This window comes from Euleptes europaea, chromosome 9 (genome assembly GCF_029931775.1).
Source record: "Euleptes europaea isolate rEulEur1 chromosome 9, rEulEur1.hap1, whole genome shotgun sequence".
NCBI classification, from domain to species: Eukaryota; Metazoa; Chordata; class Lepidosauria; order Squamata; family Sphaerodactylidae; genus Euleptes; species Euleptes europaea.
In genome coordinates this window covers 46,587,222-46,659,310 of record NC_079320.1, presented here as the reverse complement: position 1 = coordinate 46,659,310, position 72,089 = coordinate 46,587,222, and the positions used below count along the sequence as shown (strand labels likewise).

Below are 72,089 nucleotides of genomic sequence, written 5' to 3'. Positions count from 1 at the left end.
CAGTAAAAATAACAAGCAACCAATGCCCAAGTGCCCTCTCTTTTCATATTTTATGTCACCTCTTCCTGGTCTGAGCTGGTCTTCCCTTGGCAAAAGAGTTTGACAGTGGCATTTGGGCTGCCAGCCAAAGGATTCACAGATAGCTGGGGAAGGTTTCACACAAACTCTGCAAGCCTGAAGGCGTCCCTGTGGGTACATCCTGAGCACAGCGGTTTCTTTGATGTCATCTCAAAGTTCCATTATTGGTGCCTTCCATGCCTAAGTAATGTGGAGACAGTGAAAGGACTGTCAGTGTGATTGGTGAGTGATGATTAAGTTGCTAGGGGGTGCTGTGGGAATTTATAACATTGTTATATTGCTCCCTCACACAGAGACTAGTCACGACGGGTAGCCATGTTAGTCTGTCATAGCAGCAGAAATGAGCAAGGCCATTTTTGCATGATAATTAGCAGAGCGTTCCAGGCTGAATTGCCCCACATATTTGTTTTGAATTTTTCATGCTGAACCGTCATTCTGGAAGTGACTGCGAAGCCGGGGCATACCTGCTTCACATTACAAAAGAGCCCATTTAACACGACCTTTGGAGTTTGCCGTGAAGGATCCCTCTCAAGGAACAATGCAAAACAACAGAGGCGTATTGGCTATGCATATGCTAATGGCTATGCAAACAGGAACAAAGGAGGAGGGGAATGGGGGGGGAGTAGAACTTCTCCTTTTGCGTTGGGACCGTGAAAAGGCATTTTTAAAGTCGCATTTTAAAAAAGATCTTTGAGCAAGCATCAAAATTGCCCATGAAAAAATAGCCCAATAATCCCGTAGCACCTTAAAGGCTAACAAAATTTCTGGCAGGGGATGAGCTTTCATGAGTCACAGCTCTGAAGAAGTGAGTTGTGACTCACGAAAGCTCATACCCTGCCAGAAATTTTGTTAGTATTTAAGGCGCTACTGGACTCTTCCTCTTTTCTTCTGACACAGACTGGTATTACTGTACTTCTGATGTTGCTGCTGGGGAAACACAGGATCCCATCCAAGAGCTCATTCCTGAGCTTTGCGGTGGTGGGGACGGAGTAGACGAGGTGCCACCGCGCAGCCTCCAAAGTGGTTTCTCGGCCACCGAAAGGCTAAAAAAGCATTTTAAAGTATTTTGGGGGTGGGAAATCTGGCATTTCCCCCCATTGAAAACAGCAAAGCTATGCTCAGAAAAACCTGGAGCAGCAACACTGTTGGGAGGGCGGGCGGGGGGCGTTCCCAGGCTGGAGGGGCTTAGAAAGCTAACGTCAGCTCTGCCCCTGGGAACACACACCAACACCCACGCCGGCACCACATTTCTCTTCCGGAATTTAGGTTGGTGGGGGAGCAGCATGCAGCTCTGCTGCGCCCAAGCGGCAAAGGAACTGCCCCTGCCGCCAGTGTAAGTGCCTCTTATCCCGGAATAAGACAGCACTTACGCTGGCGGCGGGGTCATGCTGCCTCCAAAGAACTTTCAGCCCATTTCTCAGGAATGGGCTGTAATTATGTCAGCATTAGGTCCTGTACAGCAACAGCCTTTTTAACCCAACCTTAAAATGGCCCTGCTTATCTTCTGTATCCAATACAGCAGAGAAGCAACGTCTATAATAAAATTGCTAGAATACTCAGTTTCTAGCATCTAAGAAAAGAAACTGAACAACAAAAGGACAGTTTTGTTCTCAAGGGGGTCAAAATGGTTTGAATACTCAGTCCCCAAACTGTTTTGCTGGCCAGATAGATGAAAGATAGGGGCTGATCTGTCAATATTTAATTAAAAAGCTGACACGTTTGTTTTGTCCTCGGCACAGTGTGCGTTTCTTGAAAGGGCATTTCAGGGGAAAACAAAGGTCGCTGGTACATTTCATAGTGAAAAGAAAAAGAGACAAGTGGGAATGAGAAAGGAAGTAATGAATGACAGCACAGACTGTTGCTGCCTTTCATTTTTGGCCAGCAAGCAGAATCTCAGTAAAAAAAAAAAAAAATGTCAATGTTTTAAGTACTTGCTTTCATCTCATTTATGGTCAAAAGGGACATTTATGGGTATGTTCTAAAATAAATAAATGTTCTTAAGTATTTTTGGTATGCATTAACTTATGCTCTATTTTTAAAGTGGAGAGGCAATTCATAAACACTGTCAACAAAGAAACAAATATACAAGCACATGTAAAAGGCATATCTACCCTACCAATCCAGAGAGACCGAAATGCAGAAAATATAACCTTAAGCTAAATGAGGAAAAGTATCTGACACATTTGTGGAAACAAGTGACCTCCCTGACTCTTCTGTGAAGTCTACATCCCAGTAGATGCATCCCAGAATAATAATAATTATTTTTTTAAAAATAGTCCAGAAACAAGTCTTCAAAACATAAGTCCTGGGAAGAACATGGTTGGGAAATATCCTTGCATGAAAGAAAAGTGAAAATGTATCCCAGTCCATGTAAATGAAAGTGGTGTGTTACAGAATCTGAGGCAAATTATCCAAGGTTTGAAAACTGGTGTTAGTTCAGATGAATGGCTGTAGTTTATCCGTATGCCTAGCAAATTCGAGTCAGAGAGCCAGTGTGGTGTAGTGGTGAAGTGTGGTGGTTTGGAGTGGTAGAGTCTGAGCTGGAGAACCGGGTTTGATTCCCCACTCCTCCACATGAGCAATGGAGGCTAATCTGGTGAACTGGATTTGTTTCCCCACTCCTACACACAAAGCCAGCTGGGTGACCTTGGGCTAGTCACACACTCTCAGTCCCACCTACCACAGGTTGTCTGTTGTGGGGAGGGGAAGGGAAAGTGATTGTAAGCCGGTTTGATTCTTCCTCAAGTAGTAGAGAAGTCGGCATATAAAAACCAACTCTTCTTCCTCTTCTTTTATATAATGCTAAAACATTCCTTGTCTTGTTTTGTCTTTCATCTCAAATGCATGGTTCTGGGAATACTTTGCCCCTTAGCTATGTATTTCAGGTACAGACCCAAACCACTGGCTTTGCCACTTCCTTTCTAGAACCCCGAAATTCAACCTGAGACAGATTTATTCTCTTTACTCATGTATAGCCCACCTTTTCCACTGAGGCTCTATTGCAACCCCAAAGAAATAAAGAGTTATTTCAACAAAAAAGATTTGGAATACATTCTGTTTCACATCACAATACTAAAGTCTTATGTAACTTTAGCGGCAGGAGCTAATATGGGGTGTAGGCAGATACTAGGCAGCATCAGCCAGTGAGAGCCTGTGGACCCTCTGGGAGGGAGGAGGAGGGTTAAATGGAGGGAATTGTTTGTCCTTGCCTCAGATTGGGCTTGGGGGAAGCAACAGAGAAATAGAGAAAAACTACCAGGAAATTAGTTACCGGTAGGTAGTTAGGCTTCGCCTGGTGAAAGAAAAGAACTAAGACATCTATAGTAAAGGTACATACGGCTCAGGGGCCAATGAAGAGGCAGGAATAGAGCAGGTAGCTTGTGTTACCTTTGGGAAATAGTGTGCTAGGGCCGATTGAGGGAAATATCCCAAGAGAGAAGCTAACCCTATTTTAATATGCTGAGATTCTTGGGTTTAAGGAAAATTCCAAGTGAAATCATTCTCTCTCTCTCTCTCTCAGAAACAGTTCAATAAAACTGTGGGTGTGTGAAATTTTAACTGTTTTAAAGCAGAGTTCTGCTATCCCTTGCTGTAAATAATCAATAACTTGTTACCTTCCTTGCCTTATCTGCTGCTGAGCACTGAACCCTTCTAAAGAAGAGACAATAGACTTCTTCTTTTGTGTGTTTTTAAAAGAAGGTGTTGGTGTGAATTGTTCCAGGAGAGGAGGAGGAAAGTAGTAGAATAACCTCAGAGTCCTATTATACTTTCCCAGGCTTCCTCTGTAACAGCAGCACATAACCCAGTACAGTTCCATATGAACACTGCATTACTGACCACTCACAACCCACGCCATAACTAAAATCAACTCAGTCACTGCTACTAGAAGGTGTGACAGAGTGGGTGGGGAGCTGAGAAAGCACCTGGCTATCACAAGGCAGCACACACATTTTCTAAAGAATGTATATGTATATAACTTCTTGTCACACTTATGAAGTACATCAGACTTATGAAGTAGCGGAGGTTGAAAAACAGTGGCCTACCCACGATTGCTGTTCTGCATGGGGAAGCAAACGGGGGTTTCCCACATTCAAAGCCATCAGTCAATCTAGCCAATGCCTGCCTCCTTTAGCACATTCTAGGAATGTTTACTGCTGTGGTGCTGGTTCATATCCTTCCCCCTTTTCTAATGCTTGCTGCTGCTCACTGCTATAGCTGAGTGGAAAGGTCCATTTGCAGGACTGTTGGGGTGAGCAGTCTCACCACGATGCAGACACCAGTACGGTAAATTAGGGGGGAAATCCTGTCTTCAAAAAGAGGCCTTCTTACAGATGTTATCAGTACTCACATATTTCTTTCTAAGAAATTGCTCTAAAATAAGGCATAATTAAACGATTTGGTTGAAAAGTAACCTCGAGATACAGCCACTTTTGCTGTTGGAAAAATATTGGCACAACAATTGTGTATTCAATAAACTTTCCACGACAGCCCATATATATGCTTGCTATAATAACATTCAAGTATATTAGCCACAGAACTATCTTTAGCGCACCATGAAATCTTTTAACACCCCATTAAAGGGGAGGGGGAGATAGAATTCTGGCACTTTAACATCCGTGCTTTGAAGCTCAGCTCTGTGACCTTCAGAAATATACACTGTCATTGCTAATCTTTTTTATATATGTCGTATTTATAAAGTAATAAAAATAAAAGCACTGGAAAATGTAACTGGAAAGGGTTTAAGTACTACTTTTAAATTGGACACACTTGAACAACTCTCAATAGACCACGCTTTTTTTGGGGGGGGGGGTGATCAAAGCTAAATATAACATGCATTTTAGTGCCAATAATAACTTGGATTTTTTAAAGTGCTATGCATTTTTTTTCTGCTTCACAAATAAATGAATGTGAGGCTGTTATTGCAGAATATCTCTAAATATCTGTTCCTCTCTTCTGGCAAGCTAAGATTAATAGCAGCAGCAAAGTCAAACTGAGTGTCAAAGGGGTTGTGACAAGCACATAGCAATGAAGCACTAGAAAACACTTGAGGGTTGTTTGGTATCTGTTCAGATGTGCTCAAAGCTTTTAGACTGGCAATAATGTGGACTGGCTGTACTGTCCAGCAACATCAACGGTCCCCAAACTATGGCACAGAATTCTTTAGGGCCTTAGAAAACACTGTAAGAAAATCTTGTAATGCTAGCTGCCCTTACCACTGTACTTTCTGCAGCAGACACTCATTGGTGCTTTCAAGGGGTTGCTTGGGGTTTATTTTAAATGTTTATTAGCCACCTTTCTCTCTTGTGGAATTCAAGGCAGCTTACAATATAATAAAACATTGCAAAACACAATAAAACAACTGTTATAAAGGCCATAAAAGTCACAAAGGGTTGACACTCCTCTGTTGTCTCCACCATACTGGACAGGAAGGGGAGAAGAAGATAAATTGACCAAAATGTAAAAATCAGAGATTGCGGCAGGAATTAAGATGGCCAAAATCATTTGTGATTGGATTTGTGGAACGGGGATAAGAATAGGACAGAATGGGTACATGGCTCGATGCCAGGTGTCTGATCTTATCTCTAAAGACCTACATGGTCCATCCATGGCATACCTAATCCCACTCCTTGTCAAACACCCATCTGCTGGGGCAAGGGGAAGACTAATAACAGTCTCCCAACATCTTCACACTCTGTTATAAGCCTCTGGAATGTTAAGAAGTTACACATGAAGGGAATTCCAAGTATTCCTCCAAAACTCATGAAGAGGATGTAATGCTTCTCAGCAAACTACAGCTCTACCTAATATAATAAGATTTTTCTGCATTTGCTGAAATCCCAGACATAAAGTGGCCTGGGATTGGTTAATAGAATGAGCCTCAGTGGTTTAATGCAATGGCTCTCAACCTTTCTTATTTTACTTCCCACCAATTACTCTATCCAAGAACCTGGGTCACACCACAATAGAAACAGAAAGCCCACTGTTCCCAACAAGGACAGTTTTATGTTTGCAGGCCTTGTGTTATTATTACTAGCATGCCAAAAGGTCACAGATAGATTGAAGCAGGAGACAGCACAACACGCTTGGGGGCAGACACAGGGATTGAGGGAGAGTGAATTCTTAGTAAATTTTAGGAAAACCCTACATCCCACCAGTGGTATCCAGTGGCAGACCTACATTTTTGAGACCCTGAAGCTTGAACTGGTATGGGGGGCCCTTCATAACCAGCAACAATAGGGCAACATCCAACAAGGTCCAAAGGGCCTTGCTGCCCTTGCAAGGACCTTGAGGCCCAAATGGCGAACAGGGTGGTGGAGTCCTTGAAAATGGGCCATACAGAGAGCCCCATCCCACCAGCAACAAGGTCTGGGTAGTCAAAAAGGGCAAGAGTCCAGTAGCACCTTAGAGACTAACAAAAATATTTTCTGGTAGGGTATGAGCTTTCGTGAGCCACAGCTGTGGCTCACAAAAGCTCATACCCTACCAGAAAATATTTTTGTTAGTCTCTAAGGTGCTACTGGACTCTTGCCCTTTTTGACTACTGCAAACAGACTAACACGGCTACCCACTGTGAAAGGTCTGGGTAAACACTCTTATCTTCTTCAATGGGGTTGTTTTATGGCAGATGTATTGGTTCATTCTCTAATAGGGGGTAGAAAGTAATCAGAGAGGGCTCGTTAGGATAAAGAGGTGAAAATCTGATTTTTGTTGTTAAAATGCACAAGCGAGACAAGTGCAGTCTGAATTGAGAATTCAGATGTGTTTTTATGGTTCCAATTGGCTGTATAGAACTATTAAGCCATGCACTGTCAAAGGATTGGAGGATCCAGCTGCCAAAATGTAGGCTATGAATAGATTCTGGCGAGCTCAGTGAGCCCATACCACTGAGGGTTCGGCACTGCAAGCCCCCAAGAAAATTTCAAAATTTGACCAATTACAGGGATACTTTGAGGTCATGTGAAAAGGGTATTAGAGCATATTCTAAGGTCAATATTAAGTATTTCAACCTACTGACTTATGATTCTATCACTAAAATAGCCTTATTTTAATAACAAACACTTTAAAAACTCCACTGATTTTGTTGAAAAATTTACTCATTAAAAAAAAAGTTGCTTCAGGGCCCCTTTGGGATTAGGGGCCCTGAAGTTTAAGCTTCATTAGTCTCATAGTAGATCTGCCACTGCATGTACCACAAATTGAGAACCACTGGTTTAACACATACAGAACAGTAACTAAGGTCATCCCACTTCTGCCATAGAGGTGACATCACAACAAGCGCCACTGAAAACCAGTTAACCTCTAGCTGGGTGCAAACTCTGCCAGTCCCTGTGTTTGCATGCATCCTTCATTCTGTCCTTGTGTGCAGAGAATTTCCTGGCTTGATCAAATTCCAGTTCACTGTGTTGTCCAAATGCAGCCATACCTGTAAATGGGAGTTCATAAAAACTGGCATTCTAAACCTTGCTTTAATTTTAGTGTAGAATCCTGGTTTAATCCTACTTCAGAATCCTGGCTTGTGTGGTGAAGTTCACCAAGGTTCTGGTACTGAAACATCATGTTGAATTGAACCTCAATAAAGCTAGGAAGCTCTCTGTACATAAAAGAAAAAGATAGGGAGAAGGGAGGGGCAGGCATGAGCACCATGGCAAACTGAGCTTGCAATTAATCCGAGTTTAACTGGGGTTGGCATGGAGCTTGTCATGCTGTCTGACCTCAGCCATAGATTCACTGGGTGGCTTTAGGACATTCACTAATTTTTAGCCTCACTTCCATGTCTTTAAAATGGGAAAAGGCAAAGAAGTCAGCGTGGATCTTCTGCTCCAGATTATCTGCCACCTAGAAGCTTTAAGCATGTCTCAAATCCAAAAACCACAGATGAGATTCCAAACAGCAATGAATCAAAATCATTAAGATCTCTCTACCATGGTTTCTGAAGGTGTTGTAGTACTTTACTGCCTCCTACTAGCAATACCTGATGTGCTCTGTTTGGTCCAAAATTATTCACATGCAGTCTTAAAAATGCTTAAGTCAACAAGAAACAGAGATTATGAGAAAAGGGGAGATCTTAATTAAATCAAAGCTAAGTGTCTAATCAGTTTAGCAGTCTTAATGAAACATGCAAATTAGTCCCTCAACTAATTCGCCACAAGACTTTTTAGGAAACATTTAACTCTGAAGCATTGCGTGACAAGATTAGTGTGCTTTTATGACCTCATCTTGATCTGCTTTCCACTCACTTACTTTCACCAAGGAAAGAATGTTTCAAAGCAGGGCAAAATGAATTTCCCAGCTGTGTTTTGTCATGAAATGATTTTGAGAGCACATTTGCTCTCCTATCAGAAATAGAATCTCAGTGGCTGGATAAATAGGTTGTGCTTTGCTTTTGCTGTGCGGTAAATTTAGCATTTAAACCCTGATAACTTTATGGAAGCAGAAAGCATCAGCAAATATTAGCTGTACTCAAAACAGCTGCCACACAATGGAGGGTCCAAAAGCAAAGGAAGTGAAGTAATATAAGAAGCCAAAAATAGTTCTTTGATTTGAAATATCCAGAGGTAGGGCCAGGCTTACCATTTGGCAAGGGTAGGCAACCCCCTGTTGTGCACTGGCCAGGGCAGGGCCTTAGTGGCCACGTTTGTTGTTTTGGCATGCAAGCATGCATTAAAAAATTGTCATGTACCCAAGCAACCATGGGAACATCTATGAGCAGCACTACCATCGCTGTAACAGCATCCAGCATCTAACATGGTGCAACAGTACATAAAACCATCACATTCACAAGAGAAGCAAATTAATGAATGATGAGATGGCAGAGTAAAGGCAGGACAAGAACAAGACTTGAAAATGCTCAACATGCCATTTGCAGACCTGTGTTTATTTATTCAAAGCATGCACAGGCTACCTTTTCTGGTTTTTCAGTGTGTTTTACACAAATCCATCACAATGATGGTCATCCAGCAAACTGGAATGAAAATAAATAGTTAATAACAATAAAAGGTCAACCCTCAAAACAAGGATCATTACAGATAAAATATTTATGGACAATATATATCTGAGGCTGCTGAATGAGATTGTCTAGAGTTTTGGTGTTGGGTGTCATCACTATGCAGATGACACCCAGCTCTATGGCTCTTTATCCAAGCCTTCAAATGTGTCCATTCTGGCTCTGAACAGGTGCTTGAAGACTGTGGTCAGGTGGCTAAAGCAGGACAAGAGGAAGCTGAATCTTGACAGAGGTAATGCTGGTTAGGTAAGGTTATTAATGACCTGGGTTATTACTGACCCATGGGATGATCACATCACAACATTTACTAGGCAGACTTTATTTATGAGGTGGTTTGCCATTGTCTTCCCCAGTCATCTGCACTTTACCCCCAGCAAGCTGGGTACTCATTTTACCAACCTTGGAAGGATGGAAGGCTGAGTCAACTTTGAGCCGGCTACCTGAAACCGACTTCCATTGGGATCAAACTCAGGTCACGTGCAGAGCTTTGACTGCAATACTGCAGTTTACGTATCTGCACCACGGGACTTGGGAAGGCTGATATTCTTGAAGGATTGAATCCACTTGTCCTAGATGGAGTTGGCTTTTTCAGAGCAGGTTAAAGAGCTTGGGAGTGCTCATGGACCCTGCCTTACTGCTTGAAAAGTAGGGTGGGCATGGTGTTCGGCAATGCCTTCTATCAGCTGCACCTGGTTCACCAACATGTTACCTAGATTTATCTGATCTGGCCAGGGTGATCCACGCTTCTGTAACCTCATGGTTAAATAAATGCAACATGTTGTACATGGGGCAGCCCTTGAAGACAACCTGGAAACTACAACTGGTCCAGAACGTGGCAGCCTCACTGTTGTCAGGGGCTAGCTGCTGGGGAACACATACTGCTCATTCTGAAATAGCTACACTGGTTGCCAGTATGTCTCCAAGTTGTGGTAGTTTATTATGATGAAATCCCAGCTACCAGTCCATGTAGCAAGATGTGGGGGGCCCAGTTGTCCCACAAAGGACTGTGGGAGAGGATACTGGCCCAAGACGTTCCCGCTGCTAACGAAGCTAAGCAGTGTGGACCACAGTGGAAGGCTCTTTGTCTCAGTTTCCTAGCTAATGGACTTGGGCTAAGATAATTTGATCTTTTCCTACATGGAGGGCTCTAAATAGGTCCCTTTTTGACTAAAATGGGAAAAGGCTGTTTTTGCCATGTGGGTTTATGTGGCTTGTGGCTTGCATGACACAGCTCAAATATGCTGTATCTGACTGTGGGGCATGGCTATATATGGATTTGGATATAATCAGTATCTTTTCCCCCCCACTTTTGCAGGCCTCAGGAGGAAGCGAAAATACAACAGAAAAGATGGTATCCAATTTTTGAGGCTTGTTTGAAACACGGAGGCAACAAGGAAGAGTGAGAAAGTATTGTCAAATCTTACGTTTTCATAAATAAAAATTATATAAAGTACAGAAGAATTGAGACAAGGCTGCGGCTGGTGTGGCAAAAAAGTCCCAACTCTCCTCCAGGGCTCTGGAACATTCCTTGTGATTTAAGCCTCATGCAAATCCAAGTGAGTGCCAGCCAATTAGAGCCCATGGGACTCCTCTGGATGAGAGGGGATGAGAAAGCCTCAGCTTAAGAAGGTGAAATAAACCCCACCTTTTTTCTTTGAACAGGGGTTTTCTGGCTCTGGATAGGAGCGTCAGCTTAGGCAGGCTTTTATTTGGCTTTTAGTTAGAATTTGGGGTCACCTTTGGGAAGAACGCTTGTTTTCGTGTAAAGAATCTTTATTCAGTAAGCATTTGTTTATAGGACACAGCGTGACACCTGGTAACTTTACTGAACATAGTTCTGTGCATAAAAATGTAGCACCAAAGTAGAACAACGATTACAACAAAGGCAGATGAATTACAGGATGCAACTGAAGTTAACAGCAAGTGACACTACAATATTCAGGGTAACTGGAAGAAATAGATCTGCAACAATTTGATTAGCAATTTGCTAACTGTTTGACTAATAAGGCACCCAGTGTTCTGTTCCAGACTAATGGCATATTACAGTACAGACACTTTTGTTCCAAATGCCTCTGAGAATATGCACAATGTTCAGTTAATCAGGCCATTACTGTTTCTAATACTGAATTTGATGATCCCATGTTTGTCGGTACGGTGATGGAATGAGACCGCCTCTCCCCCGATGGCCCAATAAGCTTCTTGGCATGTTCATTGCCCTTCAGAAGGCATGGTATGTCAAGTGCAGTCGAGTGTCAGTTCAATTCAATTTCAGTTTCAATACCTTTATTGGCATACCATTGAGCTATCAAACAGAGTATAACCTAGCTGAGTGTCAGTTAAAGATGGCAAAGGAAAATGGAGTGTGTGTATCTGTTTTTTTTGTGGGTGGGCAACTGGCCTGCCCAAGCAAAGTTATGGCCTTACCAGTGTCGGGCCCAGGACCATGGGCAGTAGACCATGTGAGCCAGGGATGGGAAACAGAAGAAGAGGAGGAAGAAGAAGAAGAGGAGGAGTTGGTTTTTATATACCAACTTTCTCTACCACTCAAGGGAGAATCAAACCAGCTTACAATCACCTTCCCCTCCCCACAACAGACACCCTGTGAGGTAGGTGGAGCTGAGCGAGTGTGACTAGTCCAAGGTCACCCAGCTGGCTTTAGGTAGGGTTGCAGGGAAACAAATTCAGTTCACCAGATTAGCCTCCGCCGCTCATGTGGAGGAGTGGGGAATCAAACTGGTTCTCCAGATCAGACTCCACTGCTCCAAACCACCGCTCTTAACCACTACACAAGCTGAGCACCAGTAAGTATACTGTAGTGAAGAACTAGCAGGGGTGAAAGTAAGCCTGTATGAGCCAGTATGGAGTATCAATAAGAAACTGGCCAAAGTGGTATCTTCTATCTCCTGCTTTAAGCCCCCTGAGAGAGACAGTAGTTATATGAAATTGAAATTACATTTATCTCGAAAAGCAAGAGAGTACAGGCTTCATTTCCCCACAAAAGCTCTCCCGCGCCTTTTTTGTGTCCCTGCCTAGCCTCTCCCCCAAACAGTCATGTAAGAAAACTGATCTTTTACAGGGCCTGTGCCCAGAAACACAGGTGTAGAGACACTCTCACCTCATTGCCCTGTCACTCATCTCAGGGTATGTACAAGTCCTCTTATGGATTGAGAGCTGGCTGAAAAATAGGAAGCAGAGAGTAGGAATCAATGGTCAGTTCTCCCAATGGTGGGATGTGAGCAGTGGGGTGCCTCAGGGATCTGTGTTGGGACCGGTGCTTTTCAACCTGTTCATCAATGACCTGGAGTTGGGGTTAAACAGTAAAGTAGCCAACTTTGCAGATGACACCAAATTATTTACGGTGGTTAAAACAAAATAGGACTGTGAAGCGCTCCAGAAGGATCTCTGCATACTGGAAGAATGGGCATTAAAATGGCAAATGAGATTCAATGTGAGTAAGTGTAAAGTGATGCATATTGGGACAACAGCAACAGACCAAGAAAGGGATCTTGGTGTGGTAGTGGATAGCTCAATGAAGATGTCAACCCAGTGTGCGGCTGCTGTAAAAGGCAAATTCCATGCTGGCCATAATTAGACAAGGAATAGAGAATAAAACTGCTGATATCATACTGCCCTTGTACAAATCTATGGTGAGACCACACTTGGAATACTGTGTACAGTTCTGGTCACCGCACCTAAAAAGGATATTACAGAGCTTGAGAAGGTGCAGAAAAGAGCAACCAAAATGATTAGGGGACAAGAGCAACTGTGCTATGGGGAGTGGTTAAGACACTTAGAGCTGTTTAGCTTGGAAAGAAGGCGGCTGAGGGGAGACATGATAGAGGTCTATAAAATTATGATTGGTTTGGAGAGAGTGGACAGGAAGAAGTTTTTCTCCCTCTCCCATAATACTAGAACACGGGGTCATCTGCTAAAGCTGGAGGGTGAGAGATTCAAAACAGATAAAAGGAAGTATTTTTTCACACAATGCATAGTTAAATTGGGGAACTCCCTGCCCCAGGATGTGGTGATGGCTGCCAGCTTGGAGGGCTTTAAGAGGGGAGTGGACATATTCATGAAGGAGAGGGGTATTCATGGCTGTAAGTTAGAATAGATACTAGTCATGCTGCATATCTATTCTCTCTAGTATCAGAGGAGCATGCCTATTATTTTGGGTGCGGTGGAACACAGGCAGGATGGTGCTGCTGCACTCATCTTGTTAGTGGCTTCCTAGAGGCACCTGGTTGGCCACTGTGTGAACAGACTGCTGGACTTGATGGGCCTTGGTCTGATCCAGCAGGGCACTACTCAGATTCAGGGCTAGATGAGCACCTTCCTGTTTTCCGACTTCAAACTTCAGCAGTCTGGACAAGTGTGCAACACAGTGTTAGACTTTTGGGATTCAGGGTTAGGTGAAATGCTCTTTTCACCCAGTCTGTCTGTCTAACCTAAAACAACTTCTCACCCATGATGATAAACTACTTAACTGGAACATGGACTCTGGAACCAAGGCCTGCAACAAACCAAGGTGCCAACTTTGCCCTCATATAGATTCTAGGAACATCATCTCTGGACCCACCAATGTCAGCCATACTATCTCAGGTTCATACTCCTGCTCATCTTCTAATGTGATTTATGCCATCACATGCCAGCAATGCCCTTCCACAATCTACACTGGACAAACAGGTCAGTCTCTCAGACAAAGATTAAATGGACATAAGTCTGACATCAGAAACCACAATATTCAAAAACCAGTGGGAGGACATTTCAACCTTCCAGGACAATATGTTGCAGATTTAAGAGTAGCAGTTCTCTTACAAAGGAATTTCAAAGGGAGATTGGAAAGAGAAACTGCTGAATTACAGTTGATATTCAAACTAAAGACAATGCATTTACCTGGGCTGAATAAAGACCTTGCATTCATGGCTCATTACCAATGCTGATTTCTCCACACCAATCTCTCCCCTGGACATCACAGACTCTTCTGCATACCACACCTAATCCCATCACGCCTGCTATTCACATTTACGTACTGTTAACATTTACATACTAATGCTTGTCTGAATTCACTCTCCTCTACTTAAAGACAGATGGATTCACATTCTAGTTGTATCTGAAGAAGTGAGCTGTGGCTCACGAAAGCTCATACCCTGCCAGAAAATATTTTTGTTAGTCTTTAAGGTGCTACTGGACTCTTGCTCTTTTCTACCACTCCTTCCCTTGTTTACCAGCAGAAAAACACTTTAAAAAAACACACAGCAAAGTTGAAATCTGGCACATTTCAGACAATCAAACTTGGGTAACAGAAATTTCATTGCACATTCTGTTTTGCTGTATTAACCTGTGTTGTTTTTTCTCTGTCCTTAAATCTTTTTGAAGTTTTGTTTTTTACATAAGAGGCATTGCCACACCTTAAAAAGGCCACTGAAGCAACAGAGTTCCACCATAGTTTTGCTTATGGCTTATTTTAGCTTCACTACTGTAGCTTTTGGTCCAAATGATGCTTAATATAACTTGATTAATGAACTCAGAGAGAAAAGAAACAACTTTATATCAGAATACATATTACTGTGGTATGGTCTCAAAAATCTCAGGCCTCTGGCTGCTGTCCATTTCATCACTTTAATTACTTAGGGTTTATCAACAAAGAACTGTGAATATTTATGCTACTTTTAAATAGTGCTCTGCTGTAAGTTTCCATTATCATCACAAGTTAAGAAAACAAGCAAGCGCTTTTTAAAGAAAAACATTTACATAAGGAAATGATGCTAATTTGTTTGGTGTTCTTGTTTAAACCAAACATGCAATTTATTTAAGTGGTGCAATTTATTTAAGAAAGCTGCAGTCAAATCTCCGCTCACAACCTGAGTTTGATTCTGACGGAAGTCAAGTTCAGGTAGCCAGCTCAAGGTTGACTCAGCCTTCCATCCTTCCGAGTGAAGCTGGGGGGTCAAAACAGTTCACTAGCATTTCTATTAAAAAGCCAGGGCTTTCAAAAGTTTAAAAAATGACAAACATACAAAAATGGGAAAAGACCAAAATTAAACATCAAATAAAATTCTTACAAGTAAAAAGATAATAGTTACACAATTTTCAAAAGAAAAAGGGACCAAGCTCAAAACGGGGATATCTCTCCTTTTGAAAACTGTTAAATTCAAAATAGAACTGCAAAAATTTTCAAATTAAAAGAAAAACCAAAAATAAAACCAAAAATAAATAAAAATTGGCTTGTATATCTTCTGGGCACGTGCAGAGTGCACTTTAGAAGCCGGGGTGGGTTCCAGGTTGGGAGAGCAACGAGGCTCCCAATGTTTACAAATCACGTTTCAAAACTGTTTTTCAAATTAAGGCAAAAATACATTGAAATAATAACAAAACAATAATCATTAAAAAAGAGAGAGAAAATAGAGCTCCTGTGCTTCCTGGGTATTGAGGTCCTGGCATGAATTTGCTAAATTTAAGCAAACCACAAGGTTCCTGCAAGGGGAGGGGCCCAAAAAGGACAGAAAGCAATGGTACCTCTGTGCAGACACAGAGTACTTGCTGTGCAGCGAGCAGCTTTCTTTCAGAAGAATAATGGGGCTTGCTGTGCAAGCCAGAGACTAAGACCACAAATGGGACATTAGATAGGGCAGACCTTGGGCGCAGGGGCTGGTACGCCCTGGCCGTTATAACCTTTCTAAATCAAAACAAAAAAAATTCTTTTAAAAGTGGAGCTTGCGGTGGTGGGGGGGCAGGACAGAGCCGGGGAGCTTGTCCTTGTACATCTGGCTTGAGGATTTTAAACGCCGGCTGGAAGCTTTTATAATTATCCTGTCATAGTGCACGCGCGCTCACACACATATACACACAAAAATTCCCTTGCAGAACTGGAATGCTCTTATTTTTGTGTATGGGGAAGGCACCATTCCATGCCAGTCTACAGGGGCCCCAGCCTCCAGAACATCTGCTTTGGCTACAGTTTCTAGCTTTGTGGAACCAGTTTTGGGGGAAGCACATGGGAAGCAAATGCAGTAAAAAGTTGGCATGCACCCCCCCTCCCAAACCTTCCACTTCCTCAGCAGCTTCTTTGGTTCTGTATTTCTGTATTTCTCTGTATTTCTGTATTTCTCTGTATTTCATAACTCTCATGATGGTAAACAACATTCTAGTGTCAGAATCCAGGGTGTATGGGGTGGAGGGACCTGAGTAAAAGTAACAGCGTGTAGAATCTAGAAGACGACTCACTCTTTTGTAAAGGACCTGGCATGGTTGATTTCTATGTAACTTAGGAGTATGTACATGCTTCCCCATGGCACAGAGTGGTAAGCTGCAGTACTGCAGTCAAAAGCTCTGCTCACGACCTGAGTTCGATCCCAACTGAAGTTGGTTTCAGGTTGATTCAGCCTTCCATCCTTCCGAGGTCGGTAAAATGAGAACCCATCTTGCTGGGGGTAAAGTGTAGATGACTGGGGGAAGGCAATGGCAAACCACCCCATAAACATAGTCTGCCTAGTAAACATCATGATGTGATGTCACCCTATGGGTCAATAATGACCTAGTGCTTGCACAGGGGTCTATATTTACCTTTAACGTAGGGCTAGACTACACATGATACAGAAGATCTGTGACTGGCTCTCCCAAGCATTTTTATTTTTACGTAAAGCAACCATGAAGGGCTCTGAATTTGGTCACTGCAGCAGCACAGGGGGATGGAATATTTAACCCTTTTACCTTGGGTCATTTTGAACATTACAACCTTTTACTCTTGTAAGATTTACCAGTTTGGGGGGGGGGGGGGCATCAGATTGGGATAGTGTCCCTGTGTCTGCTTGAAAGTAAAAATGTAACTATCTAGAGATCTGTCTCTAACTTGTTACATATAGCTTGGCCTTTTAATAACTGAAATTGCAGTCCTAAGAACATTTTTCCTGCAAGTAAACCCTACTGAATAAAATGTGACTTGCTTCTGGGTAGATTTGCTTAGGCCTGCTCTCTTACAGAGCAACCCTAAGTGGGTTTACTCAGAATCCTATTCAGGCATACTCAATGGGGTTTACTCCCACAAAAATGTTCTTAAGACAATGCAAACCTAAGCTAAGATATACCCATCTAAGTCCACTAAATGGACCTGGAAGGGTGTAACTCTGCTTAGATCTATATCCAAGTACAGGATGCATTTTGATTTGATGCTCAGTTGTTATACTGCATATTTTGAATTTCTCAGCTAAATAATTACAAAACTAATTAACCGTATTTCAGCCCAGAGGGTTAGGCCTGTTTAGACATAAGTAAGTCCTACTGTGTTCAATAGGCATTTCTCCCTAGTAGGTGTACACAGAACTGCAGCTTTAATAACCTGGATGAAAGCAAATATTAACCTTCCTTCTTGCTGTGATAATTTCATTCTAATTTGCAGTACTGTCAGTCAAAAATGTCTGTTTCAAAACCTGATTCAAGAGCCACCAGAAAAGCATTTGTCACTTTGTAGCAAAATCTTTTGCTGCCATCATCTGGAGATTATTAATATTGCTACCACTGTTTTTAAAACTGCCCGTGATTCTGAATGACACAGTGCTCATAATGAATTGAGAGGACTGTCACTATTAACTATTTTTGTTTTGTTTTATTTATTTAAAAGTAGAAAATTTATTCTGGGCAAAGGTTGTTTATATTTCCTGTGATGATAGAATAAATTTGTCCAAAGCAATTTTAGTTGGTTTGGCCTGCAGTTTATAAAAAGATGGTAGGAAGTCTGGAAGTAGCAAAGAACAGCCAGTGAGTATGCTGCTCAAAAAGAATAATAAACAAGCATAGTTAAATTGTTTTCTAGAAATATAATGCACAGTACAGATGTTTTGCCATTCCTGCTATGAAAACAGATATTGCTCTGTAGGGTAAAAGCATTCTAAAATAAACATCAGACATTAGTGGCTGTTTTGAAATTCTGTTTTGAATAACTAAAATAAAACAATGTTAGCAGATAGCAACATTACTCAATTACCATCCCCAAAAGCTAGCACAGTAATATATCTTCTAACCAAATTATAAATTGCCATGGCTAATGGCTAGGACATTATCCAACTATCACAATTATAGTAAGTTCTAAAACAGCTTTGATAGTTTCCTTGTTTGCCCACTGGCAATCTGGATGCACAACACTTCATAACTTTCCAGGCTAAAAGAAGAAGAGTTGTTTTTATATCCCACTTTTCTCTACCTTTAAGGAGTTTCAAAGCGGCTTACAATCGCCTTCCCTTCCCCTCCCCATATCAGATACCTTGTGAGATAGGTGGGGCTGAGAGAGTTCTGAGAGAACTGTGACTAGCCCAAGGTCACCCATCATGCTTCATGTGGAGGAGTGGGGAAACAAACCTGGTTCTCCAGATTAGAGTCCGCCACTCTTAATCACTACAAAGTTATGAGCGCAGCTGGGGAGTAAGGAACACGCTAATCCTGTGCTTCAGCGTCTTTAACTTGCATTTAGTCAAGGCTGTTGTGAACTTTTAGAAATCAAAAAGATAGGTCTTCTATATGAAAATAAGGGGACTAGATTCTTTCCTATCGGAAGTGGATGCAGAGCATAAAATGCTCCAACTCACTTTTTGCTATGCAAGAGGCAGGCTCTCCTGAACTTCTTGGTTGGACAGCATGGTTTTAAATATCTTACCACATAGCCTGGGAAGAGTCTGGCTCTTATTACTAATAGCACTTCACACATGCATTATACAAATATTTATTTTAAAATAGCCTATAGAGAGCTATTGTATTAAATAACTATTTTATGTATAAATTATTTATTTATTTGATTTTTAGAGCACATTCCTTTTTTTAATTAAAATTTTATTGGTTTTTATAATAGAAATTTTCCATGATAACTAAAAACGTATAAACATTACAAAAAGAGAAAAAAGATAAAGGAAATTTCTTTGACTTCCTCATCACTTCTGTCCGCCTCTTAATAAAGTATTTTTATCCCAACGTAATATGGTCTGATCGTGATTATTCTTAAACTCATTTAAATTTCATTTAACTTTCATATAACATACTCTATTGATATAAATGGTTATAATTCTTAGTATTAATAATGTCATCTAGATCAGATTAAAAGGTATTCTTCCATTTTTCCCAGTTTTAATTCATATTCACAATATTTCATCCAAGCTTCCCATTCCCCCATAAATTGAACATTGTCTTTTTGATTTATAGTAGCTGTAAGTTTTGCCATTTCCACCAGTTCAAACATTTTCATAATCCAGTCTTTTTTCCCAGGAATATCTGCCCCTTTCCATTTTGCTGCATAGAGCAATCTTGCAGCTGTTGTAGCGTAAATCAGAAAGTTTCTTTGTGTTGACAGGTCATCAGGTATCATACTTAATAGCATCATTTCTGGTATTTTGGGTATATTTTTTGTAGTATCAGTCTTAGTTCGTTATAAATCATATCCCAAAAATCCTTGGCTTTGTCACAGGTCCACCACATAAGGTAAAAGGAACCGACTTCCTTGTTACATTTCCAACATTTAGGGGACGTCATTTTGTAAATCCTTGCAATCTCCTTAGGTGTTAGATGCCATCTATACATCATTTTATAGATATTTTCTCGAACTGACTGGGCATTTATTCCTTTCAGGTCTTTCGACCATAATCTTTCCCATTTATTTAAAACAATATCATGCCCCACATTTTGAGCCCAATCAATCATTGTTGGTTTAATTGTCTCCTGCTCACAATATATTGTTAAAAGAAGATTATACATTTTAGATATCAGTTGAGTGTCGTTGTCTAATAACATTTTATGAAAAAGCGACTTTTCTTTAGAGAATCCATTTTTCATATCTTGTGTAAAGACTGATTTAATCTGACAGTATTGAAGCCATTGTAAATCCTCCTTAAGTAACTGAAAGTCTTTTAGTGAGCATTTTTTCCCTTCCCAGTTTATTAGTTCCTGATAAGTAATAAATTTATCCGGTCTAAGTGGGCGTAATGTCAGCATTTCTTGGGGTGATAACCACATCGGTGTTGCTGGTTCGAGAATATGTTTGTATCTCATCCAAGTACGAAATAAGGCGGACCTGATTATATGGTTACGAAATGATGCATGTATCTTAATTTTATCATACCATAAATAGCCATGCCATCCACTTATATTGTTGAAACCTTCAAGATCCAACAAACGCACATTGGATACGTCCATCCAGTCTTTTAGCCATGTTAAAGCTGCCGCTTCAGCGTAGAGTTGAAAATTAGGTAGTGCTAAACCTCCTCTAACTTTAAGATCCACCAAATATTTATTTTTTAGAGCACATTCCTGAGGGGGGCGTAGCTGCATAGGAGCTGGCGTGACCACCGCCCGGGACAGCATAAGTGCCTGATTAACCTGGGATAATGGGCACTTACGCAATCTCGGGTGGCACACACACCTGTGCCTGGGCGCCCTGGAGCGGCACAGGCTTCCGCCACCACAGCTGCCACACCAGGACCTAAATCCCGGAAGTGGCAGGATGTGCCGGTGGGGGTGGGGGCGCTTCCCAGGATGTTCCAAGGGGCGGAGCTGACATTAGCTTCCTAACCCCTTTTGCCTCGGGGACACCTCCTCAGAATAAAAACATAGATTGGAGTAACTCTCTTTAGGATTGCATTGTAAAACAACAACAGCTCAGAACAGGAGACTTCTGGCACTGTAAAGAGGTCACCAGGTCTCACTTTGTCACCAGTGGGAGGTTTTTTGGGCAGAGCCTGAGCAGGGCAGGGTTTGGGGAGGGGAGGGACTTCAATGAGATAGACTCTAATTGCCAAAGCAGCCATTTTTTTCCAGGTGAACTGATCTCTATCGACTGGAGATCAGGTGTAATAGCAGGAGATCTCCAGCTAGTACCCGGAGGTTGGCAACCCTATCAATAATAGGATAGCTGTGCCCAGTGCAAAACATTGCATACTTATTCAGACAAAGTCCAGTATTTTCTGTGTGTAGCTTTACAGCTTTCATTAACCCAGGAAAGTTTATGTGTGTGTGTAAAGTGCCTTCAAGTCGCAGCCGACTTATGGCGACCCCTTTTGGGGTTTTCATGGCAAGAGACTAACTGAGGTGGTTTGCCAGTGCCTTCCTCTGCACAGCAACCCTGGTATTCCTTGGTGGTCTCCCATCCAAATACTAACCAGGGCTGACCCTGCTTAGCTTCTGAGATTTGACGAGATCAGGCTAGCCTGGGCCATCCAGGTCAGGGCAGGAAAGTTTATACCACAGTGCAATTGCTAGTTTTTAAGCCGTCACAGGACTCCCCCCCCCCTTCTGCCATAGCTAACGGATTTCGCCTATCCTTGCCTATTTATTGAATTTGCTTCAACTTAGCGGACCCCTAGGCAGTTTACTTTCTATTCCTTGGCTCCACCATCAACCAAAAGGGAGACTGCAGCCAAGGAATCAGAAGGAGATTGAGACTGGGAAGGGCAGCCATGAAGGAGCTAGAAAAGATTTTGAAGTATATGGATGTGTCACTGGCCACCAAGACTCGATTAATTCATGCCATCGTATTCCCTATTACTATGTATAGGTGTGAAAGCTGGACAGTGAAGAAAGCTGATAGGAAGAAAATAGATTCCTTTGAAATGTGGTGTTGGAGGAGAGTGTTGCGGATTCCGTGGACTGCCAAAAAAACAAATCAGTGGGTTATAGATCAAATCAAGCCTGAACTGACCCTAGAAGCTAAAATGACTAAACTGAGTCTATCATATTTTGGTCACGTCATGAGACGACAAGAGTCACTGGAAAAGGCAGTCATGCTAGGAAAAGAGCGAGAGCCCAGTAGCACCCTAAAGACTAACAAAAATATTTTCTGGCAGGGTATGAGCTTTCGTGAGCCACAGCTCACTTCTTCAGATACAGCTAGAATGTGAATCCATCCGTCTTTAAGTAGAGGAGAGTGAATTCAGACAAGCATTAATATGTAAATGTTAACAGTATGTAAATGTGAATAGCAGGTGTGATGGGATTAGGTGTGGTATGCAGAAGAGTCTGTGATGTCCAGGGGAGAGACAGGTGTGGAGAAATCGGCATTGGTAATGAGCCATGAATGCAAGGTCTTTATTCAGCCCAGGTACATGCATTGACTTTAGTTTGAATGTGTGTGTGTGTGTGTTAAGTGCTGTCAAGTCGATTCCGACTCATGGCGACCCTATGAATGAAAGTCCTCCAAAATGTCCTAACTTTGACAGCCTAGCTCAGATCTTGCAAACTGAAGGCTGTGGCTTCCTTTATTGAGTCAATCCACCTCTTGTTGGGTCTTCCTCTTTTCCTACTGCCCTCCGCTTTTTCTAGCATGACTGTCTTTTCCAGTGACTCTTGTCGTCTGATGACGTGACCAAAATATGATAGACTCAGTTTAGTCATTTTAGCTTCTAGGGTCAGTTCAGGCTTGATTTGATCTATAACCCACTAATTTGTTTTTTTGGCAGCCCACGGAATCCGTAACACTCTTCTCCAACACCACATTTCAAAGGAATCTATTTTCTTCCTATCAGCTTTCTTCACCCATACATAGTAATAGGAAATATGATGGCATGAATTAATCTAGTCTTTCACACCCATACATAGTAATAGGAAGTATGATGGCATGAATTAATCTAGTCTTTGGTGGCCAGTGACACATCCTTACACTTCAAAATATTCTCTAGCTCCTTCATGGCTGCCCTTCCTAGTCTCAATCTCCTTCTGATTTCTTGGCTGCAGTTTGAATATCAACTGTATTATTATTAGTTTGAATATCAACTGTATTATTATTAGTTTGAATATCAACTGTAATTCAGCAGTTTCTCTGTGAATGCTAGGAAAAGTTGAGGGCAGCCGGAAAAGAGGAAGACCCAACAAGAGATGGACTGACTCAATAAAGGAAGCCACAGCCTTCAATTTGCAAGATCTGAGCAAGACTGTCAAAGATAGGACATTTTGGAGGACTTTCATTCATAGGGTCGCCATGAGTCGGAAGACGACACTTAAACACACACACACACACACACAGGCAGTTTACAACATATCCAACAAAACAGAATACCCAGCCTCCTGTTCGGCAGCTGTTTCCCGCTTCCCACGTTGCCAGGGTGACCCACATCCAACACACCTGAAAAGGGGGAGGGCCACGCGCTGCGAGGGGCGCCCTTCATTGCATCGCGCGCTGACCCCGCCCCCTCCACCCCTGACGTGACAATCAAGCCAATCCCGGAAAGGGGGCGTGGCTTGGCGCCCCCAGCAACACGCCGCCGGTCTGTGCCGTCATGCCCGGCGTGGCGGAGGTTGCTAGGTGACGCGTGTGGCGGAGAGGCCTGTCTGGGCCGAGGCCGCCGCCGGAGTCCAATAGACCTGAGGCCGGGACCGGGCATGCAGCCAAGCGGTGCCTGCTCCACCCTCCGGGCGCGTCGCCTCTCGCCCGAGACAAGAGCCTTCGTGCCACGCGAGGTAGGCGCCTGGGCTGAGGACGGAGGTCCGGGGGTGGGGGGGCACCCTCGCTGCCGTTTATTTTTGGTTCATGAAGATAAGGAGCCGAAGACCAGCTCTCGAGGGAGCTTCATTCGTGGCGCTGTTCACTAGCAGTGAGGGTTTGATGCTGGAGCTCACCAAATTCGCACCTTGCAAACGCTGGGGAACTCTTCGGCATCCGCATCCAATATGCAGCCCAGTGCCCTTGGCTTCTTAATCTTTGAGACACACACTAGGGTTGCCAACCTCCAGGAAGTACAAAAAAATACCCGTTAGCAAAAGTTCATACAATTTATTTTTAGATGGGAGAGGGGGAAGTCATTTTAGTATCAAAATAATGATGTTATTTGTTTTTTATTATTATTATTTTTAGTATTGGATATTGTTTTTATGTTGATATGTTAAATGAAGGAAAAATTTTTTAAAAAGGAAGTTCAAAAAATATATATATAGTACCAGGCTCTCAAATATACACAATCTATATTGTCTAATACAAACATGCACGCAATATAGATTGGCTGTGCAAAAAAAATATATAGTACCAGGCTCTCAAATGTGTGTGTGTGTGTGTGTGTGTGTGTGTAAAGTGCCTTCAAGTCGCAGCCGACTTATGGCGACCCCGTTTGGGGTTTTCATGGCAAGAGACTTAACAGAGGTGGTTTGCCAGTGCCTTCCTCTGTACACAATCTATATTGTCTAATACAAACATGCACACCCTGTGCATGTTTGTATTAGACAATATAGATTGTGTACATTTGAGAGCCTGGTACTATATATATTTTTTGCACCGCCAATCTATTTAGTATTAGTGCTTACTTTTGCTAGCTAACCTCTAGGAAGTAGTAGTATTTCACTCAATCTCCAGCTGATAGAGATCAGTTCATCTGGAGAAAATGGCCGCTTTGGCAATTGGACTCTACGGCATTGAAGTCCCTCCCCAAACCCCACCCTCCTCAGGTTACGCCCCCCCAAAACCTCCCACCACCGGTGGCGAAGAGGGACCTGGCACCCCTAACACGCACACTTTTTAGACCTGTCCACATCGACCTAGTTGTGCTGTTCACATTTGAGAAAACCTAGGAAGTATTCTTAAATATTTTTTTAAATCGTTATTACTTGGGGGATTAGATTTACAATTTAAAGTTTGTATTTTTGTTAATACAACCATCGGTAGGGAAAACAACCACTTGAAACATAAGCTCAAGCCTCATAAAAATCATCGGTAGAGGACATGTACAACAGTAAAAGAAACCAGCACCAAATTCGACCAGACATCTTTATGAACAGAATAGTTTTCACTTGGTGCCTTAAAGCTAGGACAAGCTAGGTGCCAGGCATACAGCTGTGGGGAGGGCATACCGAAGATGAGGTGCCACTGAAAGAAGGCCATGTCTAGTGACCATCCACTTAACTTCTTCAGATGAGGATAGAGATACGACTGTGTGGAAGAATGTGCTTTCATGCAGTCACTGTATGGTTTGCCACATGCTTGAGTCCAAAGGTTAGCAAGTTAATTTGGCATGAGTCTTCTCTGAATGAGAAGAATGGGGAGGGGGGGCGTAGAAGAAAAGGTGACCCAGGCCATATTAAGTACTTTTATGTTGGGTACTGCTATAGAGGCCATTCTAGATTCAATAGTCAGTCATACATACTCATATATGTGCATAATGTGAAAAGGTGTTACAGTATTTCTGATGTGGCTGTTCACTCACTGATTTGTTTGAAAAGACAATTACAGTTAAGTTGGCTTTTTGATTTCTGCTTGCCTGGCACTTCAAAAAAATTAAGGGCAGTTGTAGAGCTGCAGAGAGAGCTGTGGATTAGATATAGAAAACAGATTTGTAGTCATGAAGGGTCACATATAGCGTAGTCCTAAACAGTTACAGGTACACCCTTCTATGTCCGTTGAAGTCAATGGGCACAGAAAGATGCAACTCTGTTTAGGATTGAACTGTGATTTGGGTAACCTCAGGCCAGTTGGGTAATCTTGGGCACTTCAACTTCATGTATCTCACAGGCTGTGAAGAAGAATTAATAATGCATAGATTAAGATGGGAAGGAAATAGAAATGAACGTCTTCACGCAGCTACATAGTTGTTAATGAAAATGCAGCCATGCTATATGTTCATGGAATAAAGGTATAATAGAACTTTTCTAGGGCTTGTTTAGGAGGGTAGGTTTTGCTTCTGTCATTCATATACATTATACACAGGAGACCATTCTCTGCTGTTTTCCCTATAAAATAAACTTTTTCAATGCAGTCATGTGAGGATATCCCACACATTTTCCCCCTGTTCTGCTTTCTGGTGGGGCATCAGCATCTTATTCTATGATTTACAGAGGCACCCTGGGAAAGTATTGTTAACAAGAGTAGGATTGGATGAATACTCCTTTATCTTCTTCACTTCAATTTCTCCTGTGGTTAGAATAGTACTGTAGTTAGTATATTAAGAATTTATTAAGCTGAAGTGTCTTTTGTACGACCTTGGAACTCAAGAGGAAACTGATGTACCTCTAAAATTTTGAGTTATCTTTTATGTCTATATCTCCCATCATCTGGGCCTTTAAACCTTGCAGCAGTTTAGATTAGACAGGTAGGCATGGAGGCTAAACAGATGGTCCTGAAGACTTGGAAAGCGGTCATACATCCAAGTGATTAAAGACTGAACGTTTAGCTGTAGCATCCAAGGAATTAGTAACATGCATTAAAAAAATAACAAGGGACATATGACATATGGAATCATTTATATAAAAATGTTTTGATAGTAATAGTGATGATCCTTAATACTGTATTTACCTCTCTAGCCTCAGGGGTTTCTCCTCAAGTCCATTATATTCATTTTGCTATATAGATTATTATCATTCTACCCATTCCTTTCACAATTTTTTAAATTTCCTCCATTGGAGAATAAAAGCAGTTTCTTCAGAATCTTCACAGGAATGACATTTAATGTGGTTATAACAACAAATGAACAACTGTTAACTTTCTTTTAAAAGCCCCTTGCTAGTCAGTGAACATTTGGACCAATGTCTATTTTTTAATTTTAAAATGTAGCCCATATTAATTTGCTTTCCTGTTTATTGTCATATTTGTATATGTTAAATAATAAAGTTATTAGTTAAAAAAAACTTGGTATACAACATGTACAATTGACCTTTGGCAGGTAGTGCCGTATAACAATTAAAACTGGGTATTGGGTAATAAGAAACTATTTGGCACATGGCTGTGTGTGATATGAAGATATCTCTGGTTCATTAATCCTATAACCCAAGATCCAAGTGTGTTTAGAAACTAGGCTCACTAACAGAGCCTTTAGTGTTTTTGAGGAGAGGGAATGTCTTCTCTTCAAAGGAATGTTAGTGCTGCCAGTGTCAAAATCTCTCTTTCTCTCTTTTGTTTAAATTCTACTTGAAGATTTACCTTCACTTGATCACATTGAACATATAAGATTAATTTTGTCAGGTCAAAACCATGTCTGATGAAGATATCGTCACCACTCTACCCTACAGAAAGATCCCAAAGTTCTGCAAAAGAACCGCTTTTCAGGTAAAATATTTTGGCCTACAGATTGCAAGCTTACAGCTGTATGTTACTGCCATTGTGAAAATTAGAGAATAACTGCTGGTTCTTGTTTGGCCCAATCAACAGATACATAGGTAATTTGGCCCTGCTGGTTTATTCTTACCCCAAGTTTTAAAGAAAATTAAGTGAAAATTAGAACTCTATTCAGTACTGCTTGACTTCTCTGGGAAAGAGAATTATTAAATACACAGGCCATTTTAAATTCAAAAGCAAGAAGAAAATCCATGTAATACCTTTTATTAGGACTAACCAGGTTGACACAAAACATTGTGCAAGTTTTCAAGCTCACCAGATTTCTTCATCAGGCTGGATGTTACAGAATTTAAAAAGATCGAAAGGTGGAAAAGCAGATTTCTCCCCTGAGGCAAGGGCATCCTGATCAGTGGGTTGTTTTCCTCTACATCCGGGTAGGCAGGACCTAAACTTAAACTTAAACTTCCTGTCTCCCTTGGCGGGAAAACAGCCCACAGGAAGCCAGTTTCCGTCCTGCCTATTCGGGTAGAGCAGGCACCATCGCATAGCTCCGTGCCTTCGTATAGGATTAGGAGTAGCTGAGAGAGCCTTGACTTGTGCCGTTTGTCTGTGTTTGTAAGTGTGTATATATCCCTTTAATTCCTTCCTCATTCCTTCCTATCCCTCCCTCCCCGGTGTGTCCTTTGTTAAACCCTCGGGAGTGAAGGCATTGGGGATCCAAAATGGCCGACGCCATTTTGCCCAGGGAGGACGATCTCCTGTCCGAGAAGGACTACGAAAGGGGACTGGTCCAAACCGTCCCAAAACAGCCTGCTTCTCCCAACGGCCGCAATAGCGGACCATTAGGGAGCTCGCCGCGCCCCGACCAGGCTCAGGCTGACGAGACCGCTCCGGCGCAGCCGAAGACAAAAAAGGCGCGAAAAGCCGCGTCGCTGCAGCCGAGCGGGAGGAGAAAGAGACGGGGCAGCAAAGCGTGCGTTGGCACATAAAACACGCCAAGTACGCCCGTTTCGCCTCCTAACGACCCGAGGATACTACCCAGAGAGCAGGCGTCTCATTTGGCGGCGGCAGGCTCCTTCCCGATGGGACCGGGTAAATTCGCGGCAACGGTTTTTCCCCCGTCGGGAGTTGGCAACCCCCCCCTGTTGCTCCAGCGGAGGCGGGAGGCCATTTTCTTTCATGGGAAAACGCGGATGAGCTAATTAATTGCGCTCTCCAGCGTCAATGGCAGGCCTTTCAGGCCTTTCAGGCACGGTTACCCCCACCAGCTTGGGTGGTCCCGGATGGCCATATGTCTTACCCATACATCCAAACTCCTGGACCTGCAGGAGTTCATAGACCTGGCGTTCCAGAGCCCCCAAGGAATGCTCCCTGGCCCACTAAGGCGGCCATGAAAGCCCCTGTGGTCGAGCATGGGGAATCCCAGACTGATCTCTCCAAATCTACTAATTCTTCCCTTGAAGAAGAAGGTGAGGAGAAAGAGGAAGGAGAGTCTGACACAGACGAGGAGGAAATCTCTCAGTCTGATGAACAACACTCCAGATTGTTCACTGGGGAAGATTACCAAGGGCTGTTAGCCAAGGCCATTTTAGCCCTAGACTTGAATGAGGATATCAATTCCTCAGAGGAACCCAAATCTAAGCTAAAGCAGGGAGTCAAGGAGTGTTTCCCGAGACCCCAACTTCAATCTAACCTGGTGCCCTTTCCTGAATTTTTCATTAGGGCGGTCAGAGAGGAATGGGATAATCCCTCTTCCAATCGCCAAGCCCCACACAATATAAAAAAGTTATATGCACTCGCCCCACATGCAATGACTATGCTAAAAGTTCCCCTGGTGGACGCGCCAGTGCTGGATCTCCAGTCACCGGGCTTAGTCCCAGAAGATGGTGTTGGTTCTTTAAAGGATCAACTAGACAGAAAATGTGATTATCTAACAAGAAAGTCCCACGAGGCTTCAGCAATGGCTATCCAAGCCAGCGCCACAACGTCTATATTTGCAAGGGCATCATACTTATGGTTAAAGAAAATCTTACAGCTGGTCCCAGATGATAACCTGAGAGCTATAGGGGGCCTGGAAAGGGTTCTAAGTGCAGTTTCTCTGATGGCAGACGCATCCCTTGACACCATGTCATTCGTGGCTAGGTCAATGTCTTCGGTTACGTCAATTAGGCGGGCGTTATGGCTGAGAGCCTGGCCTGCTGACCTTAAGGCTAAAACCAACCTCATGGCCTATCCCATTAAGGAAGGCAGGTTGTTTGGCGATAAGCTGGACAGCATACTGATTGAAACAAAAGACAAAAAGCAAGCCCTACCTATGCAGGTTAGGAAAGACCATCGCCCTTCGTCATACCCGTCCTTTCGTTCCTCAAAGGTGGCACCCAGATTTAGAGCAGACAATCGCAGAGGATCTTGGGGAGCATCCAGGGGAGCCTGGGGCAACTCACGTTCCTTTCGCAGAGGAGGGAGATTCCAAAGATTCCAAGGACCCCAGTCTAGAACGGATAAAGGGGATAGATTCTCCAAGACCAATCCCCAGTGACGCCAATCCCCCGCAGATAGGAGGGAGGCTGCAACATTTTGCAAATCAGTGGTCACTATCCAACCCGGACAAATGAGTAACAAAAATTTTACAACAGGGATACCTGCCGGAATTCACTTCTCAGCCCCCCGACCGCTTTATGCAATCTCCAATGTCATTCCAAAAGGGGAAGCACATCAGAACCCTCACAGCCATACAGCATCTATTGCATATCAGAGCAATAGAACCAGTCCCTGCCCAACAAAGATGCCAGGGAGTGTACTCACTTTTCTTTACCGTTCCCAAAAAGAACGGGGACTGGAGGGCCATCCTCAACCTAAAGTATGTCAACAGGAGGATGGCACACAGACATTTCCGCATGGAAACTGTAAAATCTATAGTAGAGTCACTCCTCCCTGGCACCTTTATGACGGCAGTGGACCTCACAGAGGCATACCTTCATATCCCTATACACCACGAACACAGGCGATACCTCAGATTTGCATATGGGACCAATCACTATCAGTTCAAAGCACTCCCATTCGGGCTGACATCAGCTCCAAGGGTATTCACGAAGATCATGATTACAGTCATCTCAGCCCTCAGACAACGAGGGGTCCAGGTACACCCGTATCTGGACGACATACTGATTTGCGCCCCGAGTTTGACTCAGTCCAGACTTCACACGGACATGGTATTACAGGTGCTGCAAGAGCACGGGTACCTAGTAAATTTCCAGAAAAGCTCCTTAGTTCCGTCCCAAACCATGACGCACCTAGGAGTACGAATCAATTCCAAACAAGACACAATTTCATTGCCAAAAGACAGAATGGACAAAATTATTTTATTGGCCTCGACTACGGCCAAGATGAAGAAAACCATGCTCATGTCCTTAGCAAGACTTTTGGGCCTGATGGTATCTTGTATCGGGGTGGTCCCCTGGGCCCGTTTTCACTCTCGCCCATTACAGAGGTTCCTTCGCCCATACCAACCAGACATTGTCAGAAAGAAGGTGAAATCGATCTCAATTCCCACACAGGTAAGACACAGTCTTCACTGGTGGTCCAAAACATCGACTCTAAGCAAGGCAACCCAATACATACAGGCCGAGCCTTTGCAGATATTTACGGATGCCAGCCTAACAGGTTGGGGAGCCACCCTGAACCAACACATAGCGCAGGGGAGCTGGACTCTTCAGGAGTCAACACTACATATAAACCTGTTAGAACTGAGGGCGGTAAAGCTAGCCCTACTGCACTTTGCCGACAAATTCAGGAGTCACCACGTCCTCATAAGGACGGACAATACATCGACAAAAGCCTATATAAACAAACAGGGCGGCTCCAGGTCCTCGGCTCTGCACTGAGAAGCATCCCTGATATTTACTTGGGCGCAGACAAACATACCATCAATACGGGCAGAACACATCAAGGGCAGTCTCAATGTGCAGGCAGACTGGCTAAGCCGCCAGTACGTCGACGAAGGAGAGTGGGAACTAGATCAGGAAACATTTCATCTCATTACCAACAGATTTGGCACCCCCTCTGTCGACTTATTCGCCTCAGATTTAAATCACAAGGTACCAAGATTCTACTCAAGGTACTACCACCCCAGAGCAGAAAGAACTGATGCCCTTCTGAGTCCCTGGTCTCAGGGTCTCCTCTATGCCTTTCCCCCGATACCCATCCTGCCCAAAGTATTGCGGAAGATATATCAACAGAGGGCCAATGTTATTCTAATAGCCCCATTTTGGCCACGCAGACCGTGGTTTGTAAATCTAAAGAGACTTTCATGCCAGGAACCTTGGCTGATTCCGCAATCTCCAAACATGCTGACCCAGGGCCCTCTCGTGCACTCGGATCCACAATGGTTCTGCTTGACCGCGTGGCACCTGAGAGGATAGCGCTAGCAGGCGAAGGATACACTAAGGAAGTGATCGATACAATCATAGAGGCTAGACGTCCGTCCACGAGACGCATGTACAACGTGTCGTGGAAAGCCTTTGTCAGATGGACCAAAAGAAAGAAGGTTGATACTCTTCAACCAGGTATACCAAAGGTATTAGAATTTCTACAGGAAGGGTTTCGCCTAGGTTTATCAGCCTCTACCTTAAGACGACAAGCGGCAGCCTTGTCAACTGTCCTACCTCGCTATGGCGGGGTCACTATAGCTCAACACAAACATGTGTCAGTCTTTCTAAAAGGGGTAACTCAAGTACAACCACCCACAGTCCATAGATTTCCCTCATGGAATCTTAACCTAGTACTCAAAGCCCTTACGTTACCACCTTTCGAACCCCTTAGGTCTGTACCTTTAAGATTCCTTCGCATGAAGGTCCTTTTCTTAACAGCTATAACATCTGCAAGAAGGGTATCGGAACTTAGAGCCCTTTCAATTAGGAAAGGATTATGTGTCTTTCATAAAGAGAAGGTCGTGTTAACTCTCGACCCGACCTTCCTGCCCAAAGTTAACTCCCGATTTCACAGGGCTCAGGAAATTAATTTACCTTCCTTCTGCCCTAAGCCAAAGGGAACTCTAGAGAAACTGTGGCATACTCTGGATTTAAGGAGAGCCATACGTATCTTCATAGACAGGACAGCTGGAATCAGGCAGTTGGATTTCATGTTCGTAGGGATCTCTAGTCCTAACAAAGGGAAAAGAATGACAACCGCGGCCATTGGGTACACGTTGCGCCAATGTATTAAAGAGGCATACCAGAGCTGTGGTACCAGTTCCAGAGGGAATTACGGCCCACTCACTATGTAGCGCGGCCACAACAGCAGCAGTTGACAAACAAGCTCCTGTTGAGGAGATCTGTAGGGCGGCCACATGGTCGTCGGTGTCAACCTTTGTAAAACATTACAGGATAAACACCTGGTCTTCAGCGCAAGCGGCCTTTGGTCGCAGAGTGCTTCAAAACGTGGTAGATTAGTACGATTCCCACCCAGTGGAGAGCTCTGTAAAGTCCCACTGATCAGGATGCCCTTGCCTCAGGGGAGAATGAAGCCTTGGATACTCACCGTAAGGGCTCATTCTCTTCTGAGGCGAAGGGCATCCTGCCCACCCATAGTTATTCAAATTGGCTAAATCAGTAATCAATGGGTCCATCTTGTTTGCCGTATGTTAAATGTTGTGTTACATTTGTTATGATTATTCTGGTTTTGATTGTCAAGGCATTCCACAGAGTATTATAGTTCCTGTCAACATAGCTGGTCTAACTGGTAACTGGCTTCCTGTGGGCTGTTTTCCCGCCAAGGGAGACAGGAAGTTTAAGTTTAAGTTTAGGTCCTGCCTACCCGGATGTAGAGGAAAACAACCCACTGATCAGGATGCCCTTCGCCTCAGAAGAGAATGAGCCCTTACGGTGAGTATCCAAGGCTTCATTTTCAGGCCATGGGGTTTAAGGTCTGATCCTGCATGCAACCCTGTGTGACGCAAGCAGGCAATTAGCTTAACTTTATTGCTGAGGTGTTGTTACAATACATTTTCTGGGAATCTGTATTCAGCCAACGTCCTCCATTTTTTTTCCTTTCACTTAAATAGAGAAACCACCCACGTCCATCCAAAATCATTTCAAATTCCAAACAAGATCACTGTTACCTTGCAGGCTAAGATCATTAGGAAGCACCTCCTAGTTTCTATATTAACAGTGCTTGAGATAAATGTACTGCAAGGAAATATAATTTTAAGTATTTGAACAGTAATACCTACTTTGTTTAAAATATTTTAGGAAGAGCTACAAGAAGCACTTTTTGTTCGTGCGGCAAGGCAGAACAGTACTGAATATCTGGATGACTTTGAGAGTGATGAAGAGGGTATGTTGTGTAACAACATGTTAGAATGTTATTTATTTGTTCCCTCCCTTCATTGCTCCATAAATAACAGAGCTACCTCTACATGTAGTATGATCCTAAACATATTTACTTAGAAGTAAGTCTCAGTGGGGACGGAGGGAAGGCCCCATGGCATAGCCTGATCTCATCAGATCTCAGAAGCTAAGAAAGGTCAGTACTTGGAAGAGAGACCTCCAAGGAAGGCTCTGCAGAGGAAGGCAATGGCAAACCACCTCTGCTTCTCACTCGCCTTGAAAGTCCCCTGCTGGGGTTACCATAAATCGGCTGCAGCTTGACGGCACTTTACAGACAGGCCTTTTATGCACAGGTTATTTCTGTGGCAACCTCCCCCCACAACTACTTCAGGGCTTCGTTGCATGTCTTTTCCAACCTTTAGAAGTCACTGTGCTCTCTCCCCATGTTTTCCCCGTGTTTTCTGGATGCTGTTTCTAGCGGCATACCTATTCTCTCCAGGATCAGAGGAGCATGCCTATTATCTTAGGTGCTGTGGAACACAGGCAGGATGGTGCTGTTGCAGTCGTCTTGTTTGGGGGCTTCCTAGAGGCACCTGGTTGACCACTGTGTGAACAGACTGCTGGACTTGATGGGCCTTGGTCTGATCCAGCAGGGCTTTTCTTATGTGCTTCTTATGTTCTTATGTAAAGATGCGTATAATAAAAACGAAACCCCAAAGTATTTGGGGGGGATGATTGCCATGGAAACACCCCATGCATAAAAGGCCACACACACATACACACAAGTCTCAATAGGAGGCATTCCTTAGTTAGTGTGCTTATTCCAAAGGAAAGCACTGGCATTAGGGATTCAGTCATTGCATTAAGAAAGATGTGAATATATCTTTTTGTTTTATCCATGTTCCAAAGTTATTAAAATTTCATCCCATTTATTTCTGTATAGACTTAATGATGTTGCTGTCTCATAGGGATTTCACTTTTATGGAAAACATATTTCTTGTATTACATGCGTATTACAACACATCTCTAGTCTCTTTGTAATTTGGTTTTCTCTTGTAATTGCATTCTCCCTACCCTACCCCGTATCTATCAAACCTTTACACTGTTGCAATCAGGCTAGCTCAAAAGTACATTTTTGTTTATGTTTATTTTACTGTTTTGCTGATGTTCTTCAAGCTCTCAGCACCAAAATGGGATGATATTTGCTATGTACCGTATTTTGAGATTTGTTTGAAATGATGGTACATATGCCTTGGGAAATGAGGCCAGGAATTAGAGGGGAGAGTGTACTGTTTCCAGACTGTTATCATGAAGCATGAGATGCCAAGCTAAAAAGTATACTAAAGGGAAGAATTACACTTTGCTCTGATGATTGTTTGCTATGTTTCCTTTTTCTACATGAAATGCTTATGGCATCTGTTTTCAGGTACAGTAGAGGAGCTTCCTGAAGATGTGGAAAGCACCCCAAAGAAATCTGTAGCCTTTGCAATCCCTCTGTCCAACTACCATCTTGGCAATGTGAGCACTTGGCAGAGTAGAAGTACAGAGGACTTGGCTTCATCAAACAGTGACGAGAGACCTCAGCAAGTGTTCACGTCGGAGAGCGAGATTTCAACTGAAGAGAGGCAGGCTGTCCCTTCTTCACAAACTGAAAATTCTGGGTCGTCTGAAGAGAGTGCAACAAAACGATCAGTTTCCTTTGAAATGTCTCCTCCAGATGATTGTCCTTGGAAAAGGAAAACGGTTGATGACTTGGCTTTGTCTGAGGATGAAGAGAGATTCCAGGCAACATGCCTGCTGGAAAGTAAAACACGGAGTGAAAAGAGGCAAAGACATTACTTAGAACTTTCAGTTTCTGAAGAAGAGTTAGATATTGAGGGGGATTTTGAACAACACGACAAGGCACCTATGACTGAGATGCGGCTGGAGAGGAATGACATGAGACCACGCAAGCCTAAAATCAAGCCAGTACCAAAGCCCAGGGAATTCAAGACTAAAACAGCATCAGCTTCAGGTAAGCAGAGTTTTTTTTTTATTGCAATTTGGATTGTGCACTCTTTATATTGTAAAAATTAAGTAAAATAATTGTGGAGATTTCCTGATGGATAACTATGACAACGCCGTTCCTTTCCAAGAAAGGATGCAGCTGGCATATTAACCAAATTTGGTAAAAAGTACTTCATTATCAAAAGCCACTGCTGGTAAGAGAATTGTATTATTTGCATTTTTTGTAGTGATAGTGTGATAAAAGTCCATAAGTATTAACAGTGAGAATAATTATTCTACCTCACAAACAGCAAAGATTGCTTAGCACCCTCCCACAGATATTTGGCTTGTTTATGGTGCCAGTTAAAGACATTTGTTTACCCAGGCTTTCTTTTGAGCCTTTTTCTTTTGATTGTATAATTTTATTATGTAATTATTGTTGATTTTTTTCAAAATTGGATGTAAACTTTCTTGGGTGTATCTGGTGGAAAGGATGGAAAATTTTTTTTAAGGTCAATACAATAAAACAGAATTAATATGTAAGCACTTTGTGACAATTAAACATACAGAAAGAAATCATGCTTTAAAGTATCAATATTTTCATGGAAGATTCAATAATCATTTTATGGGGACAAATATTTGCATATGAAATATTTTAAGATTCAAATACAACTAGAGAGTTAGTATTATTTCTCTCCACTCAGTGGCAGTATTGGCCAAGAATTTCTATCTCAAAATACTGATTCAGTGTTCTAAAATATATATTTGAAGTTTTGAAAGAACTTCACAGCCAATTTTTCACTTTGATTTTCAGACTCAACTTGAGTCTCAGCAAGAAAGGAAGTATATAAATTAAATAAATAAATAAAATGTTGTTGTTTGCCTCCTTGTTGGAAGAGAACCTTTTGTCAATCAGCTAAGCAAAATGGCACAAAGATCAGAAGTGTATGTATCTGGTCTTTGTCCAAGTCCTCGATAGTAATCATAGCTCAGACAGAGCTGTGCAAAGTCCCCAGAATCTGGTTTCTAAGGTGTGAGGGAATTGAGTTTCTCACAGGGCACTGTTCAGAAAAAGTTCTGAATATCTGGAAGGAAGAAAAATGTGCAGCCGAACTCAGAGGAAACTGAGCTAAAGTTTAGGCATGACCCCTGTATGTACTTTCTGTATGTTCTTTCCCACGCTTCAGCCCACCTCATCCCCTCCCTACAGTTATATGGATTGGTGGGGAAGGATCTAGAAAGGATCTGTGATCAGAGAAGTTAAAGGATTGCACAGACTGCTTACTTTCAAAGACTGGGAAACTCCAGGGCTCTTCAAGTTAGGGACATTTTAAAAAATCAGCCTTTGGGAACTTTTGCATGCTTCCTTCAAATATTTGTAAGGCAGCATTTGAAAAACCTTCCAAAATGTTTCTTTCAGCAAAAGTAAACTGAAATTAAAAAGTGTTTTGGCTCATTCTTTTCTGCTTTGATCACGAAATTGATGAGCTGTAAAGAGCTGGTTTGGTGGTTAGAGTGTTGGACTAGGATCTTGGAGACTGAATCTCTGCTCTGCCATGCAAGTTTGCTGGATAAAATGGAGAAAACAACATAAGCCACTTTGGGTTCCCATTGGGGAGAAAGGTGGGGTATAAATTAGGTAAATACCTGAGGTAGAATGGTTTTGCTGATCAATTTGTCTGTATAAATCATGCCTCAAGCCAGGAAAATTAAACACTTCAAAATACCTGTGATTATGATTGGTGGAGTGTGTTTGAAAGGAGGGCTTATTGTAAAGACACAAAAGGCTGTGAGTTTGGAATATTGTATTTATTTACTTCATTTATACCCCTCCTGTCTCCCCAATGGGGACCCAAAGTGGCTTACATAATTCTCCTCTCCTCCATTTTATCCTCACAACAGCAACCCTGTGAGGTAGGTTAGGCAGGAATGTGTGACTTTCCCAAGGTCACTCATGGCAGAGTGGGGAACACTTTGACCACTATTCCATGCTGGCTGTATACCACGGAATATTCTCTCACCCCAATGGGTTCTATATAAAATGATGGTTCACCCACCTAGAATCATAGATGTGGGGCAGGTTTTACCCTCATGGCAACAGCTGTGGATAGCAATATTAACAACATGGGTGGTTGAGAGTGGCATTAAGTCCCAGCTGATTTATGGCAACCCCATAGGGTTTTCAAGGCAAGAGATGCTCTGAGATCCTACTCGGACACTCTTTTTGAGTCACGGTGGCATTCCTAAGGCCACGTAGTCCATGGCCGAGGTGAGCAGTAAGCCCCACTGAGTTCAATGGGAGGGGCTGTGGCGCAGTGGTAAAGCATCTGCTTGGCTCCAGTTAAAGGGACCAGGCAAGTAGGTGATGTGAAAGACCTCTTCCTGAGACCGTGGAGAGCCGCTGCCAGTCTGAGTAGACAATACTGTCTTTGATGGACCGAGGGTCTGATTCAGTATAAGGCAGCTTCACGTGGTCATGTGTGGTTTGCCATTGCCTGCCTCCGTGTGGGCTGAGAGAATTCTGAGAGAACTGTGACTGGCCCAAGGTCACTCGGCAGGCTTCATGTGGAGGAGGGGGGTAATCAAACCTGGTTCTCCAGATTAGAGTCTGCCACTCTTAACCACTATGCCAACCTGGCTCTTATTAGCAACATTATAATCATTAATATATTTCACCACAATAAATTGAACAATCTGGCACTTAGATCTCATAGTAAATTTGAAGAAAAAAATCTAAAGGAAAAAATCAGCATACATTCATCATTCCTTATACCACTTGATGTCTGACTATTTTTTTTAGAATACGGTAAATTGACCTTTACCCCTAAAAACAACAGACTGAAATTGGCATAATCAAATACTTCCTTCAAATGATCCCACAATAGGAGTTCTGCCTAATGGTTGTTGCCAAATATTTGACTTAACTTTTGCATAACAGATGTAGGGCTGATTATGTGTAATTTATAACGTTTATGAAAATCAGATGACACTTATAGTCAGTATTAGATCTTGGGGATATTTAATTTCATTTTAAATTAAGACCTGGGATTTAATCATTCTCTTCTGGATGTTTGAACGACTCTGCCATCAGTTGACAAAATAAATCAATTCTATGAGACTGTTTAATTCCCTCTAAATAAATAAACAAAGTTATTTGATAAACCATTTTATAATTAACTTCTTTATATGCAGCTGAGAACATCAGCATTCCTGCACAAGATGATTATTCGAAGCCATCTCCTCAACCCAGAAGGATGTTAAGAAAAAGTAGCCATCTGGAGGACTACGAAGGCTCCAAGGCAGAGGACAGAGCGTCTTATGGCCATAGGTCATTTTCATTGTCTGCACCATCTTCCCTTACAAGGCTGAATGATCAAATGATGAAATCTGAGCAAAGAGCACTTTCTGAAAGTCCTGGTCCAGAGGTTAGGAAAAGATTATTCTATCTATTCACAAACAAAGAGTTATACTCCCGCCAAAGGAAAGCAAGTGTCAGTCCCCTAGTTTTCAATATAAAAATAAATATATGCATAACTCTTTCCTGTTGAAATCAACTGGATTTACTTTGGTTGCATTGCATCCAAAGATACTTATATGTTGTTTCTACCTATTTGGATGGTTTAGGGCAGTTTTGTGCAACTGTACTGATTTTAACAACTCTAAACATTTCCATATTACCACAAGTCCCTTCACAAAAGTGAACTGGGAAACTGCAGTTATTAAATGGGTCTGCATGTAAATTTTTTAGGGAAACATGTTGTTCTAATATGCAGGAAAATCCCAGAGCAGTGGTTTGTGTTTATTCTCAGATGCAGTCAACTGATATAGTTTTTATGAGTAGTCAAGGGAAAAGCTGAGTGTAGCAGTATTATTGTCACTCATCTGCTCTGAGAGGCTTAGATGTACATAATAAGGAATAGCATCCTTAGGACAAAAATTGGATGGCTAAATTTCATTGCAGACCTCAAATGGGCTGAAATATATTTCTTCTAGCATTCATTTGGGGGGTGGGGGGAGAACCCACTTTTATTTCTTTGTACGTGCAAGGTTCCATCTTTCAACCCGACCTACCCTCATAGGGTTGTCAGGAAATTGTTGGGGGAAGGCTCATTTCCTCAGAGGAAGGGAACATGTAAAATGGAATAGGGAGATATGCTCCCCATAGAAGATGTTAATGAAACATTAACAGGCAAATAAACAGAATTCTGGAAGCCAAGCAGGATTTCATGTGGCATGAATTGTTTACGAGTCTTTGTGTCTGCTTATATTGTTACCTTGTATCCCAGGGTCCTTGGATAGGAAGCTCCTCTTCACCATTCCCCATCCATTTTTCATCACTGGATGAAAGAACTGGAGATTCCAAACTGATAATGTCAGAGGAAGAAACTTCCAAAGGTAAACAATATTAACATTTTTTTAGAATTGTTGATAATAATTAAGGGCATATAATCTTGTAATAACTGAGTGCTTTAAGTATCTAAATGCATCCTGCCTTCAAGAAATTTCTGACCATTAGTGGGAAGAAAGTTCATTCTCCGACCTTTAAAAAATCTGAAGTTTTATCATTAACTTAAACTGTTCCTTAATTTTCCATAACCTTGAGAGAGATTTGGGGAAGATACTGTATTTGTAGCATGTTATAGGTCAATTTATTTAGTCGTGTTGGCTAGTTTGAGAAACAAATTCCCAAGCCTTATTTAGTTGTGGTGGCTAATTTGAGAAATATATTCCTGAGCCTATTTGGGGTCTGATTCTTGTTTAACTTTGTGATTCTATACAATTTCCCCTGTAGTCTGTAGCTTATTATATTAGGTGCTGTGAAACACAGGCAGGATAATGCTGCTGCAGTCGTCTTGTTTGTGGGCTTCCTAGAGGCATCTGGTTGGCCACTGTGAACAGACTGCTGGACTTGAGGGACCTTGATCTGATTCAGCATGGCTTTTCTTATGTTCTTAGGGGTCTGTTCCATGTTAGCTCCTACCTAGTGTGCTTACCTGATCTATGCTATGTCTTCTCTCACACTGAACTGACACTATCTTGGCCATGTTTTTAATTTATAAAATATTTATATTTAAGTAGATGTGTTTAAAATAATTACAAATTGAAAATATCATCAGCACGATCCTCCCCCTTGTGAGCAAAGCATCCATATCTGGAGGGATTCCTGAGAGCCAGTGTGGTGCAGTGGATAAGAGCAGTGGTTTGGAGTGGTGGACTCTGATCTGGAGAACATGGTTCGATTTCCCACTCCTCCACATGAGTGGCAGAGGCTGATCTGGTGAACTGGATTTGTTTCCCCACTCCTACACATGAAGCCAGCTGGGTGACCTTGGGCTAGTCACACTCTCTCAGTCTCACCTACCTCACAGGGTGTCTGTTGTGGGGAGGGGAAGGGAAGGTGTTTGTAAGCCGGTTTGAGTCTCCCTTAAGTGGTAGAGGAAGTCGGCATATAAAAACCAACTCTTCTTTTTCTTCCTATGGTCTTAGCACAGTACTGTTGTCCCCCACCCAGCAAGCACATCTGGCTGTTACAGGGAATTAGTGGTCTTTGCACACCTGCTATATCACTGTCTCAGCCATCCTTCTAGTCAACAAAGTTACTTGGCCATCTCAGCCCCATTTCTGCAGGGTTATAGGGCATGCACCTTTGGGGAGGGAGGAACAAGGGGAGCCCCGACATGCAGCACTTGTGTAAGAAAAGATGCCCCATGCCTCCCCCCAGCTCATAGTAGAATGTTAAGGATGTGCCAAAGGTGAAACAAACATTATTATTTTTATTTCAGATAGCGTTTACATTTTCTGTCTGATAAAGAAATGAACGTGATAGGTTACATACTTCCTAAGTATGTTGTGACATATGTTATAAAAGTAAACATTTGTCATAACATGGACTAATTATGAAATATGACTTCATGCAAATGTTTCAGGCACCACTAAAATACATTTGTCTTGTATAATTTTTTTTTCTGAGAAAAACCTATGGAACTTCTAAAAAATTCTCTGTCACCCTCCCTTATCCCCTTCCCCTTTGCTTCTCTAGTGTGTGTCTTTGTACCCTAAAAAGCTTATTTTCTGTCTCCCCTCTCCCCAACATTAGACCAGGACCAAAAAGAAACCGACAACTGCAATGATCTGAAAATGCGGGAGAGTGGCAGAGAATCCCCTTCTGTGATAGAACTAATGATGACAACAGTTTATGAGAAAACTAAAAAACTGAACAAGTCAGCTGAAAATTACCTGGAACGCAAGCTGCAGGCATCACAATATTATGCTACTGAAAATGGCTCAGATGAGGCAACTAAGGAAGATAAGTCTGAACAGAAGAAAGCACCAAGTACTTCCAAGGTTGCACTGAATGTGTCAAAGGAGGCAGTAAAGGTACATTTCATGAGCTTTTATAATTATCCTGCCATAGTGCACGCGCGCTCACACACATATAAACACAAAGATTCCCTTGCAGAACTGGAATGCTCTTATTTTTGTATATGGGGAAGGCACCATTCCATGCCAGTCTACAAAAGCCCCAGCCTCCAGAACATCTGCTTTGGCTGCAGTTTCTAGCTTTGTGGAACCAGTTTTGGGGGAGGCACATGGGAAGCAAATGCAGTTAAAAGTTGGTATGCACACACCTTCCACTTCCTCAGCAGCTTCTTTGGTTCTGTATTTCTGTATTTCTCTGTATTCTGTATTTCTGTGGCATACAGAGAAATAACTCTCATGATGGTAAACAACATTCTAGTGTCAGAATCCAGGGTGTATGGGGTGGGGGGACCTGAATAAAAGTAACAGCGTGTAGAATCTAGAAGACAACTCACTCTTTTGTAAAGGACCTGTGTGTGTGTGTTAAGTGCCGTCAAGTCGCTTCCGACTCATGGCGACCCTATGAATGAAAGTCCTCCAAAATGTCCTATCTTTGACAGCCTTGCTCAGATCTTGCAAATTGAAGGCTGTGGCTTCCTTTATTGAGTCAATCCATCTCTTGTTGGGACCTAGTAAAGGACCTAGCATGGTTGATTTCTATGTAACTTAGGAGTATGTACATGCTTCCCCGTGGCGCAGTGGTAAGCTGCAGTACTGCTCTGCTCACGGCCTGAGTTTGATTCCAACTGAAGTTGGTTTCAGGTTGACTCAGCGTTTCATCCTTCTGAGGTTGGTAAAATGAGTACCCAGCTTGCTGGGGGTAAACGGAAGATGACTGGGGAAGGCACTGGCCAACCACCCCGTAAACAAAGTCTGCCTAGAAAACGTCAGGATGTGACGTCACCCCATGGGTCAGGAATGACCCGGTGCTTGCACAGGGGACCTTTACCTTCACATGCTTCCAGTGTAAGAGAATGCTGGCCTTTAATAGATTATCAGAAACATTGTCTTCTCACTTCCTACCACCTTTCTTTGATTTTGGGGTCTCTTGTTAATGCGTAGTTGATTTGTAGAGAGTCAGCGTGGTGTAATGGTTAAGAGCGGTGGACTCTGATGTGGAGAACCGAGTTTGATTCTCCACTCCTCCATCTGAGCGGTGGACGCTAATCTGGTGAACTGGATTTGTTTCCCCACTCCTCCACAGGAAGCCACAGGAAGCCAGTTCTCTCAGCCCCACCTACTTCACAGGGTGTCTGTTGTGGGGAAGGGAAGGAGATGGATGGATGGATGGATGGATGGATGGATGGATGGATGGATAATCTTTATTATGGTCAATGACCAGCACATGGGAAGGTGATTGTAAGCCGGTTTGATTCTTCCTTAAGTGGTAGAGAAAGTCGGCATATAAACACCAAGTTTTCTTCTTCTTCTATTTACCTATCACTTGTTAACTAATTGTTTCAGTTTCATATTCTGCCATTTTAAGAACATTTTCCTGGGAATGTCCCACTGAATAGACCTAATTAGGATTCCTCTCTTAGTACATTCAGCTTGTTCCTGGCTTGTTTTTACTGACTTGTTTTTAATATTATTGTTGTGTTTCTGGATTTATGGTATTGTTTCTATTTGTGAGCTGCCTCAAGCAGGTATCTGAAGAGGTGGCATGAAAATTCCCTTATTACCACTACTGCTATTAGTAACAATACTGCAGTAATCAAATGAATACATTTAGACCACATGTACCCCATTGCTAACTGAAACTGGAAGAATGACCACTACAGTTTTTCAAAATATTTGTGCAGGAAGATAATAGTATTAATATTTTGTGTTAGACCAGTGGTCGGCAAACTCGTTAGTCAACAGAGCCAAATATCAACAGTACAACGATTGAGATTTCTTTTGAGAGACAAATTTCTTAAACTTAAACTTAAGCTTTGCCGCTCCGTAGATGCACATCTTCCCCCATGCGCATCCTCCAAACTCAAAATTAAGCCCCCCTGCAGAGTTTTGAGAATTTGGATGGGGGGAAATGTGAATCTGTGTGTGTGTGTGTTAAGTGCCGTCAAGTCGTTCTGACTCATGGCAACCCTATGAATCAATGTCCTCCAAAGTGTCCTATCCTTAACAGCCTTGCTCAGATCTTGCAAACTGAGGGCCGTGGCTTTCTTTATCGAGTCCATCCATTCTCTGAGGACTGGCCAGCAGAGGGCGGCTGAGAAGCGCAAGCCGGAGCCTGGCCAATTGCGCGCCGTCATGTCGCCAAGAGGAAGCCTTCCGCACGCCTGGTTGTTGTGTACACTTTGGGAAAGATCTCCAGGGGACCCGAAACACCGGGAGGCAGAAGAAGGGAGGCAGCGCGAGACGGTGGGGGCAGGGAAAACACTGAGCCGCTGCAGATTCCAGCTGGGGAACAGCCGACTCACCAAAAGCGAAGCGCAGTTTGCCGACCACTGTGTTAGACCACATAGTGGTTCCTTGGGCTTTCTTTTGTATTTATTAAAGCTTTATTCACAACTTTATATAATTACCTTTTTGAGTTTTTAAATTTTTTCAGTTCACCATGCTCAAAAATAGATGCATTGATAATTTTGTTGATTACCAAGTTGAACAATCCTTTTTATTCTTGGTTTTGTTAGGAAGAAGTTGAAGAAAAAGAGACAGCTTCACAAAAAACAAAGCCTGCAGTTGGCAGGTAGGAAGGGCGGCACTGGAATTATGACATGAGGAATAAGCTGTTCAGAAACTTATGAACTTTGTGGATTTGTGTCCTTTGATTCTCAGCATTCAAATACCAGATCCCATTCTTTTCTCTCCATTAATGCATTATGATTTGCTTGTGACAAGAATGAGCAGAAGTCCCTCTTCACTTCATGTGCTCTGTCAAAATTGAATTTGTTGAGATTTTGGCATTGGGGTACTTTCTGAAGCTGCAAATGTTCCTTGCCTACAAACCAGGATTGTTAATCATCAGTAGTCTATGAACCTGCCCTGACATGGATGGCCCAGGCTAGCCTGATCTCGTCAGATCTCAGAAGCTAACCAGGGTCAGCCCTGGTTAGTATTTGGATGGGAGACCACCAAGGAATACCAGAGTTGCTGTGCAGAGGAAGGCACTGGCAAACCACCTCTGTTAGTCTCTTGCCGTGAAAACCCCAAAAAGGGGTCGCCATAAGTCGGCTGTGACTTGACGGCACTTTATACACACACAGTCTATGAACCAGTTGAGGCTGTTTGTGATATCTGACTGTATTTTTAATTGTTGAGAATTCTGAACATGACCTTTGTGGAAGTTGGCATCATTTTAAATGTTTACAAAGCCTGTGTCCTGACATTCATAAACAGCAAATCACTCTTGCTTACACTGCTGTAAACAGATGTTTAAGTGAATCATTTTTAGATAGCATATTTTCATTCATTTGAGAGGTATGAAGTTTTAACGCTGGATTACCTGAAATGATTGTACTTTTGCAGATTTGCACTCTGCTAGTTGAACAGCACTGACACACTTTTTTAAGAGGCTGGGAGGTGTCATGTGACTGTAGTCTTTATAAAATCCTCTCATATGAACATACCACTGAGTTTAGGAGGGAACTTTAAGAACTCCATCCTTGCAGGATAGTTTCAGGCCAGAAATTCATTACTTCCTCTTTCTAAGAATAAACAGTTGCCTTAACAACAGCTGTGTTAGCCAAGAAGGCTTTACGTCCTGGAACAAAGGTGTTTGTTGAACCTCCTCTTTTAGAAAGCTATGCTGCATCATTTTTGATGGCTTTATAACTGCTAAGTATGGAACAGTTTATTGCTAAGAATATATTAGGAGATTTTATTATTATTGATTGCCATGAAGGATTCTAAATTTCTTCTTCCATTATTAGCTATTTCTATTCTTGCATGAAATCTCATGCAAGATATACAAGATCTTACCCTCTTGATGTTTGAGCCTAGGACTGAAGGCCAACCCAATGGAAGCACCTTTTGAGACCATAATAAAACAGATAATGTTTATATTTTCTTACTAAAAAGAGGTCCTTCCTGTATCTGTGCTTGAAAACCTTGATATGTTGTATTTTATCTTACAGATCTTTGAGCTCTACATATTTGAAGAAAACAGGGAAGCCTTCTCATATCCCAATAAGTACATCTTCTCAATATTTAGGAACATTAAAGGTCTTGGACAACAAACATTTACAAAAATATAGCGCTGAACTTGATAAAGCAGATAGTTTACGGGCAGCTGTTTATCAGGTAAACTATTCAATGTGTTCTAGACCTGTGTGTAGGTATCCTGCAGCTAAAAATGTGGCCCTGTTCGCCTCCGAACCACATACATTTTTTTTCATATTGATAGAACTGATCACTATTCAGAAAAGATGTGAATACACTATCTCTGCATAGTTTATCTTGCTGCAAAGTATTTAGCAAGTGGGTGGTTTTTTTGTTTTTGGGTTGTTGTTGGTTTTTCATAGTCTATTTAAAAATAGTTTGAGGAATTATTTCATACTGTATTAGAATCCACTTCAGAAGGATCAGTTTACAGATGAAAGATTAAAAAGTCACTTAAGCAGCTGATTCTGACATTATTTTTCCTTTGAGATCTTCGATGGGCTGTGATTGGGAGAGAGCCTTGAACCTGCACTCTCTCCCCCTTCTCCTCCTCCTCCTCCTCTCTCACCATGGAATTGGGATAGCAAGTAAATCAAAAATTGCACATTTGGGGTCTCTGACCTGTGGGAGCCACTTTGCTTTCTGCCTGTCTAGCCACACCTGAAAGATATAGGAATGGCACAGCATTAGGAACTGGGGTTTGCCATTTTTTAAAATCTCTTTTGAAAAGTCCTTTTATCTCATTTACCAAATAATTAGACATCTCCAAATTAAGGAATTAGGTATCATGAGTTTGGAAAAGGGAAATGCTGTTGACACTGATCATGATAAACTGGGTATTCTATATTCGTTTCTTGGTTGGGTCTAGATGTTGCTTCCACATCTCGTGCTGCACCTTTGTTTGTTTTCTTTCATAGGACTGGTTGGAAAAGAAAAGAATCTTCCTGTTAGAACTACAGAGAATAAAAAGAAATAAAGCAGAAGACTTGTGGGAAAAAAATGAAAAGGTATATGTTGAACATGTTGCCCAGCCCTTAGATCTCAGACTGACAACACATGAACACATGAAACTTCCTTATACTGAATCAGACCATTGAAGTCAGTATTGTCTACTCAGACAGGCAGCGGCTCTCCAGGGTCTCAGGCAGAGGTCTTTCACATCACCTACTTGTCTAGACTCTTTAACAGGAGATGCCGGGGATTAAACCTGGGACATTCTGCATGCCAAGTGGATTCTCTACCACTGAGTCCCTCCCCTCCCCTGCACTGGCCAGCAGGTGCGGGCGGAATCCCATTATCCGCAGGTCACCAGATGGGTTTATCTAGCTGGGCTTTTGCCCTTCGCCTCCAGCAAGTATGGTGGTGATGGGGCTATGTCTTGACAGTTAGCTATATCGTATCTTCTTTTTCCCTGAAGTAACACTGAAATCGTGCAAAGTGTTGAATGTCATATATTTTTGAAGCAAATTGTGAAAACTAACCATTTACTTATCAGTTTGATTTCCTGTCAAGCTTTGCCCCTCCCTTCGACAACAACTTTAAGGATAATGAACTGTTCAGACTTTTCACAGCGTGTTTGTTTCTCTAACAGAAACAAGCTGCTAAGAAAGAAGAAGCAACTGCATCCTTTGAAGCTTGGAAGGCTATGAAAGAAAAGGAAGCAAAGAAATTGGCTGAAAAAAAGAGGTTGGAAGAAGAAAAGAAAAAGAAAGAAGCAGAACTAAATGAGAAGAAAAAAGAAGAAGCACAAAAGGCAGTGAGAAATATTTACCTTTCCAATATTAAACCTGGGGAAGGAGCTTTCAAGAAATGGATATTATAAAGATGCTTAATTCTGTACAGCTTAATGAGTGTAGAATTATGTAAATAAATCTATTTGTAAACTAGTCATTTGAATAACACACTTAGCACCAGGATAACTTCAACTTTGGGCATTCCCCACAGCAACTTAGCAATGATATTTTCAAAAATTGTAATGCCAATGAATGAAGAATATAACAAGCAAGAGTGCTTTATCTTTAATAAACCTATTGATTACTAAAGTTGTAGTTGATTACTGAGTGGGCCCAGTTTTAATCTGTAAGGTTGAGAATGGAGGGCACATTCTGATGTGGGGCTTAGACTATTTGGGTTCTGGAGTATAGAGAATTTTTAAAAAGATTACTTTTCCTTCTAACATAAGGCAGCTGCATATGCTTGTTAAATACATTAATTCGATTACTTGGAAATTTATTTAATATCAATCAATTAATGTATTGATAAATTAGTTTAAGACAGCTAGAAATCCTTTTCTTGGTTTACAACTCTAAAAGAATGGCATTCCTGATAGGCTTTCTGGGTTTTTTAGGCTTTTGAGAAATGGAAAGAAAAGAAAGCTGAATACTTAAAACAGCAAATAAGAAGGGAGAAAAGAGTTGAAAGATTAAAGAAGAAGCAAGAAGAGGAGGGGGTTGCAGAGAAAAAGAAAGATAGCAGGTCTGCTGTTGAAAAATGGTAAGTTGTGTGGAATTGAATTTTATGTATATTATTTATTATTAGTAGATGTATGTATTAGATTGTAAGCAGCCACCCAACCCAAGCAGCTCTGAGGACAGAAGAGAATTAATGTATTTTCATTCATAGCTCAAAGGTATATATCACTGTATCACAATATTGCTACCGCCTTTGATTAAAGTTTTATTTGCTTCGTATTTGAGAACAATTACTGTTGTACTTCTAGGAATGAGAAAAAAGAAGAATTCATGAAGCAAAAGAAAAAAGAAAAAACCCAAGAAAGAAAAAAAGAAGTAGAAGAACAATTTGAGAAGGAGGAAAAGGATAAAAAAGCTATAGAAGAATATGAAAAATGGCTGGTAAGTTTTGTTGCGGTTATATGCAAAAATTGGAACAGTAATGTTTTGTGTACAGACTTTCTTTGCATAACAATGACCAGGTGAAGGCAGTATAGTCTAATTTTAACAAAGGTTCTTTTAAGGGTATATCAGGAAAACAATTGCAGACGTTAGGCATGTACAACACACTTTACAAAGCACATCTCACAAAAATATGATGCTGTTTGTACTAATTATATAGAAAAATAATGTTCTGCAGAATTTCCTGTAATTATAGACAGTTCAGGTCACAGGAATGTGCCCTCTGTATTATTCCACTTAAGTTTAGTAGCATGATGATACCTAGGAGAAAAAGGCCTGCACATAATAGCTATAAAACTGCATTTTCAACCAGCGTTCCCTCATTTTTCAATCTACCTTAAAAATGGGACATACCGTATTTTCCGGCGTACAAGACGACTGGGCGTATAAGACGACCCCCCATTTTTACAGTTAAAATATAGAGCTTGGGATTGTCCCGAGTCCGCGGCCTAGGGCCGGCCCTCGGGACTGCGCCCCAACCCCGCGGCCGCCCCCAGACCTCCTGGAGCGGCCCAACCCGAGTCCGCGGCCTAGGGCCGGCCCTTGGGACTGCTCCCCAACCCCGCGGCCACCCCCGGTCCTCCTGGGGCGGCTCAACCCCCGGGGAAACAACACCACTTACCAGGGCGGGAGAAAGAGGGCGGGGGCGGCCGAACGAGCTGGCAGCGCGCCAGGAGGCGGGGCTGGCGGGAGAAACAGGAGGAGGCCGGGGCCGACCTCCCTGCATGGAAGAGTGTGTGCCGACCCGGCCCGGCCGGAGCAAATCCTGGAGGCGAGGCGGGGAGGGAGCCTCCCCGGGCAGCGGGAGCCCCACAGCCAGAGACGCCGGCTGTAGCCAAGGCTCAGCCCCGGGCTCCGGCGGGAGGGTGGGAGCCCGAAGCGGCGGGACGTGGCTCTCGGGGGGAGTCGGCGAGGGGAGAAGGGAGCGGGGAAGAAGAGGGGAACGGGGGCGAGAGTAAGGGCCCTTGAGAAGGGCGAGGCTAAAGGCGAGGGGAGGACTGAGCCGACGGCCCGCGGAGGACGGGGCTAAAGGAAGGTTTGGAGGGGAGGGAAACCCATAAAGACAGAAGCTGAAGCGGAGGCCGGGGAGGAAAGGGGGCATGTTGGGTGTGCTAGGCGGCAGCCAAAACACCCTGTGCCGGGAGAAGAGAGTGGCCACCCCAGCCCCGGCCAGCCAGCCAGCCGCCTGCCTGCCTTGTGCTGCTGCTGGAGCGCAGCCGAGCACTTCCCTCCGTGCACCCCGGCGCGCCTGGCTCCGACTCCGAGCCGGGCAGTGAGCATCCTTGCCGGGCTCGCCTCCCCTCCCTCCTCCGGTGGACATGGACAGAGCGGAGGCGGCTCCCCAGGCAGATTCTCTAGTCCTGCTCGGAATTCAGCATCCGGCGTATAAGACGACACCCGGCGTATAAGACGACCCCCGACTTTTGAGAAGATTTTCCTGGGTTAAAAAGTAGTCTTATACGCCAGAAAATACAGTATTTTCTGGCAGTTGAAAGATGTATATTGATAATTTAGATAATATTAGTTACCTAGAAGGCCTGTGAAAACTGTTCTAACGTACATACAGATGCTTCTGCTAGTATGATTCCCTTTTTTAAGGCATTTTTTTCAGTCACTATAGTTCTGGATTTATTCATTTTTTTAATACTTGGGGAATCACTTATTTCTGTGTAGAGCAAGACAGGTTACTTATGCCACTTTATCTACCACTACTTAAGTACTGGCAGTCCTAATCATTATAGTCAGAGACAGTAGAGTCTTCTCTTCTCCTGTTCACTGTCAGGAACAACCGCTTCTGAAGGTCAGCACAGCCCAGAGCCAGCAAAACCTAGCAGCAGCAGCAGCTGCAAAAGTGAGTGAATTTAGATACAAGGCAACCACTTTTAAAGATAAAATTTCCATTAATGACAATTGTTAGAATAGTTGTATTTAATATTTATAGTGTGTGTGTTTGAGAGAGAGAATTTTTGGCACAGAAATGCATATGAAGGTTTGAGCATTCTTATTGGTTGTTTAAGTCTAACCTGCCTGCTACTCAGTGCTGTTGATATGACTCAAGATGTGGAATTGTAACATGCAAATAAAACCACTGGTTTGCATGGCATGGCCATTGGATCATCTTTGGAAAAGCAATCAAGTACACGTTGTGTTGTATTTTTTAAAATATTAGTTCACAATCAAATAAGACTGCTGGATATTTTTACGTTGGCTTTGGGGAAACTGTCTAATACCTTGTCATGCTACTCAGGGTACAAATCGCAACAGCTGGAACACTTCGGGCTTCAAAGAGAACCTGTCTGACTTATGTCCGACTGGCATAGAATCATAAAATCATAGAGTTGGAAGGGAGCCATACTGGCCATGTAGTCCAACCCCCTGCTCAATGCAGGATCGGTCTACTTCCTTTTATCTGTTTTGAATCTCTCACCCTCCAGCTTTAGCAGATGACCCCGTGTTCTAGTACATATACATGTACATATACATGGTTTTTCATTTGTTGAACATCCATATGTTGAACATCCATTTGTCCCCCAGTGAGGTCGCATTTTACTAGCACTCAAGCAGCAGTACTTTTGTGCCTGAATAAATATCATTCTTTCCCAAGCTACTAGGAATCATTGCTATTATGTCTGCTGCATGAACCGTGAACACCTCTGGTGCATTGAGGTGATTCTCTCAGAATTTCCTGAATAGCTCATCAGCATTTAATAACAAATTAATTTACAAAGCCATTCATTTTTTGGCCCCTCGAGGGATCACACTACTTATTTCCTAGGGACATTTTTTTTTTTTGCCTTTCTATCCCAAAGGCATACTTAAAAGCTGAGCTCTTTTGCAGCTGTCCATAAAGTGCTTTATGCTGAGCTTCCTGCAAGCCTGCATGCAAATAGCTTTGTGCCTGCCAAGTATTTTTAGGAAGTGAGTGGGGCCAGGTAGGGCTTTTGCCCAGCAATGCTTCTGATTTTGTTGGGGTCATATGATTTTTTCTTTATATCTCCTTAATGAAAGTGGGTAGAGATTTACTTTAAAAAAAATGCAAGATGGGAAGTCAGAGAATCTGATGTAACCATTGTTTATGCTGTTACATCAGTATCAATGTAACAGTACAGCAATTTGTGTCTCAGGTTCTCTGACTTGACTATTGCCAGTTTTATATAAAAGCCCCCCAAGTGGCACAGGGAGGAAATGGCATGTGTGGTAGCCCCCCCCCAAAAAAATGGTCATGAATTTGTGAGACCCCAAAAATATCCCAAACCAGTAACACTCCAGAAAAATCAGGATAACGAAAACAGTGCCCTGCCCAAAATCCAGATCCACAATTAACATGAATTTTTTTTAAGTGTATACAACCAGTTTTGAATGAGTGAGACCTTGTCGTAAAAAGTGTTTCACTCACTGCAACAGAGAAAACATTTTAGGAGTCACTTTTAGTGCTCCCTCCCAAATCTCCAGTTTTTCTATTGGGAAAATTGGAGGAGTAGGGGAAGAATTCTGGGAAAGACCTTTTTTCTGTTGGAATCCTCAATATATTGCATTTATGGTGGGTACAGATGGACCCTTGGTGTACACTCTTAATAGTGTTTACAGCAAGGTAAGCCCTTTGTGCTGAGGATTCCAGCACAAGTTTGAAATCATTGTATGGCAGTTGCTTGCAGAGTAGGAAGTAATATATGAAGAACAACTGATTGGTTAGCAAACTTTCAAATACATATTCTATTACAAGCAATCTCCTTTCCACAAAATTGTAGCTGACTCCCCTAATTTTTTTTTAACTGAACTTCAGCAACTGAGGTCACTCTTTCCCTACAGTACAGTGTGCTGTAACAAACCATTTGCTGCAATTCTCTGTACACTTACTTAGGAGTAAATTTTGTTGCGCTTAGTAAGACTGCTTCTGAAGAAAAAATCATTGAATAGCAGCCTTCAGGTCTTATTTTTCCTTTTCCGTCGTCTACAAGGTTTAAATGGTGAAGAATATCACACTTGGCATGTTGAATTAAACACAGTTTTATGGAAAGCTTACTATTTTATTGGCTTACTATTCCTGTAAGAGAAAAAGAGTAATTTATGAGGCTTGAAAGACTCTTCAGGCTTGGAGGCATAAATAGCTCTTGTATCATGCTTTTTTGCATAAACTTATATTGGCAGGCTAATGTCATTCTTAGAACAGCCTCCTTAAAAATGCTGTGTGTGTTACTTGTTTCCAAATTTTTAATTCAAATCAGTACTGCTGTAATCTGGGAAGTTCTTGCTCAATAACTTTATAAGAATAATCAAATTTTTTCAATCAAATCATGTTGATCATAAAGTCATTCCTCTGAGGTATCATAGGAGGAGAAACCATATTTTATTACTGGCCACTATATACTGTCTGTGTAACACTGCGAACTTTTTTTATATAATGGTGAGACCTTGGAAGGAACTAACTTCACACTTACTCCTTGGGTGAAAAATTTCAGTATCCTTCGGGTGCTTCAGAGGCAATCAGTTTAACATATATAGTCTTCTCTCATCCAAAGAGTTTGCTGCTAGGAGGCAGCCTTTGTTGGTGATGGAAATAGTGTGCTGAATCCGGTTGTGACTTCAGCATTTAGCTGAGGTCGAGTTCCAAATCATCCCTTCTCTAAGCCTTGGAGAGGTGAAGGTCTGCCTGCCCTTACTGATTTTTAAGCCTTTTGAACAGTCAGGAGAGTTAGGATAACAAATGACCATGGCTTTCAGAGTGATACATTTTGTAATAGACTCCAAAGGTGCATTGAAGAAATCCTTGTTGTGCGGTTTTTGTTTGGTAGTATTTGAAATATTGTAGATGGTAACAAATACGTTCTTGTAAGGGCAGCAGTCTTTATAGAGAAATAGTAGTAACTATTGATATTTATTAACTGTAGTATCTGGTAACCATTTTTAAGTGATCATATTTCTCTACCCCATATGGATGTTCAAATATTTATTACGATCACAAGCTAGATGCTGATGTTGAAATAGTGATTTAATGAGAGAACTTGAGAAAAAGGTTAATTGATCATGAACTGCAAGTAGTCACCACAAGCATTCTCTTTACCTCTCATTATTCTAATTGCCTTGTTCTGATATTTAAAGATATTAAAATGTCATTACAATCTTATGGCATCAGCAGCATAATGTAAAGAGAATATTTAGTTGAAATGGACAACAGTATAACCCGCCGTAATTGAGCATGGACAACTTCCATAGATGGAGATAAACATGGAGATAAGCTGATAGAAAGAAGCACCTTGCATGCCGGTGATTTTGTAAATGTAGCTAAGGGTGTTTTGTAGGTTAATCTACCATTTATGTAAAGGATCATTTCCACCCAATCTATTTTATTATCAAAAGGAAAAGAAAGAGCTGGAGGACAGGATCCAGAAAAAGCAAAAGAAGCTCCAGGTTATCCTTGAGGATGAAACACCCCCTCCATGGAGTCCACCCGGCAAGGTTGTGTCTTCAAGAAGCTATTGAGATGCTCATTGTCGTGAGGAACGTTCCAGAATTCTTCCATCATCATTACTGCATAACACCTGGTTTTAATGTGAATTGAAAATGGCTCTTGCATCCTTTCTTTAAAGTCATGATTTGGCTCTCTGATATGGGAACACTGTAGATCTAAATAGGTGATACTCGTGCAGCTCCCAGAATTCAAGAATGCAGTTTGCACAGTGAATTCCACTATTTTGTGTAGGTAAATCTCATTGTTCCAATGAATTTGACCAAGGCTACTGGCAACTTCAAAATACATAGTGCAGCATTTGACAGGCAAGTTACATCATAAGAACTGATGCGTGAGAGACTGGGGATGCTGAAAAGACAGTACTGTGGGTACATAGCTGTCACGTAAAAGCAGGCAGCATAATCATCTGTGATTTATACCAGGAGAGCATGAGCATGTACAATCGATTGCAGTGACGCTCACACAGTGGCTCGGGAGCCACATGTAACTCCTTGACTTGCCACCTATGGCACTTCTGAGCATGTTTCCCCGATGTGGCACCTGCCTCATGTTACAGGAGAGTGGACAATATCCTTGTCTGATGGTTGGCAGGTGGTTTCCACGTTGAACTAGCCACCACCAGAGGAATGGATAAGATGCAAATCCTCCCTGAAGTGCAAGCCTCAAGCCAGAGATGGAAGTAAATGAGGCTCTTTTGATTGATGGTAATCGCGAATGTGGCTCACTGTGAGCCGCAGAGTGAATATCACTGGCCTGTATGTGATCATTATGATTAAAATGAGATCACTGTGAGGAAGGACAGCTGATTTATTCATCCCAGTGGCTGTTTTCCCCTCCATGTTATTATAGATATAGGTACCTAGCAGCTGTGATCACAGACATAGTTGTGGCTTCGTATATGCAACCTTCTCACCCAGCTCCCCTCCCCAAGGCCTACTATGTATGTAGTATGCTTCCCTGTGCATAGTTGAATGGAATTTTAAAAATGTTCTTGCATGTGTGCACAGACAGCAGGATCTCATTTGTTGAAAACGACTGCCAGGTTTTGTCCAGCTTAAGTAGCTAATTAAATCAGATGTGTATGACTACTGTAACTCAGTTTAAAAGATCCATTTCTCTCTATGCGGGCTCACACAAGGATATTTTGTTAAGTATGTTCACACATAAATGAAATCTATACTTAGCTCAGTATGGCTGCAATCCTAAGAACATTTTCCTAGGAGTAAACTCTGTTGACGAAAATGGGTCTTACTTCCAAGTAGACCTGCTTAGGCTTGTTCCCATAATGGGGTCAAACAGACGGATTCCTAAACCAATTACAAGAATGGATATTTCGTTCCAAGCGAGGACTAACTTGCTTGTGGATTCAGATGTAAATTGTTAATTTACCAGCATTATTTCAGATTAAATGAAAGTGTCTTTTGGACCTGACATCATTTCTGCACATAATTAGAGTCTACTGAATCATGAATATAACAAGCGGTTTGTGTTCTTCCTGCCCTTTGGTTTTGATCATAGACCATATTTAATTTCTACACAATTGGGGTAACTGCACAGATTACTCATGCCATTGTTTCCCAAATGGTTTCAGAAGTGCTTTTAATTTGAAGTTAGGTTCTACAAGCTTTGGGTACACGCAGAGGAACAAAAAATGCCACTGCACGCTGCCAGTGAGCTGACTGTGCTGTTGACACGCACTTATTTCCCTTCAGGAATGAGCCCAGGGAAACCAGTCCCGGGTTCTGCAGCAGAGCTGTCTTGTACGAGGCTGATTGTCTGGCTGCCAGCCCTGCACTATACTGATTCCCCTGAACAGGGTTAACGGCATGTAACGAATAGATCCTGCTTGAAGGAGAACAAAGTGCCAGATGAAGTGATAAATGTGTGAACATTCATAACAGAATCCATTTGAAAAACACCGGAGACTGCCTTGGGAAGAGGGGAGGGCGGGCTAGAATTGCACAGCTGTACGTCTGCACGGTGTGCCGCTGGCTCTTCAGCAAAACTTGCAGAACCAGTGGTGGCAGGAGAAAAACAAAGTCCTCTCGCCTGTAGAAAAGACTGCAGTGACTCCTATCGGCAACACAAGAACACGCGTTTCGAAAATCAACAGTGAAAGGCTTTGGAACTGCTGTTCACCTTCCTGCAGTCATCTGAATTAACCTTCCTTGTGTCCAGTGTGGGAATTGCCATCTTCCGTACGGAGACCATATTGCTCATTATAGCACCAATAATGTAACTGTTGCATTGGAAATTGGGGTACAAGATTTTCCGTGTAGCTTTGTCACTGTCCATGTCCCAAACTTCAACGTTGCCTTTAGACACAGCTTGCCAAGTCTGATGCCTCCGGTTGGGCTGTGAAGGAGTGGATTAGGCCACCTGCTTCTCTTCAGTTCTAGCCAGGCCCCTTGGCTCTTGCCCTCTCCTTGTAATGAGGAGACACTCAGAACAGCTGTGACTACACAGCTTTCTAGCTCACCCAGCAGCTCAGGAACATCCTGGGCTGTTTTGATTGGCGGAAGTGGCAGCTTTTTCTGGATCTTTTTGCCAGTCAGATCTATGGGGGGTAAGAGGAAAGCACATGGAGATGGCAAATGGAAGGAAGGACAGTCTCTTTCACCCCTCGTCCCTCACCCTCTATATACTACAAGGCTCTACATGTTATTGTAAATGTTTGTGTTTGTTGCAGAGGCCAGTGATTATTATTTTTCTGGTGCTGGCAGGAAAGTATATTAGCCATACCCCCCCCCCAAAAAAAAAGCACTCTGTAAAAATAAATGGGCAATTAATTAAAACTCATTTTGGAATCTTTCCCAGCTTTTAGCAAATGCATACACTCCAGAAGCTTGCTTTGTTACACCAAACTTTGCAATATGTATAAGTTTGTTAGAAATCTTGGCAGACAATGGTATGTTGGTTTTCTAAAACTGTAAAGAATTAAATCCTCTATTGACCAAGGGAACTATTTTAGGGACAATGTGCAAAATTCTTTTGAGGTTGTCTTGGCAAAATCCAAATAGAAACTGTAGTATACTTTCCATCACAACTCTTCTGACAATTGCTTTCAATAGCAAACTATTAACATTCCTCCTGCCTTCTTTTGACTTTGGTCGTAGTGGAAGAGAGCTTTTAAAACAATTGAAAGATAAAGCAAGCAGTATTTTAAAGGAATTATCTTGTTTCTCTGCTTTCTAGATGTTGCCTATTACTAATGCAGACTTTTCTGCATCAGTCTAAAACGATGAATGTCTTCTTGCAGAGAGATAGCACCTTAAACACCCCACTTACAATTAGATGTACCATCTTTTACTTATGTTTTAAACTTTTCAAGGTTGAAATCATTTGTATGCACCCAATTAAACTGACAGCCCAAACTGCCAAACATAAAAATACAAGCTTTGTAAAAATTATTTAAGTGAAATGAATGCCGTGTTTGAATGAGACAAATTTACCACACAGAAAGCACTTCAGGGCAGGAAAATGTATGCTGGTGATGGATATATTGTCCTGTATGACTAATCATTTTTGACTTAATGAAATGTGTTCTGTCATTACAAGGTTGCAACCTGCATGCTTTTTCCTACAGTAAAGTAGTCAATGGTTTTGATTATCATTGCTAGCTAATAGTTTTATCTAAATGTATCACCACAATCCTTTCCTTTCCCCAGATTTAACAGCCATTGGCTATTCATCTAATATTTCACACTTTAAAAAAGGAAATGAAATTAAATTTTTCCTTGACACTATAAAGTGAAAAGTTGCCATGTCTTCACGAAGTTCACCAATCTATTTGACAGCAGATAATGCAGTATCCGCTTCTCAGAAAGTGTCTTTAGCTGTTTTATCCAGGGAGATGTATTTTGTGCAGTATTTGTGGACATGCTAAAACAATGTGGGCTAGGGAGTCTACTTGATCTGGACAAAATGGGCTTTTTCATTCTTCTGCGATAATTTTATTGTCGCCCTTGTGTGTTGGCTGAGTCTAAGGCATTACATCTCGCCAGTAAGAAAGCTCATCTAAACTTATGGATTTCTAACCAGAGGAAATAGTCTGGCAAGGAGAAAGTTCTGTTGAAGGATACCTGGAAGAAGAGAGATGAACATGTACGGTTTGTATCCTTAAACACTAACAGCGCATTCCTGAGTGGAATGGCTGCGCCGATCATAGGATATTCCCCCCCACCGAAACCTCCGTGCGGCATAAAAAATCCATGTAACCCTTCACAGAAAATAAAAAGTGGTATTCCCGGCCTGAAAGGGCTTTGGAGGAATCCTAAAGGTGGCTCCTCCCCCAGCCTGGTGCTGGAATACCCCGGGATGCCCTCCTGGGGAACGGCTCATGAAAGTGTGCTGTCCAGATGCTGGCACAAGGCTGCACAAAGAGGATGCAGAGCAGCACAAAGCAGAGCAGCACAAAGAGCAGCACAAAGAGCAGCACAAAGAGGATGGCGTCAGAGCAGCACAAAGAGGATGGCGTCCAGGCATTCCCATCGGGGTCTGGGCCACTCTGTGCAGCATTAGTGGGATGGCTGCCCCTTTTCGCCTCCTGAGCTCTTCAGGCAAAATGCTCAGGAATGCGCTGTAAGGACCAATCCTCAATATATGTTATAGTTTGTGCACAGTTACTAATGTGCAGTCATGATGTTTGCTTTAAAATTATTCATGCCTTAATGTAGAATGGAAATTGACAGGGACCCTGGCCAGAGGCTTTGATTTCTAAGGGGAGTCTCCAGCAGCTATTCCTGCTATTGGCCCCCATTTTTTCTCCATTAGAAACAATGGAGAATGAATGGGGTGCCCTCTTTGAGGGCCCATAAATTTGGAACCCGACCCAATCTTTACCAAACTTAGGGGGTTCTTCTAAGCAGAGTCACCTGCAGCAACGCTGCAAATTTGGTGCCTCTAGCTTAAAAACTGCCCTTCAGAGCCCAGCAAAGAGTCCCCATGTGGTATAATGGACCTGTACATTTGAAAAAAGCAAAAATGAAACACATATTGATATGGAGATCTGGCTTTTTTGGCTTTTTCAAAAAAATTGTGTTTATTAAACTGAATCCGAAAAAAAATGATGCACACCCTACGGAGAAGTTAACTTTATTGTCAGTTTTGATAAAGTTTGTTTATAAGTTAAGAATAAGGCACACACTGATTAATTGGTACAAGAAAGATGTAGCAAAGATAGGCCTTCGTTGGCTCAGGAATATTGTTTTCTTCTGCTCCCCGCCCCCCACTTTGTTGAGTTTTTTTATTGTAGATTGAACTAAATGAGATATTTAAGAGAAGTCTAGGATAAGTAGTGCTGGAAAAGTGTAGTCTTCCCCCCACAACTTCCAGTTTAGTACATTATTCAGATGTCATTCCAAATGTGGACTTCTTCCATACAAGAGCAATCCTTGTGCTGCCATGCCAGCCTCCTTCACACACTGTGAGTCCATTAGTATCCTCGACTTCAGTGTGGAAGCCAGTTTGCAGTTACATCCCAACGGGCAAACTATTTGTGCTTCCTCTGGTTTGTAATTCTGCTTTGGAGAGGAAGCATATACTATTGTTTTGTGTTTTAATAAAGACATATTTAGGAGTTACTTTTATTCAGAAATTCTTACATATTTAAAAAACAGCAATAGAAGATAATGGTCTGAGACACATCGAGAAAAAATAGCACCATATCTCTATGGCTTATATTCTTGTCATTACACCCAAGCATAAAACTGCTGTGAGTTTGTAAATCTATTAAATGGACAGTGTGAGTTTAATGTGCAGGTGGAAGGAAATCTCACAACAAACCTGTATGGTGCATTTTATTTACTTGAATGAAATGTTTCTCTTTAAGCAGTTGCTGTGCGTATATATTTATGGCAGGGGGAAGATTTTGTATGTAATAAACTCTATTTTGGTATAAGAAATTACTGGTTTCCTTTAATCCTACATATTGAACTCTGATTAAGAGTTGTTCTCAGCCCTGGTCTACACACAACAGCAGAAGCCCTACAAAGTGGAATTCTGAAATGGCAGAATGGGCTGTACCACTTGAAACTGCGGGGACTGCTTTTTAAAACTCTCCCATGTAAAAAACTGCAGATTTTTTAAATGTATACGCGGGAGAAATGTTATATTCTAGCCTTTTGCTTGCAATGCTGGTTTTTCTCCTTGGAGGAAATTATTAATTTAGGGGGGACTTTGACAACTATAACTGCTCACCTGCAATCTGAAGTGGTGCAGTCCGTTCTACCACCTCACCATTCTGTCACCTCATATAAGAGACTCTGTTCCATTGAACTCCTGTGTAGTTTTGGTCATGTTGATGATACAGAACAGTACAGACATACCACGCTTTATTGCGCCTCACAGATTTTGCATTTTTGAGCAAGTCTATCAGCGCCATTTTCCCAACAGCATGTGCTCACTTTGTGGGGAGGGGCTGTGGCTCAGTGGTAGAGCACCTGCTTGGATGCAGAAGGTCCTAGGTTCAATCCCCGGCATCTCCAGCTAAAGGGCTAGGCAAGTAGGTGAAGTGAAAGACCTCAGCCTGAGACCCTGGAGACCCATGGAGAGGGGCTGTGGCTCAGTAGTAGAGCATCTGCTTGCTATGCAGAAGGTCCCAGGTTCAATCCCTGGCATTTCCAATTAAAGGAACCAGGCAAGTAGGTGATGGGAAGGACCTCTACCTGAGACCCTGGAGAGCCGCTGTTGGTCTGAGCTGACCATACTGACTTCGATGGACCAAGGTTCTGATTCAGTATAAGGCAGCTTCATGTGATGTTTAGTGTCTCTGTGCCACATTTTGGTAATTCTCGCAATATTTCAAACTTTGTCACTATTATTACAGTACATTTGTTTAGACATAATGCTATTGCTCACTTAATAGACTACAGTATAGTGTAAACATAACTTTTATATGCCCAGGGAAACCTCAGAATTTGTGTGATTCACTTTATTGTGATATTCGCTTTATTGCAGTGGTCTGGAACCGAACCTGCAATATCTCCGAGGTATGCTTGTAAAATGTTTCAAGGGGAACATCAACATTGTATTAGAAATTTGTGATCAGAATGTAATTAAGGAAAATCAAATTAGAACACACTTTGTTAACCTCTTTTTTATGTAGAAAAGCAGAGCATGCATGTAGCAAAATCTGCTCCCCCCCCCTTCCATCTTACCTTACTGTTCTTGGCTATTTGGTTGTATTTGTTTTTTCTCCCAGCCTCCCAAATATCTCTTTTATCTACCTGAAAATTGGGAGCGAGAGTCCCTGGGATAAGGGATACGATTCCTACAAATTTTATTCCAGTCGGTTAAGACAAGTTACCAAAGGGAATAGCACAAAACAATAACCAAATTATGTGTCATAATGCTATTAAACAGTACAGTACAGAAACTTTATTAGGTATTTGGCACAAACGCTAAATAATCTAAAATACTATATAGCCAGTTAACACAAATATACATATCAGAAAAGGTATTATATTAAACAATTTCTATGCATAGAATGGGCTACATTTATTCTGAGACTATCATGTTTTTGGTTGTAGCACTTTCGTTGTTGCCAGCAACCCTGTATGCACAAAAGGACTGTGTTACCATGGAAATAAAAAAAGCATCATTATTTGAGGATGGGGTAAGGCAACCCTTGTTTTTTATCTAATGAAAATGATGCAAGATGACTTCTGACAGGCCTGCTTTAGTTGCAGAGGGACTGTTTGCAAAATAGCACTTTTTGTTCCTGTTGTAGGTCTGAAATCTACAGTACAGGTGAGTAAGGTCATCCTTTGAAAACCTGTTTTCAAAGAGTAAGAGGAAATATTGTCGAAGGCTTTCACCGTCAGAGTTCATTGGTTCTTGTAGGTTATCCGGCTGTGTGACCGTGGTCTTGGTATTTTCTTTCCTGACATTTCGCCAGCAGCTGTGGCAGGCATCTTCAGAGGAGTAACACTGAAGGACAGTGTCTCTCAGTGTCAAGTGTGTAGGAAGAGTAATATATAGTCAGAAAGGGGTTGGGTTTGAGCTGAGCCATTGTCCTGCAAAAAGTATCAAAGGTAATGTGCTAATCATACTTGTAAGTATCAAGATAATGTGCTACTTGTAAGTATCAAGATAATGTGCTAATGAGGGTGTGGTATGTTAATATGGAACCATTGTATCCTGAAGTGATCTGTTAACATGTGGATCTGTTAACAGCGCGGGGGGTGGTACAGATGTGAGCCTCCCGGCCGGGAGGCACAGATCTGTTTAAAGGGCCCCACCCCGGGCCTTCAGGGAAGCCTCCTGAAGGTGCGTGGGGGGCTCTTTAAACAGATGTGCGCCTCCCCGCTGGGAGGCGCAGATCTGTTCCACCCCCCACGCGCGCCTTCAGGGGACTTCCCTGAAGGCGTGCAGGGGGGGGGTCTTTAAACAGATCTGTGCCTCCCGGCTGGGAGGCTCACATCTGTACCACCCCCCGCGCTGTTAACAGATCTTTCCCCCCTCCCCCGTGCACCTTCAGGGGGCTTCCCTGAAGCCGGGTGGGGGGCCCTTTAAACAGATCTGTGCCTTCCGGCTGGGAGGCACAAATCTGTTTCCCCTTCCCCCCAGCTGGGAGGCGCAGATCTGTTTAAAGCCCCCCCCCCGCGCCTTCAGCGAAGCCCCGTGAAGGCGCGTGGGGGGGGGAGAGCCGAATCCCGAATTTATTTACCGAACACCCCGAAGTAGGGGAATTCGGCTCCCCCCGTTTCCCACCTTTTTTGAATTCCGTTCATCCCGAACCGGAAACCGCCGAATCGGGGGAAATTCGGCGGTTTTTCAGTTCGGGACGAACCGAATTGACAGCCCTACCTCCAAGCCCAGGGGGACGTCGGATGGACGGCTCCAGGGGGAGACTGGCAGGGCCACGCCATGTGCGCCTCGTGCGCTGGGGGTGGTGGTGGTGGTGGCAGCTCGGTCTAGGGCAGCTGGACCCGTGGGGGGGTGTTCAAGGGAAGGGGCTGTTGGCCCCTCTACCCCAGTGGGGAGGGGGGATTTTTAAGAATTCGGATGGGAAAAATGTGCATCCGGAGAGTGGAAAACCCAAGGCAAAACTCCCTCCTATCACTCTTCTGAAGAGGGGCACCCAGTCTGCTCTAGGTCTCCCTCCTCTCTCTCTATGCACTGAGGCCGGATCAGGGCCGGCGCGCAAGCCAGGGGTCTTCTTTCCTCTTCCCCCCCGCCATGCACACTGGCTGGATTGGGGCTGGCGCGCAAGCCAGGAGCCCTCCTCTCTCTCACGATGCACTGGGGCTGGATCAAGGCCAGCGCGCAAGCCAGGGGCCTTCTTTCCTCTCCCCCCCTCCGCCATGCACACTGGCTGGATCGGGGCCGGTGAGCAAGCCAGGAGCCCTCCTCTCTCTCACGATGCACTGGCTTTAATGCAAGAGGTTTACAGTGGCCGTTTATGTACGGGAGGTTTTTCCTTGGATTTGCACCCTTTTCCCATCAAAATGATCAAAACTCAACAATCAGCCCCCAAGAAGAGTTTTGAGAGTTACAATTGGAAAAATGTGCATCTAGAGAGCGGCAAATCCAAGGCGCACCTTGGATCCAAGGCACACCTCTTGGCACATGGATGCAATTCCTGCCCCCCCCCATCCTGTCTTTCATTAAAGGGCAATGGGTTCCACACCTATAGAAAATAGAGGGAAGCTTTGAGGAAAGTGCTGCCTTGCCCCCCCCCCCCAATTTGGAATCTGACTGTTCCAAAAGCAGAACAGAGCGAGGGTGGAAGAAAAATGGAGGAGACCAGAGGGACTGGTGGTTGTTTTTTGCGCTGGGGCTGGTGAACCGCACGAGGTAATCTGCTGGGCGGAGTTGGGGACAGGCATAAACAATGAGCTTGTTGGAAGGGGAGGCCTCCTGCAAAAGGGACAGACCAAACCGTTGTCAAATACAGCGTGCTTTGTTCCCATGAAAAACCAAAACTACAGATAATTGACGGGGATAAATCGCCGCCATGAAAAAAACATTTAAATCGGGGGGTTTATTGGTCTGTGGCAAAAGAGAAGCAAAATCTACCATGAAAAATGCCCCCCCCCCCCGTGAATAAAATACTGGAATGGAGACTCTTATGCAAAGTAGGGCACTTTGCAAATGACTGGGTGCTTGTAGCTCACTTCAGAGCCTCCAGCAGGGCAGGTAGCATTTCAAAGAATATAGTTGTGAAAAATAGCACCAATCAAACTAGGTAGAAACATCATGATTAACAGTGTTGTGCTAAACATATGTGAGACAATGTTTGGTACTTTGGGGGGGGGGGAACAAGAATAGACTTGAAAGTTAAATCCATTATGTAGATACTAAATGGATTTTAAAGCACACTTAAAACATTTGTTCAGATGCCATTTCAGTTACTGTATATAGTGGTTAGAATGTTACTCTTGGGGCAACTTTAATATTTCTAGATGAAATTTTGATAGTCAGCAATAGCAACATCTTCTGAGGTAGTTTGCCATTGCCTGCCTCTGCATAGCATCCCTGGTATTCCTTGGTGATCTCCCATCCAAATACTAACCTGGGCCAGCCCTGCTTAGCTTCGGAGATCTGATGAGATCGGGCTAGCTTGGCCTATCCAGGTCAGGGCAAAGTTGGTTAAGTCCTAACTAAACGTTAGCAGGAATAGTGTGGGTCAGTGCTTAAAATGAATTAAGAGGTGGGCACCCTGAAGCAGCTATAGATGGGACTAGGTAACCAAGCTCCTTAGGCAGCCCAGATCCCTGTGAGCCTGGTGGCAGCACTGGTATGTCCAGTGGTAGCTCCGTTGGACAAGAACACAAAGACAGATCTGTCTAACCTACACACAGGAAATATGATGATGGGCAGGTACACTGGATGCTGCTGTCCCAAACAAGTACATTTAGTCCCATGTCTTATTTAACAATGTAACTATAATTTATAATGATATCTACTTTTGATTACATGGTGTTTTTATGATAACTGAATTGTAAAATGAGATAACAACTAGAAGTTCTGTCATTATTTGAAGATTTCTAGGTCTTGTAGATCTGCCTCTTCTCCTGAGGAAACGTCCTCACTTTTCTCAGCCTCCTATTAGACAGAAGCATCTGTGTGCCCATTCATCTTTGTCTTCTCTGAGGAGGAGTGGGGTGGTTTTTTTGGTACCTGGCACACAACTGAGACCACATGACAGATGTTAATCAACCTGGTGACAGAAAAAGAAAACTATTTCCTACAGCTGTTTCCTGCAAATATATATGCTGCATGGTTTTGGATATAGTGGTTAAGAGTGGCAGACTAATCTGGTGAACCGGGTTCAATTCCCTACTCCTCAACATAAAGGCTGCTGAGTGACCTTGGGCCAGTCACAGTTCTCTCAGAACTCTCTTATCCCACACAGAGGTAGGCAATGGCAAACCACCTCCAAACATCTCTTGCCTTGAAAACTCTACAGGGTCGCCATAAGTCAGCTGTAACTTGACGGCACACACACGCATGGTTTGGGGACCAGTGAGATCTACTTGTAAGTTGCCATGGCATTCAACCACTACCCTCTGCAATGCTTAGCCATCATGAGCTCCATTTCCTGCAATAGGATGGCCAGCAGTTGTTGAGCCTTGAGTTTTCATAAGCTCAGAAGCTGAAATTGTTTTGTTCTTACCTTTCCTTCTAATGACCCAAAACATTCCCTTTCTACAAGCTTGACTTGTACTGACATGGTCCTCACTGTATCCTTTCTTTAAGAAAACACCATGCAAATCAGAAAAAAAAATCTTTCTCACCTGCATGTTTTCCTAAACATCGTTTTGTTTTTCTTGACTATAGCAATCACGTCAAACATTTTCTTGAATGATACATCTTTTGGGTGAATTAAAAATAAATAAAGTGTTTCCAAAGCCTGGCTCTAAATTATGTTCAGTTAAAGCAACAAAATATTTTGGGATTAGAACTGTTCTCAAAAATAATGTTGAAGCCTCCCTCATATAAATACATGGGGTGAGTTGGCATGGTATTGAACTAAATATTTGCATTATCTGATGAAGGTTATAAATGGTGGCAGTTAAAACAAACCCTTTGAATCTTTCTGTATAATGGATTTCTTACATGGTCCACACACATACCCAGCAGAGTGTTGGGCTTCTGTTCCATAAGCATCAGCTCTCACTCCCCACCCCAACAAATATACATTCCAAACCACTATATGAAAAATTCCTGAACATTTTGTGATATCAAGTGCAACCTGGTGGTCCAAGTAAAAAAGGCCTACTGGATGGGCGCTTGTTGTTAGGGTTGCCAACCTCCAGGTAATAGCAGAAGATCTCCTGCTATTACCTGGAGGTTGGCAACCCTAATAACAGGCGCCCATCCAGTAGGCCTTTTTTATTTAATAGCAGAAGATCTCCTGCTATTACACCTGATCTCCAGCCGATCAGTTCCCCTGGAGAAAATGGCCACTTTGGCAATTGGACTGTATGGCATTGAAGTCCCTCCCCAAACTCCACCCTCCTCAGGCTCCACCCCAAAAACCTCCCGCCGGAGGCAAAGAGGGACCTGGCAACCCTGCCCGTTGTGCATACTTAAACTGCTCTCAACACAGCTCTCTTAGTTTTTAGTCTGTTGACAGATTATTGTAGTTTTGGGATTTAGATCCACAAACAAATGCACAAGTATATGAATGGGGAACAACTGCCTGGACATTAACAGTTTCAGGAAGATTTTAGAGGCTATACCGAGCTTTCTAAGTCAGAAAAAGCAATTCGCTAATACCATCATAAACAAAACCAGCTGCTGATGTTTGGTTTGAGGAATCATAGTTAAAGTGTTAAGCAGATAAACGCTTCAAGGGGGTAGCCTTACTAAAAGGTTTTTAAAAGCAAGTCAGGAAAGAAAAGGGATTTCTTTGGCCTAAAAGAAAGGAGAGAAAGATAGAGCTGCCAATGCCTGGAAGACACAAAACTGGCAAGGAGCAGGCTTACTCTAAGATGGGGGCTGTCTAGGTTTGCCAGGTCCCTCTTCGCCATCGACGGGAGGTTTTTGGTGTGGAGCCTGAGGAGGGTAGGGATTGGAGAGGGGAGGGTCCCAATTATGTTGATGATGGTTTAAAACTAAGCCTGCACAGCTTGTGACTGACCAAGTTCAATGCAATCATAAATGCTCCTGATTTTACAGCCTAGATGTGACTATGGAAAACTCGGCTAATGTGTTTCATGTGGTTTGGTGAATCACAGGTTGTGCATGATTGGTTTAACATATCTTGCTCCAGAACAGAGGATTAGATGATTCCTAAGCATCCTTTCCAACTGCATTGATTTTCAAATTTGTAACTCACTTTTCAGCCAAGGTGAGTCACAAATAATCAAAATTAAAAGCACAATCTAATAAATACATTAAAAAAAGTAAAACAGCCGCACTAAAACAAAAATGTCAGTCATATTAATCACACAGCAATTATGTCAGCAATCAGATTATCAAAGCCCCAGAGGAAAACTTGGACATTATTTACTGCCTTTCATGGCCATCACCACTGGGTCTTTTTGGGAAGGATGTTCCATGATTACAAAGCTAGGAATGCTGTCTTCCACACTCTCAGTTTTTCACAGATTTCATACCCTACATAGAAGGGATTCTAAGAAGGATTCTAGTTCTTATTTCAAATGCCTGGGGTTGGCTTCCCCACTCTGACATGTGCTGAAATACTTGGATTTATGATTGCTTATTCTTAGTAGGAAAATGGGTTAATTAATTTTGGCTCAGCTACCCAATTAGTAAAGCAACAAGTGGGAACCTGCAAGGACTTGCAGAAGGCATCTTATTTCCCCCTCCTCCACTATTTCCATTTTCCCTTTCCTGAAAGCTCCCATGGCCTCTCGCCTTTTCCTGTTTCCTTCTCTCTTTCTAGGGTTGCCAACCTTCAGGTAGGGCATCATGACCTCCTGGAATCACAACAGATTTTCGGAGGTGGTTTGCCATTGCCTGCCTCTATGTCATGACCCTGGTATTCCTTGGAAGTCTCCCATTAAGGTTGCTGGTCTCTCCTCGCAACCAGTGGGAGGTTTAGGGAGGCTTGGTTGGGGGTGGCAATCAGCATCATCTACATGACGATGCCACTTCCAGTTATGCAGGAGTTCCAGTATCACACTGGGGGGACACTCTAGCACTGGTTCCCATATAATTTTTCCGCGAGTGCTAGAGCATCCCCGCAATGCGATGCTGGACCTTCCACATAAATTGGAAGTGACGTCATTGCTTAGACGATGCTGATCACTTCCCTTCCCTTCACCCAGCCTGCTTCTGCCCACCAACCAGCTGAGAGCCAGCAATCAGCAGAAGCAATCAGCGGGCAATTGCCCACCATAACCGGGCAGTTGGGGACCCTGTCTCCCATCCAAATTCTAGCCAGAGTCAGGGCTGAGAGTGTGTGACCAGCCCAAGGTCACCCAGCATGAGTGAGGGATTCAAACCCGGGTTTCCCAAGTCTCAGTCTGACCACTACACCACATTGGCTCTCTTCAATGTTTTACTGAATCACAACAAAGTTACAATCCTTGCCCTCAAAACTACAATCTTTGCACTTTTTTTTTACAGTTTACACTTTGTTGCTGCTTTATTGGTGAGAATATTTTAAATTGGTTTTAAATAAAAATTTGACACAGAGACAACAGGAGGAAGGAAAGACGATAAAGGTGAGGATTAACAAGTGATAAATATGCACACAATTTTGTGGACCTTAAAAATCAGCAGGAAATTATATCTCAGCATCAGTGAAGCTGTTTTCCTTCCCCCACTGTGACACGGTCAAGGGATGGTTTTCAAAAATAGGGAAAATGTGGGCTTGTGTGAATGTAGTAAGGAAGAGGTCTGAGATCTACATTGATAGGAAGAACTACTAATGGCAAAGCAGAGAGAGAACAAGAGGGGTGGGAAAAAGAGGACGACAGCAGGTTCAGAGTACCATAAACTGATCTCAGAGGGGTTGCCTTGGTCACAATTCGTATTATTAGAATAAAATCCCACACACTTTCTCCTCTTAAAAATGGAGCTTGTTACCTGCTGCCTTAGCTCCTGGCTTTGCATTTAAGTTCTCTTTGTTGCACAAGATGGACTCCAGAAGTAAGTTGTGAAACACTTTCGGTATGCTGTGGAAAATGTGATGTGATGTGCTCAGTAAGCCCATAAGTGCCTGCATAATTGATCGGAAATGAGTGAGGAGGTGGTTTGTTTACATGCTGTGGTTTCTTAGGGATTATTTCTGAGCAGTTATCTGATGGCCCAAAATGGAACATTTACATAACATTTTTTAGAAAGGCAAAAACAGTCATGGCCATCAGTTGATTTTTCTCACAATTTCCTTTCCGTGCTGATTTTTTTTTAAACAACAGTACTCATCCATGTTTGATTAATGTTCTTCCCAGTCTGTGTGCAGCATTTTTGAGAACTAAGAAGCACTGTCAAGTGAAATCACATTTACCAGCACCATTAAATTTGTATAAGCACGATGCTACATGCTTTATGCTTGTGGGGAAAAGGTTGCATGCTAAAAATACACACAACCTCCCCAAAATAAACACTATTCCATACCTCCTTCAGCCACCATGTAGTATGTCATTTTCTTGAAACAAAAAATCTACAGAAAGCATATAGTGGAGTAGTGAGGTAATGAGAACATATTTCTAAATAGATAGAAGGGCTACAGACATTCTTTTGAAGCTTGAAAAAGCTCAGAATGGTTCCTTAATGTTCCCAGAATTTCTTGGCAAAGAAAATTTGATTTCTGCTGTGAAACTGTCAAGGCTTTCAAGAACATTTTCTCAGCTAGGGACGAAATGTGCACTGTCTTGATGGACCTGACCCTGTGGATATCATCCTGAGCTCTTGAAAGAAAAACAGAGTGCTAGTTACAGAAGGGATGATGGGAGGGCTGCATCCACAATCAGGTTGGAAATTGAGCAAGCGCTGAAACCCCCCCCCTCACACACACACACACACACACACACACACACACACACTGCCAGGTGTGGAGAAGGGGAGTTCAGAACGATGAAACGTCTTCAAGTTTCATCAGCCACAGTTCAGAATTTTCACTAGGAGGAGTGGAAAAGTACACTCCATCTGTCTCTATTCAAACAAGCAATCCAGTGTTTGACATAATCTCAGTAAGAAAAAAAAGCCATGAGATTTAGCTTTAGCTGCACTTATTCAACTGATTCCAAGGCCAGTGCAATCATTTGGGGAGTATGGTTTTGAAAAGCTTTAATTGCAAGAGAGGTGCATGCAAGTCCCATGATATAAGAATGCCTCATCAGTGCATTAAAAAGAAAGAAGAAAATGTAACAAATATGTTAGAAAGTCTCAGGCAAAGCATCATCCTATGATACAGCCATTTCTGAATTCGTACTACCTTGCAGACTCCTAAGTGATAACTCCTGCGGACAGTCTTCTTAAGCTCATCCAGCTCCATTCAAATGGGGGAAAGGCAGGGTTGGGTTTTTTGGAGGTGGGGTAAAGAAGGGTTTTGTGGAAGAAGCAAGTGGTCACTAGGACACATACTGGTAGGTATCACCGCACATGAGTGCCATGTTTGAGATCACTGACTATGTAGGAAGAAATCTAAAAGTATCATTTGAGTATAATAATCATTGTCTCCATCATGGTAAACTTCTATTGCAGATTGCAAATTGAATACTTAGGATTTATTACTACTAGCTATAAAATAAATAAATGACTAGGGATACTAGCAAAGGAAATGGGAAGCAAAAGATTCACAGCAATAGCATACAAAACAAACAGAAAATAAAAAGGTTTATTCTTATATCCCTCATGATAGTTCAAGTGCCCCTTTTGATGATGCTTCAGAATGGGTTGGCACAGCTCTAATTTTCCAGCCAGTCTTGAAAGCAAGAAAACCTATTTTGGTAGGGCAATGGAAACAACATCCCTCATCTTTTTTCCCCTTATCTGCCACTCTTAGTTTATATTTCAAAACTGCCTGTTCAAAGAACAGAATTAAACCATCACTGTCACAGTGGACTGTCTAGGGTGTTGTTGTTGTTGTTTTTTTTAAACTAATGTAGTTTTATGCTGCCTCTCCAGAGAGAATAGTTCTCTCTAGGCGATGTGGGATAAGGTGGTCTTCCAAGTACTCTATTCCCAAATCATTAAAGGTAAGCACCAGCATTTTGAATAGTGCTTAGAAACCCCAGGATTTAAAATATGTGCATGATGTATTGAAGCAGTAATTAGATGTTAAAGTAACAAATAACCCCCAATCAAAAATGAAGGAGCAAAGTGTGTATTTATGATCATTACTGCCATTATTTGGATGATCTTTGTATGATTTCTAATTTTATGCAAGAGTGACACTGAATCTGACAAAATACACTTCTTGCTAATAGTTCTAAAATACTTTAAGAAATTTTCCTCGTAGGACTGCAAGGGCAGGCAGCTTGTTTGGCCCTGAGGGTCATACTGGAAACACACAGCAATCCAGTAGCTGCATGTGACACTCCAGCAATCCCGTAGCTGTCTTTCATGGAACCCCATCTGCCTTTATTGATAGTCTCACTGAGGAATCCTTGATATGTGAAGAAGTGAGCTGTGACTCATGAAAGCTTATATCCTGCCAGAACTTTGGTTAGTCTTTAAGGTGCTAGTGGATCCTTGCTCTTTTCTACTGAGGAACCCTTGGTCAGTTTTCAAGGAATCCCAGGAGACCCCCCAGAGCAGAGCTTGAGATCTACTGTCATATTGAATTTGGCAACTCAGACATATGAAGCAGCTATAGTATTGAGGAACATTTGTTGCTTCCTGACTGCATACAGCATCTTCCTTGCACAGGGTCATTGCTTTCTGCCAGTCAACATTAGCTCAGATAAGTCCCATGAGACCA

General features: G+C 42.5%; 1 protein-coding gene and 1 non-coding gene across 2 annotated transcripts; both read left to right on the top strand.

Annotated features, from left to right (window-relative positions):
* Positions 1-27,002: 27,002 nt before the first annotated feature.
* On the top strand, positions 27,003-54,410 carry MAP9 (microtubule associated protein 9). Its single transcript, XM_056855369.1, has 14 exons — positions 27,003-27,077; positions 33,335-33,419; positions 34,839-35,426; positions 38,591-38,823; positions 39,685-39,793; positions 41,496-41,776; positions 44,395-44,450; positions 45,838-46,003; positions 46,780-46,869; positions 47,454-47,618; positions 48,210-48,355; positions 48,582-48,714; positions 50,558-50,626; positions 54,133-54,410. The coding sequence occupies exons 1-14, from the start codon at positions 27,003-27,005 to the stop codon at positions 54,253-54,255; spliced, it is 2,319 nt and encodes a 772-aa protein (XP_056711347.1). The 3' UTR covers positions 54,256-54,410.
* A 6,385-nt stretch (positions 54,411-60,795) lies between these two features.
* Positions 60,796-60,867, top strand: TRNAS-GCU (transfer RNA serine (anticodon GCU)). Its single transcript has one exon. It is a non-coding gene; the product is annotated as a tRNA-Ser (tRNA).
* Positions 60,868-72,089: the final 11,222 nt, after the last annotated feature.

What these genes read in the sequence shown, in the direction of transcription:
- MAP9 (XM_056855369.1), top strand. Translation starts at nt 27,003, where the DNA reads ATGTCTGATGAAGATATCGTCACCACTCTACCCTACAGAAAGATCCCA. An exon ending in TAAAACAGCATCAGCTTCAG is followed by an intron (nt 35,427 to 38,590) that starts GTAAGCAGAGTT and finishes CTTTATATGCAG; the next exon opens with CTGAGAACATCAGCATTCCT. An exon ending in ACAAAGCCTGCAGTTGGCAG is followed by an intron (nt 44,451 to 45,837) that starts GTAGGAAGGGCG and finishes TTTATCTTACAG; the next exon opens with ATCTTTGAGCTCTACATATT.